The sequence below is a fragment of the Phaseolus vulgaris genome, chromosome 6, assembly GCF_051622355.1.
Source record: "Phaseolus vulgaris cultivar YP4 chromosome 6, ASM5162235v1, whole genome shotgun sequence".
NCBI lineage: Eukaryota > Viridiplantae > Streptophyta > Magnoliopsida > Fabales > Fabaceae > Phaseolus > Phaseolus vulgaris.
The window spans coordinates 35579465-35640412 of NC_143503.1; the positions used below are offsets into that span (position 1 = coordinate 35579465).

A 60948-nucleotide genomic window follows, 5' to 3' on the forward strand; every position below is an offset into this window, starting at 1 on the left:
TGTCGTTTTGTGTTGGCTGGTTAAAAAGAAAAGAGAAAAAGGTAAAAGCCTGATACAGTGAACTGTGGAGGTGAAAGTTGCTGACATTGAAAACGACTGCATCAAAATTTTAAAAAAGAACCAAACGACAACATGACGGTGCCACGGGTTGTACCATAATTTTTCTCCGTTTCTCAGTCAAACACTTCCGTTATTTCATTTAGTTAACTTAAAATATAAAAAATAATTATTAAAATACACACACTTCGATTTTAAGACTTCCGAGGAATCTGTGTGTTCCTGTCTTTCGAGGGCCACATTTACCAAAATCCTCCCTTGGATTTTATTTATTTATTTATTGGATTTCATTCTAATAAAACAAAAGTAAAATGTTCAAGAAATACGAAATAGGTTCTAATTATAGGATTTTTTTTATTAATTAGCTTGTATTAATATATATGAGGTTTGGACAAATCTTATGGAATATCTTTTTCGGACACACGTGATTGATAAAATATTTAATTTAAAAAATATTTATTAGATTTTTATAACTTTAACAACGGTTTTAATATAATTTAAAAAAATATATATTAATTTTTTAAAAACTCAAATTTATTATATAAAATTTTATTATAATTATAAATAAATAATAAATTCTTTTAAATCAACCATAAATATTTTTCTGCTAAAAAAACTGAAATATACTTATGCAGGTAAATATTTATTATCAAATTATATAATATATAGATCTATGTTTTCATATCTACATTTTAAAAATTATATATATATTTTCGTGTTCGCATCCGTATTTATATTAGTGTTTATCATAGGAACTGTGTGTCCTTCGATAGGGGTGGTAGATGCGCTCGAAGTATTCGTCTTAGTACAGGTAAAAGTTTGGTCGTGGATTTACGCAAAGTCTCATTGTGCTTCCTTCGGGTACTCTAATTGAGTTTTGAACCCAGTGGATTGTATGATGATGATAATTTAATGTTTTCCTGTGATTAATTTGGTTGTTCCTTAGATAATCAGGTAGACGTTTCGTGATAGGAGTATGATAAAATGTTTTGCTCTTTATGGATAAGGGTTGAACCACCCCTTAAGTGATTCCTATTTATTTATTTTTTATCGTCGATAAAAAAAATAGAAAAAGTATTAACACAACGTGGGAGATGGTACACAACCTCAACCTCACATGGAGAGAAAAAAATCATGAAAAACAAGTTCAAAATAGTATCAAACATCCTAACAAAAACGTACTGTGAAAATGGTGCATTTTTTTGTCCATGTGCCCTCCAACCATTTATGGAATGATTTTTTTTCCTTTGAAGATTTAGTTTTCTCGCGATTTTTATGCATTAAAAAAGACGAATATGTGATTATATTAAATTGAAGTGTTTAGTTAAAATTAGTTTTGGAAAAATAATGTTTGATGTAGTGGAGCAGACATGAGGGTGAATGATGCCACTTTTCTTTACTTACATGATTTTGATGATGCAAGGGACACTCATGTTTCAGTGAATGTGGTGTTTTTCAAAACATTCTCTTGCTGTCTTGCACATGAAAAACATTTCACCAATTCAACGTTCAAATGTTGAACCCCACATCATATGAGCCTTGTAAACCTTTTTTCTTTGGGCTGTTTACTTTTATAATTAAGTCAGAAACTTCATGTACTAATAATTTTGGACAGCTTCAAAAGGCAGTGACAGAACAAGATCAAGAAAACTAAGACAACTAGATTCACACATTTCTTTTGGATTTAGGATTTTGTGTAAGTTCAAATGTAGATCATTCATGTTTATAAATTATGAATCATGAACATGTGTTTGTAAAATCAGTAACTAATTGATTTTGTTTCCAAATTTATCACTACATATGAGTAACTTTGTTGTCTTGAATTAGAAAAAAATTGAGTGTTTTTACACAGTGGATCTTAAGAATTATTCGAAATGCACTTGGATAGACAGGGAAAAAGCCGTTAATATGTTTTTGGTTATAAACATTTTGAGTATAAAAATGTGTGCAATCATGATTGGGATTTTGATATCACTAAATTCAACTACTCACATGCAATTAAACTTTAGCCTGCGAAAATTGGCCCACTGCACTAAGAAATGTTGATTTGATTGCAAATTTTTCTAATTTATTGAAAGACACGTTTGATCTAAACGAATTCAGTGTTAGTCAGTGGAAATGCACTGCATATTGATGAAATGAGTCAATGGAATTCAACACAAATGACTAAATCCAATGACAAGTTGTTAGGACAGTATCCACTTGATTTTTGAAAAAAAAAAAAATATTCAGACATTGCTTGTTTTTTAAGTGAGTCAGATCAGTTTAAATAATTATAATATAAAATTAAAAAATATTTAAGTTATTGAAATTTTTTTTTCAATGGATTGAAATCAATAAAACTATTAAATATTTTCTCGATCAGTCGACCTGCACCTTACTCATTCTTTTTTAATGAATTACTGTAATTTTTGCTATTTCACTCATCGGGTACCTGTAAAAAATAATCTGACATTGAAGTCAAACTTTGCCACTTAATACTCAGTATTTAGTACTAGATGACTACGTACCTGGTCCTTTAGAATTTGTGTTTATTTATATAATTATTATGAATATTTTATTATTGTATCTTATTAAGAATTTAATCTTTTGTTTAGGTGTGATGGTCTGAGTCGATAGAGTCCGACAACTGGACTTCGAATTACAAAACACATAAATATTAATTACATTTATTTTTTTTACACCAGTTACATTAATTCCTAGACTTGGAACAGTTTAACTAATAAGCATTTATGAATTTTTGAAAATCTATTAAGTTAAAGATGATAGACCATAGAGATTTTAATGAATAGAGTCGATGGTTGAAGCAAGTGTTGTTAATGCAGTTGTTATATATGGCCATCCATATTATTGAATAACAATGAAAGATGATATCTTGTTCTAAGTTTTTTCCCACATAATGAAAAATTATACATGAAGAAAGGAAGATTATGTTATAAGGAATCTCCCTTTGGTGCCTTTTATTCTCTTCAAATTGCTTCTTCTTCAATTGTTAGTTAAATTACTCAATAAATTAGGTAGCCATAGAATAGAGTGAAAAGTATTTGTAAATATCTTCCAGCTTTATTAGCCTCAATTTTATAATAATAATAATAAATAAAAATTATAATTTTATTTTGTGGAGACACAAACGTGCAAGACACAATAAAATAAAATAAAAACCAGGGTCACCGAGCAAATTCTTAACCCCACATGAAAAACAAATATATTATTGAAAAACTAATTGATTAATACCTCAAATATTATATACTTAAAATAAATAAATTAAGAACTGTGTCAAAAGTGGTGACACGTCAGCAACAAAAGAAGGGCTGTTTAGGTAATTTCGTAATATAACAGCAAGATGTGGAGGGTATTTGAGTCTGAAGAGGGAACAGTAGCCATAAAAAAGGTATGGTTTGTTGAATTTTTATAAATATATTTAATATTTCGAATATTGCTTCTAATTACAGACCAAATAACTTTTTTATTCCTAAAAGAAAACTATTTACTTTTGGAAAGAAAAAAAATAAAAAACTGTGGTTTATTAGATATATATGTTAGTTGAACATAATAAAGATTTAAATTTAACTCAAGATCTTGATGTGAAAAGACATTCTTAAATCTATTTTTGTCTAACTGCAACACAAAAACAGAAGGGTCTTTGCTGGTGTTCCACACATAATTAATGAATGTTACAAAACAAACAAATAAATAAATAAATATTTGAAAAAGCAAAGGGAAATGAAAGTATTTATTATTAAGAAAAAGAAATTCCTGGCCATTATTTTCATTCCCGTTCTCATTTCTCACTGTTGAATCTGAATTCTTCTTCTTTTATTATTATTGTTTTGAGACCATTTCTCACCTGATACATCCATTCCAATTCCTACCTTCGGCTTCGGATTTCCATCTCCACCCGTCCAAGAATCTCTTCTTCTTTTTGCTGTGAATCGTGGTCTAAGAGTAGCAGCAGCAGGGGAGCCATCTTTGGAGTAGACCCAAGTTCTGGATTGCTTCGTTACTCAAGAAAGGAAGCTCATTTCAACTTCAGAAGGTGGTTTCTGAGGTGCCCAACAAAAAATGGCAAAGCGTGGATACAAACTACGTATCCTTTTTCACACAATAAATTATTAAATGTGTTCTGCTAGAGAAAATGGTTACCTGGAATTGTTTGTTTATTTTTTTATTTAAAAAAAAAAATAGTTACTGGTAGCTGAGCTCCTATTGAAATCTAGATTAGGTGTTTCTTTGCAGCTTCAAAGGGTTTTAGTTTTTTTTTTTGCTTTTTTTGGGTTCAAGTTATGGGAGAGGGCAAGGTGGGATTTGGTGTGCTTGTTTTCTGGGGAAAAAGAATTGATGCTAATTTTGGTAGTTACGATGGAAAGTTTTAAGCTCTTTACATTTTTGCTCGGTTTGGTTACCCTGAAATTGTTGCAGAAGTTAATGGGAACTTACAATTTTAAGGTTTTCTTTTACCCCTTATCCGTACTTATTTTCTTATTTGAAATATTCCTCATTTTCTCTCTCTCTCTCTGGTCTTTTGGAAATCAGATGTTGAAAGATAAGAATTTTCCGGGTTTAGGATTTTTAATTTGTGGGGTCTTGATTTATTTACTTCTTCAATCTGGCTCTCTGTGTTGTTGACTGTGTTGGTCTATTTGATAATGTGAATTCCTGAGCCAATAAACTGTAGAGGAATTTGTGGCTCATTCAGCAAGCGTCAATTGTTTAAATATTGGAAAGAAGGCATGCCGTCTTTTCATTACTGGAGGTGATGATCACAAGGTCAATCTCTGGACAATTGGGAAGCCAACTTCATTAATGGTCAGTGCCATTGCTTGCTTTGTTTTTTGTAGCATTCTGATTGGGATATGGGTACTGCTAGATCATCGGCTCGGCCACTTTAATGGAGGGTCTATTTCTAATGCCTCCTACTTGTTTTACAATTGTTATTGTGTTTTCATTACTTATCTGTTTCACATTTTTGGCACTGCCACTATAGGGAGGCTACTGCGAAACTGGGATTTACTACCATAGTCAGATCATAATGATATATCATCTGTAATAGTTTTCCTGATTGGATTCCTCATTATGAGTTGTATGTGACTTTGTTTTGATGGAAGTAGTGCCAGGTGGCATGTATAACTGTGACCTAACAATGCTTGACTTGCTGCTAATATATGCAGAGCTTGTCTGGTCATACTAGTCCAGTTGAATCTGTCGCATTTGACTCAGCAGAAGTGTTAGTGCTTGGTGGAGCATCAACAGGTGTGATAAAGCTTTGGGATTTGGAAGAAGCAAAGAGTAAGTCAATTAGTCTACTAAACCATGATGAAGTTAGGATAATATTAAAATCTAGAATGGTGTTTATCTGAATGTAAACTAGAGAAATGAATAATGGGTGATCATAAATAAATACTTGACTAAAGAATTACGAATTTGGCAGTTTGGCTATCTACCTTGCTTGCACAATTTTATAATGGAATCCAGAAGTACTGTTACTACTTCTGATTTTGAATTCTTACAGCATTTTTCAAATTTTGGTCACCATATATGATCCTACCTCTGATAATTCTTCAGTAACACTTCTAATATATTTGTTATTGTTCTTGAAGTATAGTGGTTCGCACTGTTGCTGGACACAGGTCCAATTGTACTGCTGTTGAGTTTCATCCCTTCGGTGAATTTTTTGCATCTGGCTCCTCGGACACTAATCTAAAGATTTGGGACATAAGAAAAAAAGGATGTATTCATACGTACAAGGGTCATACCCAGGGCATCAGTACTATCAAATTTACTCCAGATGGTCGTTGGGTTGTTTCTGGTGGATTAGATAATGTTGTGAAGGTAACAACAATATGCACACTCTTAAATCGATGATGCTCTAACATGCAATAGATTTTAACTTCCAAATCTTTTTTACCAATATATCACGAATCTGTCTCACTCCATTGTGCAGGTGTGGGATCTAACAGCTGGGAAGCTCTTGCACGACTTTAAGTTCCATGAAGGACCCATTAGATCAATAGATTTCCATCCGCTTGAGTTTCTCCTGGCCACAGGTGATTTAGTAACTTTTTTGAACAGTTGAAGGATTTAATAGTGGTAGATGTTTATGTATTGGGAATATAGAAAGATTATTTGTTTCATAATAATAGCTTCTTTTATTGGATAGATACATACATATATAAGATCTTTTAGATAATGTTAATATAAATCCTTCTTAGTCTACTCTTCATGTTTATACTAATTTTGTTGAGCCCCAAACTAAATAGTGAACTTAATGCACAATTGTTAGAAAACAAGGAAAGTATTATTCTTTCCTTCTCTAAGTATTTTACTTAATTTCAGCGAGAGAAGTCTCGCAATTATAGGAGATTCAAACTATGAAACTTCCACATCTATATTGTAGATATCAAATTTGATCTTACCGAATTCTGTAATTATCAGTTAACAATTAGTCTCTCTTCTAAACTAACGTATTATATCATGAGTGTATTAAAGCCTATTTATGCGTAAAAAATAAAGGAATATGTAATTTTCGGATATTATCAGACGTTTGACTTGGGGATGTGAAATTTGTTGTATGTCAATAGTGATGTGTTCTATACTTGGTCTTCTCTACCTCCAAAATTTCTACAAACTTATTGTTTGTATACATATGATGTTAGGATGTCCCACATTGGGTAGGAATATGGCTAAAGGAAATCATTATAAGGCTTGTCTAATAATCCTCCCCTCTTGATCTAACTTCTGGGGTTAAGTTAGGCCTGGTTTATTACTAATATATGCAAGTTAATGAAAGAACACTTATTGAAATTCACAAACTACTTTACAGGTTCTGCAGATAGAACAGTGAAATTCTGGGATTTAGAAACCTTTGAACTGATTGGATCTGCCAGACGTGAGGTATCTAAACTTTCTGAAAGGAAACAATTATATTCATTTATGCTATAATTTGTTCTTGCATCTCTGTCTGTTCTGTCTCTCTTTCACTAAATCTCTAGACAAATTTTGTACTACAACTAAGTACTAACTTCCATGGTTACTCTTTTTCAACTAGTAGTAGTGTACTGAATCACCCTTCTTGACACTTCTTTCCAGTTTCTCATCACATTATGTTTATTTTTTTAGTGAAAATTTACTGATGTAGTTATGGACAAGAACATCATTCTATTTTCTGCATTTGGTTAAATTTTTTCCTGTAACCTGCAGATTATAGTGTATTTTGTCTTAATATTAAGCTTATAGATGCCTAGAGTGTTCTTGTGTTCTATACAGTACCTTATATGTATCAAACATATTGCCTTTGAAATTTTAAAGCATGTCTAACTGTCCACAATCTGCCAAATACAAGTACTTGAGGAGCACAATAAAATTCATATTCTTTGAGAAGTGTAAATTATTGCATTTTCTTTGATAACTATAATATCGCTTTTAATTATTAGAGATCTGAAATATATCATATTACTTTTATAAGGCTTCTGGGGTACGCTCAATAGCTTTTCATCCTGATGGAAGGACCTTATTCACTGGACATGAAGATGGTTTGAAGGTAAAATAAATGCAATTTTTAGATTATATATAAATTACTCAGACAGCATTTGCAACTGATTAAAGATGTCATTTGCTATACTATACCAATGTATTGTAGGTGTATTCATGGGAACCTGTTATATGCCATGATACTGTCGATATGGGATGGACAACACTTGGTGATATTTGTATTCACGATGGGAAACTTTTGGGGTGCTCATTCTACCGAAATTCTGTTGGAATCTGGGTTGCAGATATATCGGTACGTATGACCCACTATTTTATCAATTTAGATCGATTGCTTCTTTTACATTTTAATTTAAAGACATGTCGTGCTGTTGTATTTATATATTTAGCTCTATTATGATTTTGAGTTTGTACTTGTAAATTCAGCCCTGCTTATGCAATACTGAAATTGGGAAAAAATTTAATAGCCTGGAAAACAGAATTCCAGCACATTTAATGATTTATGTATATAGTGCAATAGCACTCCAGGATCGCTTGAGAATAAAAAAAAAATCTACCATTGCTCATTATTACTATTATTGGTTAATAGTATTAGTAATCAGTTTTACATGCTTATTTCTCGATAGTAAATAGTTGAGACGACACTTCAAATAATATGGGTATTAACTGCAATATTAGTATTTGGCATCCATTTAGTTTGAATGAAATATATTTTTAGATCGGTTTTTTCTCTTTATTTTTGTTGGCCATATTCTGACTGGTAGTTTCACATTTCAGCTTATTGATCCATATAGTGCTGACTTGGATCCAAAAAAAAATGAAGTCACAGAACAAAAACATGATCTTCAGAGAAGTAAACTAGAGAAAGTAGAAGTTAATGAAAGACCAACCTCTGGGTTGCGCAGCATGTTTCCCGATGAGTCAAAAGAGATAAAGAATATATATATTGACTGTAAGCCTATGTTTTTTATTCTTTTGTCTTTTCTTTGTTACTCTTTGGAAATTGAAGTTCTGTATTATAAGTTGCACTGTTTTTGTCTCATTTGATGGAGTTTTGCTGCATTTTAATGCTTTGCCAACACAGATATTCCTTATTGCCATTGGTTAACTTGCTAAAACCAACCCATACTGAATTACTGTTCTTTAACTGCTTTATCTTGCCATTCTTGATAATGTTGATTAAGTTAGGTTTAGATTTGGATTTGTCAAGGTTCTTGCACATTTGACATTGCAAGAGTCTATGCTGTATAGTACAACCTATCAGATTAGTAGACGGGATTCTCCTATAAAGCATCAATGGCTGTTTTAGCAAAGAATGTGTTTGTGTTTGCAGCTCTGTTGAAGTGACTTATACTGAATTTAATTTTACATGGTAACAGCTAGTAAATTTCTTGACATGATGAATGAAGATACATGCATAGTTCTGGTGTCTATGTATTATAAATATGATCATTTTACCAATTGTGTATCTAATAAAATGCTTATTTCTTCCACGTAAAGCTTCTGGAGGGAAACCTTTTACATTACCGAGATCAGGGTCTTTAAGTGAAAAAGTAGATCTCCCTGAGGAATTCAAGGAAATTTGCAACTTGGGAACAATGAAGCAGAGTCCTGCGACAGGAGTTCGAGTAAAATCGAATGAACAAGCAATTAAAAAATCTTTCATTGCACCGAACATTGTACCTCGGGATGTTCCTGAGGGTAAGATCTCAGCAAAATCTGAAAAAGAGACTATCACCTTTTCAAAGACAAAACCTGGAATGTTACTCAAACCGGCTCATGTACGGAGAGCATCCACTGGCAGATTTGATGTTGATAGATTTTCAGAAGATATGAAGTCTGGAACCTTTTGTGATCCTGCAATTAAATTAGACAGCACAAAAGAACCCAAGTTCCAAACAAATCTAGGACCTCAGAATGAAGTCAAAGAATCGTGTGAAGATAAACATCCTATCAAGAGTGTTACGGACAAGTTTGACAAGATCCTATCTCCGAGTGTATTTTCCGAGCAAAAGAAATGTAAGTTTTCTTATTAACCACTGAGCATATCAAATACAAGTTATTGCCGATTTTATAGTTCCCTATCGTGTTTTCTTAATCTCCTTGATCTTGTTTATTGCTATAAACAAATTCTCTTGTCTCAGCTATATAGCATGAGTAGATTGCTAACTTCATTAGCCTCAACTATTTAAGCTCTCATTTATTGAATTGTTGTGTTTTCTCCTTTGATCCCAACCTATATTTGTAGCTAACGCCACATGCTTCCTTAACCCTCTCAATAAAGGCTAATTTCTAATCATATTTTGTTTCTTGACCTTTCATCATACTTGCAAATATTTACATTTGCCCCTTGATTTTAAATATATCGAAATGTTATGAAATTCTCTGTAGCAAAGTTTACCTTGACTTCCAACTTATATTTCCTTTGAAAAATAGTGAATAAACTATTGGCTAAGACTCTGGACAGCTAAGTTCTTTTTAGTGATGTGAACAGGCAGATATTCTGACAAGTAGCTTGTTGAGATTTTGGTTCTGCTTTAGTAAAAAGTCGAACTTCCATGTATAAGGTCATTCAAATAGAGATGTTATGCATATTTTGGCTTATTATTTATGATTGAAGTTGAGTCTTTTGAGTTTACAAGTGACATCCTTATTATATTTCAGGTAATGAATCCTCACCTCGCAAGGAAGAAAGTAGTCCAGTTAAATACGTCAATGGAGGTCTGCAATCCATTATATATGCAATTTTATATTTTATAAAAGCCACTGAAAATTGAATATTTTTGTGTTGTATTCTCGCAGTTGCTGTTGTACGCGGAAGGACCCGGTCATTGGTTGAGAGGTTTGAGAGAAGGGAAAAGATTCAAATTGATGAAGATCAAAGTAATGTATTCCTCCCCACGATAAATGAAATAAATGAAACGAGAGAAAAAGTTCACAATGAAGATCAAATTAAAGCATCTCCCGCATCTCCCCCAGTCACTATAGTATGTGAGAGGAGAGAAAGAATTCCCTTAATTGAAGATCAAAAGAATCTGCCCTCCATTCCCAAGACGACAATATTTGGAACTGATAAATCTCCTGACACACTGGTAAAATTCAATCTTCACTTTACGAAAGTTTTGATATGGTGCATATCCACTGAGCTTCCAGTTTGTTTTATGGTGAAAATTATGTTTGTTATATGAAGGTCGGTAGGTCCCAGATCTCATACTTTTAAGCCCGAAGCTAACCAATTGGAATTTTGATGGGGTTGATAATTTGGTATGGGTATTTGTGGCTTTTTTGGGTGATAGGTTTTGATATATGTAATTTCAAATTATATCAGGAAAATATGTATTTTATTCTTTCAAGTATTGGTTTCTCAGTTTTTCTTGTGCATGTTATCAGGTTTTTCTTTTTTCTTAGTTCTATTAAGCTATTATGCCAGAAAACCCAGACTTAATAAAATAAAGAATGCAAAATTAGACCCATCTTGCTAATGAGCTTCGGCAACAAGCAAGCTTGCATCCAGATTGAAATTTAGTTTAAATGATATGCGTTCTTTAGTTGCTGATCTGAATATCTGGTTAATGTAATTGCTAAGTTAGTCTAGAGGAAATAAATATCTTATAAAAAACTATTATCTAATAAACAGGCTCAAACATTTATACATGGCATTGTAAGTTTAGGAGTTTGTTTCTCAGATTTTTTCTCTTGAACCACAATCTGAATGCACCCCGATCCAAATTTGGATCATTGATCAAGTGTCATTGCTCTTCTTTCTATTTTTATTTCTCTAAAATTCACTGTCTATTTTCTTTTATAATGTACCAAGTATAAAAAAGGGATTTCATATGCCTTGAAAGAATGTGAACGATAAAATTTAATCACGAACTCATTTTCACAAATTGTTACTTTGAGGTAATTCAACTAATAGTATTTATGTTTATCAATGTTGCAGAAAGTTGAGCCTCAAATTTCTGTAGGGGATTCAAACTCTGCAAACGAGGAGAAAATCATCGAAGGTCTGATGCAAACTCATGATGTAACATTAAGTAATCTTCGCTCACGCTTGACAAAGTTACAGGCAAGTTTCGCCAGTTATTAATATTTGTTTGCATGCTTGGTCTTTGTTTATTTGTATACTCAATGTTTCAGTCTGTCTTATTCTTAGATGTGATAACAGTGTTAGGCCTTATGCTGTAACGCTGATGTGCAACTGTATTATTGTCTGCTAAACAGGGCTAAAGAAAGAAAATGATAAAAACTATAACCATTTTGTAATTAACATCACTCACTGATCATGGTAATACTGTTTACTTTTATAGGTGGTGCGGCACTTTTGGGAGCGCAATGATATTAAAGGCGCTACCACTGCTTTGAGAAAGCTGCCAGATCAATCTGTGCGTATTTTACGAGTAGTATGCTACTTGTAGGCTTATTTTTGTAGTGTTTTGTGCCTAACTAGGAACATATGGTTTTCTTATTGAATATACAGTCCTGAAAATATTCTTGCTGATGCAGGTTCAAGCAGATGTTATCAGTGTCCTTGTGGAGAAGATGGAGATTTTCACCATGGATTTATTTTCTTGCTTACTTCCTGTGCTCACAGGCTTGCTGGATAGCAAGATGGAAAGGTAATTGTTTATTAATATATTGGTTTTGAAAACTCGTGGTGGGATTTGAACACAGGGCTTGTTACTCTTCTCATTTTTACTCTCTTCTCACTGTCCAGACATGCCAAGGTGTCACTGGATATGCTGTTAAAGCTTGTAGCAGTTTTTGGTTCAACGATACGTGCTACTGTTTCAGCACCTCCCTCTGTTGGTGTTGATCTACATCAAGAGGAAAGGTGACCTCCATTTCCACATTATTCTTTTCCCTTTCTCATGTATTTTATATGTGAATGAAGCTAACTTTTATAAAATCTTGAGGACAGACGGGAATGCTGCAACCAGTGCTTTATGGAACTGCAAAAGATCCAAATGATCCTTCCAATACTGATACGGTAATCATGCAGTTTTTAATCTTGCCACAAATATGTAAATTGAAAACAATTTTGTTCACGTGCTGGTCTTTATTTCAGAATTTTGAACATTCACTACTTGACATTGAAAATAACAATCTTGTGATGGGAAAATCCGAGTAGGGCATGCAACTATAAATTGAAGTAGTAAAAGGAATATTTCAGAATTTCATTTTTTTTCCCTTTTTGGCAGATTATTCACCTTTCTGTTTTTTATGAAAGCATAAATCTCTCAATTTTCCTGAATAAGTATTATTAACATATTACCAGTTTATTTACATCCCATCAAGGTATTAATCATTTTTTGTCTCTTTGGTGAGGAATGTGGGGAGTATCCGATTGAATTGAGTAACATGATGCTCAGTATTTTTTGAATACAGTGTTATGTGACTTTCACTGACACCTAATTTACTTGTAGATTCAGAAACCCAGAATCACAGCTTCATTTTCTTTTTTGCTGCAGGAGGGGTGGAATATTAGCCAGGTCTGCCCTAGAGTTAAATCTTGTTATTCAGCAGTCCTAACTGAAAATGCTGTATGAACTTTATGTCAAATTGTGAAGGAGTGACATGGCCCAATATGCTTTGAGGCAGGACTGTGCTCAAAACTTGGAGGTTTGATGTTGGGTTATTGTGATCATAGCCTACAATTTTGTCTTGATGATTTGCTGTATTAGCTGTCATCATCGGCTTTGTTGATGGAAGAGCATTATATCTAATGATATTTGGAAGAAAGTTGTTAGACGCTTAAAGCTGGAAGCAGCCATCTGAGGATCTTGGTCTTCCAACAGTTGTTTGTGAAGGCTTGTGTCCATATAACTCCACTGATCTTGGCTATTGCTTGTACGTATTTTTTTTTTCTTCAATTTGTTTTCTGGTTACTACCCGTTATACTGACCCCAACTGGGTTTGGTGCACCTTGGTGCATATAATAGTGACTATCAGTATCAGTCAGATGTATGTAGTAGTAGTAATAGTCATGCATATTTCTATGTATATCTCATGATCTATGTTCAATGAAATGGAGCTTCATTTTTTTGTTCAAACTGCTCCACCTTCTTTTATTATACTGCCTACCTTGTCCTTCAGGATTATCATCTTATAGTCAAACTTACTGTGATTAATTTATATTACGAAGGAGATTTTAAGTTTAACTCAACCTCCAAAAATCGATTTATGAGGTGATGTTTGCATTCACTTATATATTCTATAAAGTGTCTTAATCTCTATCTAGTTCACTTAAGATCTCCAACAATTTATTGTTCACCATAACCAATCTAATGTTATATTATTGATATAAAAAAACTATTTTTTTCCATAAAAATAGAAAATTTAAAATTTTGTACTTATTAATTATTTTATTAGAAACTTGCGTTATTTCATTTTATTTGTTGGTCAAGAAGACTTCCAAAGTCGTGTTCACTGGAAAAATGAAAAGAAAAGGGACAAGAGTACGTGGAATTGTGTCTGATGTTTGAGTTTTGGCATAAATAAGTTAATGTGATAATGATATTAGACCTTATAAACCCTAATAAGAAAATTGACGCTACTTTTATAATGTATAATCAATAAGATTTTTCCCCTTCTTATACCTTTTAAAAAAATCTTAAAAAAAATAAACAAATTAAATTTAGTTCTTTGGATTTTTAAATATGTGATGTATATTTAAATGAAGTGTTATTTATTAAGTTATGACAAATTAGGTTGGATTTGAAACTTCGATCTGTTATTCCTTTATTTATTTTACAGGAAAGTAACATTTTCAATACCCTGTTAACTCTGGATTAGAGGTGAAACGAGATAGTTTGGCTCTCCAACCAGATTTTTTTAATTAATAATTAAATAAATCAGATTAAAACATTAAATATTTTAAAAATATGAATATGCGTTAATATTATAATTAAAATAAAAAAATTTAAAATATGAAAGTAATAAATTTTTTTCAATTTATTCACATTAATCAATCAATTTCAATACTTCGAAAACATTTACATTATTAAATATATTTTTAATACATATATAATAAAATTATACGAAAATGCCTTAACCATAACAAGTAAACCTTTGGCAAGTTAAAGTCAAAACAAAGTAGACTATTTTTTTTCACCCTTAGACTCATCTTTATTTAACCTTTATATATAACAACTACAGATTTTTTTTTTATCTTTTAGTTAAATGATAATTACATGTATGTATCACACCTTGAAATAATTTAATTACACATATTAACACTACAAATATTTTTGTATACAATTTAATTAAAATGACTATGCAAATAAAAATCATTACATTTTATAATAGTTACTGAAAAAATTATTTTGAAGTAATTTTAATTAATTTGAAATATATTTAAAGTCATAAGATATAAAAATAAATCATTTGAATATTACTTGTCTTTAGAAGGAAGCTTAATTCCATACTAAATGTTATTCGAATCCTATGTTTTGTTATTAAATGAAGAATATGATAATCTTGTTAAATAAAACTCCTCTTAGTTACTAAATATGAAGACAATGTGTAAAAATAACAAATTGTTAGTTGACCCAATGACTAAAATACTTGGTTTTATCCAATTTAAAAGAAAAATAAAGAATTCATAATTTAAAAAAAAAATTATTAAAATCAAATAAATACAAATAATTTTAATTTTTAGAATAGTAATTTGATATATAAAATTAATACACCTAACATAAACAACTAAACTGCGTGTGAAAAAATGGACAAATCCAAAAGCATGTGTGAGTGAGCCCATGATTCTTAAACATCACTTACTAAAATTAGGGTTTGTTCATCCTCTAAAGAAACTGGCAATATATGAAAAAAAGTAAAATTAGCAAATTTATTATTAATTGAAGAACGCAGAGAAAGTTCTGGAGAGAGAAAAAAAACAGTGGTAGAGAGAGAAAGGGAGGAGCCATAATTAGAAAAACACAACTGTCAATTGTTTCATCATTGATGTTTTTTTTCTCTAATTGTTTATGATGCTATTGCAATTGTTTTTCAAGATATTCTAATTTCAAATTCGAAACCTTTCTCTGAGCAACAATTAGAATCTCTGAGCCCCTCATCTCACGCATACCCTCTTTCACTAAATTTACATTCTCTTACCCAACCAACAAAACATTTCACAAAACCACATCAAACCAACAAAAACAAAACCACCATTTCCCCAATTTTTGCCAAAAAATAGCTCTTGTTGCCTTGTCCCTTCCACACTCCCAAGTCATTTTTGTTCAATCTTTTCTGCGAAAAAACGAGGTGGTTTTTCTTGGGTGCATAGGATATCATTAGAAAAAGGTTGTTAGATGTGAAGGGTGATGGGAGCAGAGACGATGAAGAGGTGGAGCACCTGGGAGGAGCTCCTCCTTGGTGGGGCCATTCTCCGTCATGGAACCGATGATTGGAACATTGTTGCCACCGAGCTCCGACCCCGAACAGGTTTTCCTTACACCATTACTCCTCAGGTAAAAAACACACAATTAATCTTATTCTTTCAATTTCAAAAATAAATAAAAACAAAATAAATGTTCTAATCTTCTTGTCCATAATTTTTTTTAAACAAATATATTTTATTATAGAGGTATAGTTGACAACCTAAAAAAACCTAGAAAGTAAGAACAAAGAGAGATAAAAGCAAGTAACTTAGGAAAATGAAAATATCATATTGCAGCAATTTTGCTTTTTGAATTTGGTGGTACAACCATTTCATAGCCGTGACGCGTGATTCATATCTCTTGACTCTTTTAATTGATTTGTGAATTATAATTTTTTTAAAATTAAAGAACTTGACATCTCACCTATAATTTGTGAATTATAATTAACTTCTTGATAATAGGTTATTTGTTAAAATAATTAAGATGGATTATAGTCAACAAATATTTAGTTTGTTTTATAAGTTATTATGGAAAATCAAAGCTTAAAGTCTTGGACCCTTAGCCAAGCAAAGAATATTATTTATTGAAGAGTCTTCTCGCATTATGTGTCAAATCTTCTCTATAGCTTTTATCATTTATATTTTGTTTGATTTAAATTAAAAAAATAGAAATAAAAGAATGTAAAAAAATAGGTTAGGAAACAAATTTGAATGTTTAATTATTTAATAGAGTGGGAATAAGTGAGAAATAAAAAAATATTTTTAAAGTTATATTATTTGACTAATTTAATAAAAAAATGGAGAGGTTAATACAAATGTAATTGCTCCTATAAATTATTATTTTTTCTTTCTCTTTATCAAATATACAAAATTAATTTTCTCTCTTCATCCTTCTTTCTCGAGTATACTAATGACACATGAAATTGTCGAACATTTAACATCATAACTTCCATATAGTTATTGGAGTGACAGTTCTGATTGTTATATGGGTCAACGATAATATTTCAGTTATCTTTATGACTTGTCTCATTTTGTGTTGATAATATAAAGATTAACTTAATAGTTCAATTAAGTCTACAGTAAATATAGATGTGAAACCTACTCCTTAAAATTTTATTGTAATGATTTTTTTAAAAGTTGATGACATTAACTATTGATTGATATTTACGACCTCAAGAACTAAAACAAAGGTTTGAAATTCTTCAACTATAACTCTTAGTTGGTATATTTTTCTTCTTCTTTTCTGTGCTTTTATTTGTAATTAGGAAAATGTCATCTTATTTTAGAATGCTTGTTTTTTCTAATAGTACAAAAGAAATGGAATTGACTTTTTTTTTTTATAATTATGAAGAAAAAATATGTGAACTTTCTAGTTATTGTAATAATTAACAAACAAAATGTAAGAAAAATATTTGGTAAATGTTAATTGCAGCAGGGATGTAACTTTTGCAGGTATGTAAAGCCAAATATGAAGATCTGCAACAACGATATTCTGGAAACAAGTAAGTAGAATACATTTTCTTGAAAAAAAAATCTAAAGTTGTTGGTGAATTTCTTTTAGCACTGTAGATTTAATGAAATAATAGACTTGGAAGATTTGAAAGACATTGTTTGGTGTTTCTGATTGTAATATGGTAAAATGACATTGTTGTTCTCAAGTTGAAAAGGAATGACGTTCTCAGGGCTTGGTATGAGGAGCTGAGGAAGACCAGAGTAGCAGAGTTGAAGAGATCTCTAGAGCTATCTGAAGATTCAATTGGGTTAGTAGCAATTTTTTCTCTTCAAGCTGAGGATTTTGCTACAAGAGACAACAAAGTATTTATCCTCAAATGCCACAAGTCTCAATTTCTTTGAGCTTTTCATTTTTGTTTTCCAAAAATGCAATGTCCACTGGAATGAAGGAACGAGAGAAACTGAAACTGAAACTGATTCAGAGTCCTGAGTGGGGATAAATGTTGGAAAACTAGTATGCTTTTTTGGGTGTAGTTTACAATACAAAATATCTTTGTTTCAGGTCTCTTGAATCTAAGCTTGAAAGCCTCAAGGGTGGTAAGAATGAGAAAAGAGATGGTTGTGATGTTGATAATGGATCAGGTCGTCCAAAGTTGCATGTAGCTTCACATAAATTAGAAAGAGTTGAATCTTCCACCAAAGAGACTTCAAAGGATGGACTATCTGCTGGGAGTTTCACACATGAAACTGGGGCAAATGTGCCTGTTCAAGATTTGGATACTGATAAGCCTGAGGTTTTACACTCCACAAAGCAGCTTAAAGTTTTGAATGTAGATAAGTTAGCATATACTATATACGAAGGAGAAGGGGGGAGTTTTAAGAAACGAAGAGGGAAGAGGAAAAGGAAGGATTGTGGCAAAAATAACACCAAGGAAGCAAGTATATCAGAAAGTGTTTTGTTAGATTCAGTTGATGTTATGTCATGGTGTAAAGAGAGTTCCACCAGTAACTACAGTGAAGTTGCCAAATCATGTGGTGTAAATCATCAAAATAGGAACTTGAAAAAGGGTAGGGTGGAAGACATGATGAAGATTTTGGATTCTATTTTTGAAACTAAATGTGCTTCTGCCTTTCGTCGTAGACTTGATAGTCAGGTATGTGTAGCTAAATAGTATCATCTTTCTGATAGTTTTTTTAGATATAGTTGCTCTACATTTAGTAAGCTGCAAATGAATAAATGGATTTTGATCTTTACCCTGTGGCTTATGGTAGCCGTTTGTGTTCTATTAGGTGCATTTGTTATGGTCAAAATAAGATAGTCTTGCTCCTCTGTAGCAAGGATTGGGCAATAAAGTGGAGTTGAAACTTGTTATATATTACTCTATTTTCACTCATGATCATTTTACATATCATAAATGTTCATCTTTCCTTCTTACATTTACCAAGCAAACCATCAAGTTTCTTAGGTAGAATTTGCATGTCTTTAGATTTTATTCTGACTGAAATTGTTAAGAAACAAAGTCAAGTGGAGATTCAAGGAATTAAGTATTGTGCACTACTATTTAACAACAGAAGAGAGGGAGGTACAAGAAAATGATCAGACAACACATGGACTTTGACACCATAAGGTCAAGAATTAGCAACCAAACAATTAAATCAAGTGTAGAACTTTTTCGAGACTTGCTCCTACTCACTAACAATGCTTTAGTATTCTACTCCAAGACCACTCGTGAGTACAAATCTGCTCTTCTACTAAGAGACACTGTGACCAAAAAAGTAAAGGAAAATTTGAAGGGCACGAGTAACAAAGCCACCACTCAAGTTACTAATGTGCCAATTAAATTACCTATGCATAATCCTCATGTGAAACCAAGAAGTATAAGATCTGGCAGTAGAAAAATAGTTGCAAAAGCAGGTGGTGGAAATAACTTAGTATCTGGAGTTTCACATGGTACAAAGAAACCTAGTAAAGTTGATTCTCCATCCTCAGTGGAATCCTTAAGCGTGAAGAAGAAAGGTTTTGGTCGACCAAAAAAGGTTGGACGAGGCACTGCAACTCAAAAGCCTGCAATACCAATGAAGGGAAAGAAAAAAGTTAAGAGCAAGTAATAATATACATTAACCAATCTATTTCTTTGTACAGAGATTTTTACTTTTTGGTTAGAAATTTTTTGTCTTCTCTAGTGAACCACCAAAAGAAACTTTATTAAGTTGCAAGGGGGAAGTTAGCCACAGATATTTGAAATAGCTCTAAAGTACAGTAACTAGTGTGTAGAAGTTTTCAATGCAAGATTAAGCATTCATGTTTTTTTTCTTACAACATTTAGATTTGTTGTAAATTGTAACCACGGATCTTGATTGTAACAAAAGTGTGTTAATGGAAGATCATGTTAGCTATGGGAAGAACTTGATTTATTGGTTCTTGATGGATCAAAATTTTATCCTGGTGTTACTTTATAAACTATAACATTATGAAACAAAAAATAGGTATGTAGAATTTAAATATGTGATCAATCAAAATGTTTCTTTACTTGAATATCTATAACAAGATTTTGCTGTGAAATATTTTTTCATAAATTTTAAAAATAGATTTCAACCTTCTTTTATGAAAACAAATTTAATATGGTGAACACAGACCACCTAGATTTTGGAAAATTATTTAATTCACTTTATTTTTAATTCACAATTTATTTGACTATAAAGAGATAAAAAAAAATCTTTGTATCATTATCCCATAAAACTACTCTTTTTAAATTTAATATCATTGCTAATACTATGCTAATTCTCATCAATGCTAACATTCTTCTAACTATAGTTAGAATTATTATATTTACTATTATCATTGGCTCTCACATTTTATTGGAGTGGGAGTATATAATTAGTCGGTTAATAATACACTTACAATTTCAACATTATTATTTTAATATTATTTAATTGTAAATTTATTTTTATTATATTGTTATTTTTAAACCAATCACATAAAAAATTATATATAATTCCAAAAAAGTTGTGAAAGCATATTTCCCTAATTAGTCCTTTTAACGTATTAATATTTATTTAAGAAGTTAGTTTTTCTTGATATTTGCTATAATAAAAGAATAAATGGATGCCCCACAGTGTTCCAACACCCATTCAATATCTTGTTCCAGGACCAACAACAATACTGCATTATTCCACAAGTTCTTAATATATTTTGTGAAATGTTGATTTTTTCAAAAAACATATATCAAGATCTCACGTGGTATTTCATATGTTTATTATTTTTAATTTTTAATTTTTTTAATTAAAAATTATTAAAGACTCCAATCTTTAATAATTTATCAATAATACATTAAATTAATTATAACATCAATTTGAATAACACTAATTTGAGATCTACAAGAGTTTTATACCAATTGCATATTACTGTGTTGCAGAATAAAACTACAGAAAAAAAAGGGCAAAGGAATGCATTCCGTGACAACATTTACTAGTTTTGTTGGCATTTTTTAAATGTTGAGTGACACATGTGGGATCATAAACTCCATCACATGATCATCACTCAGAAATAATTAAACTACTTCAATGCCTGTCATGAACACTCATAAAACACAAGAAATGCCAATGTTTGAGACAGAATATTTAATCTATAAATAACTTTTTTTTATAAGATTAATCAATGCATCATTTAATTGGTAGAAAAACATTAAGGTAGGTTGTGTTAGGTTAGGTTGGTTCCAAATTAACATGTTGAAAAGTAGGGTCGTTGGTCACCTAAAAAATGTTATGCAACTAGGATTTGTCAAAGCTATAAAGTAGTGTTATTATTTTATTACTACATGCCCATGCCTAAGAAGATGCTAACATGGTTTAGCATCTATCTTTATTTTAATTTGTTTTTTTTCAGGAAAATTCAATTTCTTTGCATGTAGTATATGTGCATTTGTATTTGAGATATTTATTTGAGATTATAGGAATATATTTTTAATTTTATTAGTTTCAATAATTAGTATGATCACGCTCCACATTTATGAGTCAAATAATGTGAATGATTTTGAAAGATATTATATATATATATATATATATATATATATATTATTTTCAATCCCATCCCCGTCTATACAAAACAAAAGCATTAGAGCAACTTTGATGAGTAAATAAGAGTTGATAAAAATAATATTTTTTATATCATTTCATAATAACACATCATGGTATTATTTAAAGTTACCTAATTAAAGTTTTACCCTCTCATCAGCTGAAAGAAAATTTTCAAGAACTTCACTTATTGTAGGAAAAATGTCTTGGGACCTTAAAAAGGTAAAGGAATGCAGTTTCTGTGCCCAACAACCGTTCCTCTTTTGTGGCCAGATGTTAGTGCTCTTTAATGATGTTGTGTTGATCTTAGAGGTCCTAATTAAAGAACATGATGCCCTTAAACCCAATATTTCACAGAGGTTGGTTGGTAATTTTTTAATACCCATTGTCATCATAATTGCAAGAACATGTAAATAACTAACTATTGTAAACATTTAATAACAAATAATGAATACTCTCACATATTCATCGTATAGATTAAGATCGTTAATTAATGCTGCAGTATTTTAAACATTTCATACTGTAAATTGGACATTAAAGTCATATCAATTAAAGTTAATTTCATAATCAATTTAAAAATTAAAACTTGTGGTTATGTCTTGAAATTTTATTATAGTTAAGGTACATATGTTTGTTAAAACAAAACAAATGTACGGTTTTTTCACCACTTTTTAAGGAAGATGACTAAGAAAAATGAGAGAGAAAGAGAATGGTAATTTTCTCATAAACGGTGTGAGGAAGAAGCAAGGGTGACAAAAACAAGAACAGTATAATACAATAGTGCTATAATAGTGTAGTTTTAGCGAAAAATTCCAAATGTGTATGGAATTACAAAGGTAGAGGGAGAGAGGAAAGAAAATAAAAGAAGAAGAAAAAGAGGGAAATGTGATTTTGACGAGAAGTGAGAAAGGGTTGAGAGAGAAACAGGGCGAAAGTGACGGTGCGATTAGCAAGCACTGTAGTAAGGGGAAAAGACATAGATAGTCAGTGGGTGGTCTTAGGAGCAGAGGGACTAAGAAAGCTTCCACTCTGGTTTGGTTGGGTTTTGTTTTGGATGAGAAGAGAAGAAAAGAGGAACAATTGACGAGACTCGGCGAGTGGCAACAAAAGAGTGTAGTTGTCATCACACTCTTCATTTCTTCATCATCATTCATCAGTCAACAGACACGCATGCATTCAGGTCCCCCTTTAACCTCTTTCTTGGTTGCTTTCTTTATCGATTATCTTCAACCTCTAACACTCTTAATTTGTGGCAATCCATTTCCTTCACCTCTTCTTTTTTTCATCTGGGTTTCGCCGCTACAGCTCGGTATGAAATGTGTGATCTTCAAAGTTTGCTGTTTTTCGCTTTTTCAAGCGACCCCTTTAAGTTTCTCTGGGTCCTCCCTTGCTCCCTCTCTCTCCTCTTTAGTTTTCTTGCCTTTTAATGTTCTGGGTCTGGAGAGGAAGATCCAGGTCTGAAAAGATGATAGACAATCTTCAATTTTGTTGCTAGAGAAAGCCGGTTTCGCAGTCAAGTATTTAAATTTTTGTACTTTTGAAAATTTGGACTGAAAGTGAAGCTTCTTTAGTCTTCTTTAAATGACCAGTAAGAACGTGTGGAGAGGGTTAGATCTGAATGAAACGGTCAGCTTGCTGTTTCCTCTGTTATTATCTGTGGGAGTAAATTTTAGTCCTTTTTTTTAATTTTATAATTCTGTTTAATTTTCACGGGGAGGAAAAATAATGGGCTTTCTTGTAATGGAAGCACTTTTGGTTGCAGGTGTAGTTCACTGTTTTGGACTGCTGTGTGTTCTTGCAATTTTTTCATGTGATATTTGTTGGGGTAGAATCCAATGTTTGCATTTTTTGTTTCCGTGTTCCTTGGTGCTTATGTTGTAAATCATTTGATGACTGTTTCGGAGATTTCTTGGGTTGCTTTTACCGAGTGTCGTTTTTGGTATATTTTATGTGCAAGTTTGGTTGGTGTGTGGATTCAGCAAGCTGAGGCGTGCTTTTTCCCTCATAATATTCTAAGCATGTGTTTCCCTTTTAAGTTTCAATTCATCCCTCTCTTTCACCAATTCAAAAATATTAGCTCTCTATTTTTTAATGTTAGTTATCACATTGCACATCCTGAATATCCTTTTGCGCAAAATATAGTTGTTGTAGTCTTGTTTTACACAAAAGGTGTAATTTTACGAATGAAAGTCATTCAGTTATGCACTGGTTTTTGTTTTTCTGTTGTGTACCTTCGGTAGTGATCATGACCAATTTAGCTCCAAGTCATTGAGTATATTTTTTTATGGGATGGCCATTTTCCTTGCGTTTATATTTTATGTTGTGGAACTTAGAATATGGTAACTTCAAATTTTTGTTGTTTTGAACTTTTGACCAGTTGGTTGTTTTATTTATGCCAAATTATTCTATGTTATTGAGCAGTAGACATATTAAACATTGGCTTGAAATGGCTTCTGCTTTTAATGTTACAGCGACCAGTTTTTGATGAGGACTGAATAAAAGATTCAATTTTCTATGACGTCGATCAAATCATTGAGATGGCTCATGAGAAAAAAGAGTGGCTTGTCTGATGGGGTCTGTTCTCTTTTCTTCTAATCTCGTTACTTTGGATTTTTTTAGGAGTTTCCTGTAAAATATTCTTTAGCTCTGGAGATTCATGTGTAAGATCACTGTTTTAACAATAGTTTTTTGGGGCAGGGCAAATCAAGTTTCAAGATCAAACAACTGCCTTTTATGGCACTTTTGTGTACAGTTATGTTGTTCATTGTGTATAGAACTACAAAGTACCAGTATCACCAAGAAGAGGTCAGTTGAATTCTTTGAGATATCATTGCATGTACATCCCCACGAAAGGACAAAGTGTTTATTAAATGTCTAACTAATTCATACTTAGCAATTTAGCATCTTACTAAGGATAAATTGGTGCTGCTTTTCCACAGAACAATAATGCATTGACACATATTCTTATATTGAGTGTTCTAACTGGAATTCCCCCCCTTTCTATGTTTATTATCCAGATTGACAAAAAGTGGAGTTTCTGGGGACAACCAAAGGTATAAACTATGATGTTAGATTACTAGCCCAAGTAGCTTTCTGATTCTCTTTTTTCCATATTTGATCTTCAGTGCATTACGAAATGCCCTGGTGGTTATTGTAAATGATGGTAATGATTGTTTTCAAAATTTGTGATGAACCTGTCTGTTTCACAGTTCTTGTCTGATATGATATGTAACTTCAAAAATATTGTGTTGGTGCAGGTGTATCCTTCTACTTCTGGGAAGTTGAAAGGCTTGCCACGAGGTATAATACATGCTGATTCGGATTTGGAGTTAAGACCACTTTGGTCGAGAAGTAGTTCAAGGTCAAAGGTCAGAATTTTTGCGTCATTCTTCTATCTTTTAGTTTTATTGACTATCTCAGAAGATAGATTTGATTTGGGAATATGTACTATCTGAGTTAACAAAAGTAATGATTGGGGTTGTTTGTGAAATTGCAGGCTAGTGTTTCCTCTAACCGTAACTTACTGGCAGTACCAGTTGGTATTAAACAAAAGCAGAATGTTGATGTTATGGTGCAAAAGGTATTATTGTTGTTGCTTAGATTGTTCAAATTAATTAAATCAGCATTCTTTATCTAATTTCATTTATTTCAGTTTCTTCGAGAAAACTTCACAATTATTTTATTCCATTATGATGGCACTGTGGATGGATGGTTGAATCTTGGCTGGAGTAGCCAGGCCATACACATTGTTGCTCAGAATCAAACAAAGTGGTAAGTATGAGGCTTTTATTGAAGGGGAAATGTTTAATTCTCTAGAGAGGAAGTATACTATGTCTTCAATAAGTAAATAATTTTTTGAAAATAAAAATTTCTTCAACTCAGGATGAACGGGTTCGTCAGTTGGCTATGTAAAAGGCTTGGAATTTGGTAAACATTATATAACATTAGAAATAAAACTACAAATCTTGGGAAACTATCGCAAGAGAACCAGCAGTCCGACATACAGAATTACAACATACTGAATACAGATACCATAAAAAAAGTCATATTAAGGGAGCCAGGTCAAGCAATGATATAGTTATTTGAATACATTTTCAATTTCATTGGTGGTTCCCAGCAGAAAAAGGGAAAAAGAAAATAATACTTTGATTTATTATGTAATTGATGGATTAATTTTCTGAACTTACATATTTCATGAGTTCTTTGACAGGTGGTTTGCAAAAAGATTTCTACATCCAGACATAGTGTCTATTTATGATTATATCTTTCTCTGGGATGAGGATCTAGGGGTGGAGCATTTTTCACCTTCAAGGTATGAAGGATGTATCTTTTTTACTTTTCTGATGCTGCTGTTATTTTGATATTTGTGTGCGATCCACCTTGGATGTAAATGATTATCATTTGATAGGCTAGCAGGAACCTGCAATACTGGTGTAAATGTTATGATAAAGAATCCAATTTTATTATTACATGATATGTTATTTGTTTCCATTTTGAAATTTGATAGCTGAATGAAAATCGAGTCTGCATTCTCTGCCATACAATATAAGATGTGTATAATCCTTATTAGGCTTCTTAAGCTTAGGTGTATAAGAAATTTGATAGATGAATGAAAATTGACTTTGAATTCTCTGACATACAATATATAAGATGTATATAACCCTTATTAGGCTTCTTAAGCTTACATTAGGTTTATAAGAAATCTTTGCTTGTTGGGGGTGGTAGTTGACAAATGAGGTTATTTATTGAGTTTATATTCTTAAACCTGTTCTGATTTTAAGGCTAGTCAGTAACCTTTCTACAAGCTTTTATCTCATCTAATAAAATAATAATTAATGTAGACTTCTTTTTTGCAGATATGTTGAAATTATAAAGCAAGAAGGTTTGGAGATATCTCAACCAGCTCTTGACCCAAATTCAACTGAGATACATCATAGAATTACAATTAGAGCTAGGACCAAGAAATTCCATAGGTGATTTTTTGTTATACTATCGATATGCACTTGGTAACCAATGCTTATTGTACTTACATTTGATGTTTTCATTGGAGCAGAAGAGTCTATGAGCGCAGAGGCAGTACAAGGTGTTCAGATTCAAGTGAGGGACCTCCATGCACTGGGTAACTGTTACTCTCTTTAATCCTGGTAGAGCTTTTAATGTTTCAAGATGTTTGCACCAGACCTTGTTGATGCATTTTACCACTCCATCTACCATCAAGATGGCTGGACATGTTTAAATTGTCTGAAGTTCATTCAAGCCTGTATTTATGCTGTAATTAGGAAAAGATAGCTTATAGTCGAACTCAAAAGTTGATTTAATAAAAAAATCAAAGCAAATTACTTTTAAACTGAGGTCTATTGAATTATATCAAAAACAAGTATGTCTATCTATTAGATGACTAATGTTTTAGAAATTCTTTTCTTAGGTGAAAAGGGCACGTGTACTGTCTTAATATTACATTTCGTGTCAGCCATGATGGCTCGGCACTAGAATGTCAGAAGATGAACAATGCTGATGATTTTGTTATGGTTTATCTTATTACCTTGTATTGTAGTATACCATATTTTCCTTTTCTGGACTTTTTAAAGCATCATCAGAAATGTGATAAAGAAAAATTCCTGTGGTTATTCATGATAAATCTTGGCACGCATAGTCTTGTGAATGACACAATACTTTAATACAACTTGTGTAGGTTTGTGGAAGGTATGGCTCCAGTTTTCTCTCGAGCTGCCTGGTACTGTACATGGCATCTTATACAGGTAAAAATTGTTGGCACAGTACTTACGAATATTAAATCTAAGTTCTTACCAAAGACATGTTGCAAAATTCTTTCAAACTCATCCTAAACTTTTGTTTCTTCTATTTGTACTATTGAGTCATATATCGTGAATAATTTAAATTTCTGTCCAAGAAAATTATTATTGTTTTCAGTTGTCATTTTTTTCAAGTTACCAAAATGCTTGCCTATAGGTTTTCTGAATGAGGTTTGCCTTCATCTACCTACTGAAAAGAAAACTTATATGACTTACTTGAAATTTATTGGTGTTCAATATTGGCTCATCATTGTCGTCTGTATTTTCTCCAGAATGACCTTGTCCATGGTTGGGGAGTGGATATGAAACTAGGATACTGTGCACAGGTGAGAAATATCCATTTTCTGGACACTTTTAGTGGTTGTAAATTTTTCCCTCTTCATTTCCTTTCTCATGATGGCACTTGTCTCTGTACAAAGTTGCATTGCTTTGCAATTCTGTTTTTTTTTGGTTATTGGCAGTGATAAATATAACCTTCTCATGCTCATCTAAAAACCTTTTGCTCTAGCTTCTAGCATCTACGTATATGATATTGGCCTATTACTATTTACTACTGCATTTGACAAGAGATAGAGTTATGGAATATAAGTTAACACATTCTCATGCCACACCATAAGCATGTCAATTTGGAATGCATCATGGTTTAATTCATTCAATTTATATTTAATGAATTGATGGTTTGTGTACTAGGCTGTTTTGCCTTTGCTTTTTTTGCCACCGGTTTCTCCATGACAAGTGTGGATAGTGAGATGAATGACATTTTTTCAGGGAGATCGAACTAAGAATGTGGGAGTTGTTGATAGTGAATATGTTTTTCACAAGGGAATACAAACTCTGGGTGGGAGTGGTCACAGAATGACAAAGGTATTTGCCTCCTCCTTCCCTAATCTTGTAATTCAGTTTGTTTCCTTCATTTGCACTGTTCTTGCAGACCAAATATCTTGTAAATGCTCCAACCTGATATTATTCCTTATCCAATAATGTAAATACTTTACAGAATCAAACTTAAGACTTACTGTCAAGAACAAACATTGTTTGTTACTTGGTTTTTTATCATGCAGTTATTTACATAACGAATAATACATAGTCTTTGAATCATGTGACAAGAATTTTTGTTTCCTTTTGTGCAGGTTTCAAACCTACATAGTAAGGTACAGTTTTAATGGCATTATGTGGTTCTTGTATGTAGGGGTGGTCATGGATTGGATTTTTCAAAATCCAATCTAAATCCAAATCCAAATAAATGGATTGGATTTAAAATCCATATCCATTTTAACTATATCAAATTTAAATAGATTTTTTTAAAATCCATTTAAAGTGGATTAAATCTAGATTCAATCTATTTTGTTAATTAGATTTAAATCCACTTTGTCAATTACATTAAATCCATTTTGATATGGACACATACTAACTTGTATCGAACCGAGCCTAAGCCGACTCAACCTGAATGCGGACCAACTCGGTTCGACATCGGCTCGGACCCGGACGACTCAACATCAGCCCGAGCCCGGGAGACTCGACATCGGTTCGGGCCCATTCGGCTCGACATTGGCCAGGGCCCAATTGACTTGACATCGACTCGGTCCCGCTCCACTCGACATCGACAGGGCCCGTTTGGCTTGACATCGGCCCGAGCCCGAGAGACTCGACATTAATCCAGGCCCGTTCGACTTGACATCAGCCCGGGCTTGCTCAACTCAACATTGGTCTGGGCCCATTCGGCTCCACATCAGCTCGGGCCCGGGAGACTCGACATTTGCCCGGGCCCGGGAGACTCGACATTTGCCCGAGCCCGCTCCACTCGACATTGACTCAGGCCCAAGAGACTCGACATTGGCCTGGGCTCGTTCGGCATGATATCGACCCGGGCTTGCTCAGCTCGACATTGGCCTGGCCCGTTTGGCTCGACATCGGCGCGGGCCCAGCGACTCGACATCAGCCTGGGCTTGCTTGACTCGATAACGGCTCGGGCCAGCTCGGCTTGACATCGGTCTAGGCCAGCTCGGCTCGACATCGACTCGGGAATGCTCGGCTCGACAACGGCCCGGGCATGCTCGTGTCGAAATCGGCTCGGGCCCGCACGGCTCAATATGGGCCCATGACTGCTTGGTTAGACATCAGCTTGGGCCCGCTGGGCTCGACATCGGCTGGATTGTCTTGGCTTAACTTGGATCAAGCCAAGTCAAAATCCATCCCAAAATGCAATTTGGATAATCCAAAAATGTATCCAATTTATATCTAATCCATATCCAATTAAATGGATTGGATTTAAAATCCAAAAATATGGATTTGGATTTGAAATAAATCCATTTAAATGGAATAAAACTAATATGGATATGGATAATTATGGATTGGATTTTGTAATTTGGATTTTTTGCTACCCTTTATGTATGATTTCCCAATATTCACCGTGGTTGTTGATTTTGTATAATTTCGTAATAAGCAGAGGCAAAGTGGAACAGGAATTGATGTGCGAACAGAGGTGACTCTTTTAAGCTACTATGTTTTTTTTATAAAAACTCTCATGTTAGACATTATTATGAAATTTGACTTTGACTTTCAGCTAAGTTATCAAGTAACAACAATCATCAAATGTTTGTGTTATTATATTAGTATTAAGAATGTTTATATTTGGTAACATGGATTGAGCAGATACGAAGGCAATCGACATGGGAATTTGAAATGTTCAAAGAACGGTGGAATGAGGCTATTTCGCAAGACAAAAATTGGGTTGACCCATTTAAGAGTGACCAAAGACGAATAAGAAAACGGCGTGACACTAAACATGTTACTATCTAGCTAACTCTCTTGGATTTTCAATCACAGGCCATAATTAGTTTGTGTAGATGCGTAAATTCATTCAATTTTGAAAAGAAAAAAAAGGGGATAATTTTGTTTACATTCTCTTATGCTTTCACTTTCTTTTCAATATTCCTTTCTCATCTTACAATGTTGAGACCGAATGTTCTCTATCGAATAGCTCTGATGTCAATTTTAGAAATATATGAGTGTAAAGTAATATTATCTTTCACTATGAGGGTTTTTTCTTCTTTATACGGTTCTAATGGGTCTTACCTTGTCAGAATGACTAAGTCAAGTCTAATAGAAGTTTATTCTTGTTTTATAATTTTTAATTGGGATTAATGTTCTTAATGTGATGTGACGTGGACATTGGTTTTTATTGGTGACTGGCCGTTCAGACTTCTGATTTCAGGTATAAACTTTCCTTTCCCTCTCCTTGCTAATTGCAACCCCCTACTTACCCTTCTATTTGTTTAAATGATATATATGCACACTTAGTATTATAATTATTAAAGGATCAAAATGAAAAAGTTGGTCATCATCATATATAATGCTTTTGGTTTATTAATTGGAGTTGGTGGCTCTACCAATATGGATTAGGTTTTCATTAGTTGTTGCCTCTTGTAAACACTTGTTTGTTACTTCCCTTTGCTTTTATGTGTTGCTTTGATGCTATTTATCTTAAACAAAGATTATTGACTTTTTTAACAAAATAGGATGATTATCGAAATGGATAAACATGACTCATCACTAATTGCATTTTAACTGAAATAGTGTTTTTATTATTACTTGAAATCTGATTTCACTATTTTGGTAATTTTTTTAAAATTTTATTTATTCTGAAAATTAACCTATAAAATTACTCTAAAAAAACAAGTCTTTACCCCCTGTTTGCTTTCATGGATGTACTGTTCAAGAGGAAGGATGTGAGTGGATATCCATGGTTTGGATCAAGGGAAGTGAAGGAGAGGATATACCTGTGAACAGTAAATATCCTCTTCCCTCAAAATGAAGAGATGTAGAGGGAAAGTCATGTCAGCATCCCTAATTTCCAAATTTACCCTCATTTGAATGTATCACAATGCTTCATTTGAATGTATTAGTACTTTAAAAAATTTATTGTACAATGTTTTAAATATATATATATATATATATATAATATTTAAAATGAAGAAACAAATCATAATAAATTTTAAAAAATGTTTAAGTTTGTTTATTATTTTATAAAATATTATAAATCAGTGTAAAAAAAAAATATAGTTAAATAAAATCTTCCATTTATATATTAGTTATTAGAATAGATCAGGATACCTATTTTTCAAGTTCTAATCAGATATTTTATTAAATGTGGTTGGATTTAGTATTTTTTTAAAGAAAAGAATATACTATATCTAATTAAAATTGAAAATATTACCTGGGTTGGATCATGATCATCACCAAAAGATTATACTAAACATTTTTCATTTTATTTTATACTAAATATTTAATTTATTTAATACAAAAAAATTCCTAAAAACAATCCATCACTTAAAATAATTTTATTCTAACTTAAATTATTCATTAGAAACTGAAAATATAATTAATATATTTTCACGTATTTTTACATAATTTATTAATAAAAACTACACTTTATTATAAATATTAGTTATTAAATAAATTTAACTAACACAAATATTTAATAAAACAAAATAATAATAATAAATTATTGAACTATATCGAATTGTATTACTAATACATTTTTATCCTTATTTTTTATTATAATTTTTTATGGAATCCTTTTCTATGATTAATTATTTTTGTTACTATTGTATTTTTTAGATTGCTTTATTATGAGGTTTTTTAATATTAAAAAATAGTAATTTTTTATTTATATAAGATGTGATTTATTTTTTAATTTTATAGTATATATTTAATATTTAAAGAAATTATTTGAAATTCTGTTTTTATTTTTTTTTGTTATGTTTATATTAATATATTTTTATATATAGTTATTATGTTTATGAGTTATAATTTATTTTATTATAATTTTTTATGAATTTTTTTTATGAATTATTTTATATTTTTGTTGTTGTGGTATTTTTTATTTTTCATTTTTAGAGGGTTTTTAATATTAAAAAATAATATCTTTTTATTTATATAAGATTTGATTTATTTTTCAATTTTATTATTTGAATTTCTGTTTTTATTTAATTTGTTGAATACATTTTTTTTTTAATTATAGTTTTATATTATACATATTTACATTTAACATATATTTTTTTAATTATAATTTTTAAATCTATTATAATTTTTAAATCTACTAAATGTGTGAAAGTTTTTCATTTTTAAGCAAAAACAACTAATTTTATTATTAATTTTTTTAATAGGCAAGGGTTAATCTGTAAAGTAACATTTCACACCTTTAAAAAAAATTAAAATTTTCTCATAACCATCACATCAGTCACAAACTCCCATAAACTTTCCTCACACATCTACCCTAACATACCCCAATCCAAACACCTTCACTTTCTTCACACTTTCCTCACACATCCTCACACATCCACTCCCTCAAATCCTCACACATCCTCTCCCTAATCCAAACAGAGCCTTAATGTGGAATTAAATGTATTGAATGAAGGTAAATTTGTTCGTCCTTTGTGGAAAAATTAATGGAACTAAGCTTGAAGCTTCTAGAAGGTCATTTGAGGAGCGTAAAAGTCACGTTTATGTGGTCGCGTGTCAATGTTGGTCATTCATCTGTCATTTATCAATTGTAATGATTTTAAAGTTTGAACTAAACACTTGACAACTTCAGCTTGCAAAATACGTTTCAACCGTTCAAAATAATACCATTTAAATTTTCTGTAAACTTAATAAATTACAATTAACCACTTCAAATAGTTATTAAATGTTTTATTTAACATGAAAAAAAGTTAATTGGTGTTACGTAATATTAAAAATTAAAAGTGATATTTTCTAAATTTAGAGAGATTAAAAATTAGAAATATTAGAAGGACAAATATCAAAACTCAAAATCTTTAAAAGCCAACTTATATATTTGTAAATGTGGGATCAAATTATACTGTTATTGCGCTTTTTTTTTAATATAAATTACATAAACTATTTCATGCAAAATATGTTTTTTTACTAATTTAATTTTTTAATTATAATTACATGTTACGTTAGTTGTCTGTATCTCATCTCTTTCACTTTCTTTATATTTTTAAGTTATATATTATATCAATGGCAATGCATATTAACAGAGTATTAAATATTTTTATCTTAAGACATGACTTTGTATTATAATTCATATAATAAGAAATTTTAATTCAATAATAGATTTTGAGATAAAATTATATAATGAAAGTTATTAAATAGTATAACTGTTTTTGTAATTTATAACAATGTGATCTATATCTCGGAAAAAAGTTACAATTTAGTTTCTAAATAAACTATTATTTCATTACATATGTTTAATCTAATTTAAATTTTAGAATCTTTAATCTAAGTCAAACTCCTCAACATATGAACTTTTACCTTATTATTTTTTTCTAACTAATTTTGTGCGTTACCTCTATTTTAAAAATAAGGTATAATATAGAAATATACTTAAATGCTTAGAATTTAAATTCATTTTCTAATACTTTGAATATTTAACCAACTAAAATTTAGTCAACTATATTACTATAAGACTTAATTGCACAAATAAAGAAAATGAAAACATAAATTAAAAAAATTCACATTCACTTATGCATTCATACCCTTTAAAAACATTTTTCAGAAATTAACTTATAAGAATTTGAGCTGTAGAACCTAAAAAATATAGAATAATGATAAGAAAGAAAAAGTAGTAGTTGAACTGTGACATTATCTGAGGATTTGGCACATCTACCTCATACTCTTCAACTATTATTTACTTTTAATTTTCATTATTAATTTCCTTTTTTTTTTATTTTACACTATAAATTTATAACTCCATTCCCTTTCCCTATCAAACAAATATTAAAATATAATTGCATAAAATTCTAAGAAGCTAACTTTTATTTTATCCCTAATCACACTCTTCATAATAATTTATATATTTTTATCATAATTTTATAAAATTACCATTGGTCTTATTTTTTTAAATAATTATGTAAATAATAGTTTTTACATTCATAAATAATATTTTTATATGAAATTATATGTATTAATACTGTCATAAATAATAAAATAATCTTATATGGTGTAAATGATATACAACTTTAATTAATATAAAACAAAATTATTTTAATATAAAAACAACTGAAAGTGATGAAGACAATTTTGATCAAATCAAATTACACTCAAATATCATAATAACACATTTTTTTTTTCATCAATTAATTTAAAATAAATCATTAAATATTTATTTACTTAACCATTAGAGCGTGATCATTATTAGTTTAACTTTAAAACGATTAAATAATTATATCTACTAACATCAAGCTCACACACACACAAAAATTACTCCTAAATTCGAAAGTCCAAAGTCAAACGTCTAAGCACAAAAATACAAACTAAATATGAACTAAACGATAATCAACAGCTAATTAACCGTCCTTCAATTCTTTGAAATATATTTATTTCCAAATATTTTTATGATAAGAACTTTGAAAACAAAGTCTCTCTCTCTTTGAAGCTGACCAAAGACCATTCTCCTGTCTAAACTACACCTCTTATTGCCTTTTTGTTCTTTTTTCAGCCATTTCCCTCCCTTGCATAACAAGTTTCAATATTTTTTATCTCAACCTTCCAAAAACCTTTTTTTTTTTGTCACTTTGGTACCTTGATCTCTGTATAGTTCCAGATCTTTGTTAACTTCCTCTCATGGCTCATCGCTATGATAGTAATCCCTTTGATGAAGAAGAAGTCAATCCCTTCTCTGTAAGTCCTTTTCTCTCTTCCTCGTGAGTGTTACTTTCAGAAAGTTGAGTTTTTGTGAACTGGGTGTGCGTTTTTTTTCTCAGTTTGATCTTGTTCAGTGGTGTCTGAGCCTTGAATAATGGATAATTACTGTTTTTTATTTTGAATTGGGAATTGTTGTGATTTTTGTCGGTGGACTTGTTTCTTACTATATTTGAACTTTATCACCGAAGAAGAAACCGGATTTTGGGTTGTCTATGACTTTGTTCTCCATGTATGAAGGATCTTTTGTTTTCTGCTATCTTTTTGCCTTTAATAAGGTTCCTTTTGAATTGAGTTCAAAAAACACCTCTTTCCAAACTTGCAATAAAGAAACAATAGAATTGCATGTCAATATTTTCGTCAATATCCAGGTTAATACTTTGTTTTCGTGCTTTTATATACTCTCTGTATAGAATACATTGGGCAGCTGATAGAATACACAACTACTCTGTCATGGAAACCTTTTCTTGCAGCCTAGTTATAGCTGCTGGAACAAATTAATGGAAGAAGCTGCAAATAATATATAATCATTAACACAAAAGAGGATAACGGCCCAAGCCTAATTACCATTTTCTAAAACTGGAATGTTTATTCAACCAGTGATTTACCTTTTGTGTTTGACGGTGGTTGAACTATAAATACATTTTTTAATATTATATAATAAATAATGTATCAAGTAATAAATTAGAACACATTACATGTCCTGCTAGATATAAACCAAATAATAAGAGTCTGAATAATAATCATGAAGCAAATACAGCATGGAATAATGTCAAGAAAAGATATCAATTGTATTGTTTTTGTGCTTCAATTTCCCACATTGATCAGCCAGTCAAACATTCAGTCATACATCATATATAAATTCTAAGAGAAGGCTATGGCTGTAAGTTTTACATAAATGTAACATCCTAGTCGACAATAGTTTAAATTTTATTAAGAAAGATGAAAATTAAGGGTCTGTTTGGTTTGAGAAATGTGTTTTGTCCTCCTTTCTGTTTTCACTTCCATTTCAGAATGTCTTGATTTTAGTTTGTTGCTTGTATCCAAAATTTAAGAGGTTTCTACAGGTAAAACATTTTGACTGTTTTGTTTGTAAACAAAAATTAAATGAAAAATAATATTTTTGTATTACATTACGAAAACAGAAATGATTTTTTCAAAGTAAACTAACTCATGTAGCCTAATGTTTGTACAATTAAGTAATTGACTTGATTACCAAGAAGCTAGGACAACTCTATACTGAAGAAATAACACTGAATCAATGTTGGTTTTATTATCAAGACTAAGTCTGGTACTAACCTACATCATGCTACTTAGTACATCCCTGCACCACATCATATACTTGTTTTAAGTTAGAATATATTGGAGACAAGATCATTAATGGACCACTTACAGATTTTAGGAGATATGGTTCTTGACATGGTATGAGATCCTTTCTAACCAAGTGTAAATTCAATCCTTGTTGTCTCTAACCTTTGTGATTAAATTATATTTTAGCATAAAATAAAAGGGGCTTGTCCATTTTCCATGAACATTAAAAAAAACTTAGTTTTAAAGAGAGTTGGCCTTTCAACCCAATATATACTATTCCTACAGGTGGATATATGTTTTTGTGAACATATATGTCTGTTTGAATACGATATTTATAGTAAGTGTATTAATTTATGACTTATATACAATTTGAAAAATAGTTATTGTACTTGAGGATTTCATAGTTTGGTTGTTTGAGCCCTGCGATATGCTATCCCCAGTTAGAATAGTTTATATTCACTTGCTTCTTTTAAGATTGAATTTTTCTGTGGGGGTAAAATTGTGTGTATTTATTTGCAATAGTTGCTCTTGCCTGATCCTTCAAATATGGTATACACTTACAGGAACCAGCTGTAAGAGGAAAAAAATCAAGCCAATCAAGTTATAGTGGGGGTGCATTTTACACTACAGTAAGTTTGTTGATTAGGCACTAGTAAATCATATTACATTGTGTGCATAATTTTATTAATGATTTTAAAGCCATAATAAGTGTATTAGTGAACAATCTTGTCCAATGAATTTTATTTTTTGTTCCCCCCTTCTCTGTATTGTCTCGGTTTAACTTTCATACAACTGAAACAGGTAGTAAGAGAATGAAAATAGGTTATATTGTGTTCCAAAGGAAATCATTTACCCATAAGTTTCCCCTGCGTTAAACTATTAATTGTTCACAAATGCTTGCCAACACCTTGAGCACCCTGATGTTCTAAAATTTTCAGAATCCTGGAAGTGTTGCACCTACCACAAATTCAAGGCTATCACCTCTTAATCCTGAACCTGCTGATTACAACTATGGTTTTGGGACAGTTGATATACCTCTTGATCCATCAACGGTATGTAATAAAAATTGAGTCTGTTGAAATCCCAATTCTCTCTCTTTCATTTTTTTTATCCTTTTTTCATTTCATATATAAATGCATTGCGTGTATTGTATAAAAATTGATTGTGGGGTTTCCAAATATGATCTGTTTTAACATTAGGATTTGAAAAAGAAGGAGAAGGAACTCCAAGCCAAGGAAGCTGAATTGAGAAGAAGGGAACAGGTATGCAATACGTTTTCATGACCTCTATTTGCACACTTCATTGTTGGATCTTCCATAGTTGATACAGAACATACCAGAGGTTGGGACCTGTAGCAATCATGTTCTTTTATTTTTTTTTTCTCTTTTCTGCTCTTACCCCTCTTTTTTCTGTGATATAATCTTGATACCCTTGAACCAGAATTATCTATCCTGAAAAACTAGTCTTGACGGTGGAATATATATAATTTATGACCGAGTTACTATTTATAAATGACTGGAAAATAATATTTCTAGACTAAAAACAATTAACTAGGCAAGTGGTAAATGTGAAAACCATATATTGACTTAGCCACCCATTTGATTAATTGTTTCAAATCATCATCATCATTCTGAACTGTAATTCTAAACTTCTTTTGATGAATAATTGATCATTTATTGTCACTTTCTTATTTTTTTAAGTATGGACATTGGGAGGTTATCTTAAATTGCTGTGATTAAATGATGTGCTGATCCCTGATATATGCATCTTCTTAAATGTTATCTTCTACAAATTATGCTGTTTTCTGTTCTATTTTAGAATGTCTATGCTGGTTTTTGTTTTCAAATATCTTTGTATATGTGAAGCATTCTCTACTGATTCCGTATAATATACACATGCCTGGAAGTTTTCCTGTGTTTTAATATCTATTCATTTACAAAAATATAGGAAGTCAGACGGAAAGAAGAAGCTGCTGCACGAGGTAAATTCATAACAATTATATTTGTACTTGAAGATTGTTAGGGCTTTTGTTATTCCAAGAATCTCGATAGGTTGTAAGAGTAGAGAAGAATGGACAGTATAGAGTTGCCCCTTTGCAACTGAGTTCTATGACTCTGTTATCTCACAATATTGTCTTCCTACCTACTTTATAATTAATATCTCTTATTCAACCACCCAATTATCTAACTGAATGACTATTGATTGAGCATCTAGCTGCTTTTATCCCTTCTAGTGTTCACTTTCCACCTCACGTAGTAGAATAAAGCCTTTGTTGTTGTTCACTTTCCACATCCTTTCCTTACTCTGAGATCTAATAATGTTTGTAATAAGTTTGCTTGTTTCCTTTGCTGCTTTTGGCATTCAACTGAATGGTGGAAGAGCACTACTACTTGAGAATTCTATAGATTTTATATTGCGTGTAGCTCTCCATCCATTCTACATGTGTGAACTCATTTCTCATAAAAAATTTAACCCGTGCTTAAGCTAGGGCTATAAATATCTTTGGTTCTGCTTTTACTCTTCAAGTACATAATTACATTATTTTACAGCTGGAATTGTTCTTGAGGAGAAGAATTGGCCGCCATTTTTCCCAATTATCCATCATGATATCGCTAATGAAATTCCAGTTCATCTTCAGAGACTGCAATATGTTGCTTTTACTTCGTTGTTAGGCAAGTTATCCCATCTTTTCTTCCATTGCAATATGGTTTGCATCATTGCATTGTTTTTAAGCCAACAATTATTGAGGGTAGCTCATGCACATTGAATATTTCTTTCTTGAGTTGATTATGTATGAAGGCTCTCCTTTGTATGTTTTCTATGGTTTTTTGTTGTTCTTTTAGTGTGTTTAATTTCTAAACAATGGTTGGGTTGATACGGTTTATTTTCAAAACTAAGAGGGTGCAATCAAGTATCAATTAAATTTTAAGTTGTATGAAATTTTGTAGACTTGAGTTACTTTACGAGTTCTTTAAACCTAATGGTCGGATTTATATAATTATTTTTTATTTTTTTATAAAAAAAGTTTTCCAAAGGTGTGATGCTATAAAGTTTGATATTTGCATATTGCAGTATTGTTTTAATTGACGTTATTTACTAAAATTTTACATCGTGTCCTAGTAATTAGACAAGGAAAATATTTTTTGAGAGAATACTATTTTTCATAAATTTAGCTGTTTTTCTGTTATAGATATCACTGTCTGAATTAGTTGGCCAGCTGACATAGTTAGAGTTGTTCTTTGCTCTTGATATACTGACTGTACCAGAAAAAGGCATCTGTCTCATCCATTCCTCAAATTCAATACATAATCATTGTTTAGATTATCTGAATTTCAATACGTTTTTATTACTACTTTTTTTGCATTATCCTTATAAAATATACAAGTGGAAGGCCTGTGAGAAAACTGAAGAATTGACAGGCAGTGAAATGTATGAGAGTAGACAGTTAGATATTGCTGAACTGGTTTTATTTAAATGATTTAAACTATTGACCTAGCTGGTTGGAAGTAACCTGTTCTATTTAGTCAATGACATGCTTATTGCATTCTCTGTTGACTTCTTCTTGGCTTGGTGAAGATGACTTTTTAATTTGATTATGGTAATAATATCTAATTTATCTATAATGTATGAAATTGATATCATGCAGGATTGGCTTTGTGCCTCACATGGAATATTATAGCTGTCACTTCAGCTTGGATCAAGGGACAAGGTCAGTTTAGACATGAAGCAAGGATTTTTCTGGGTTATTGAATGGCTCAAAATCCAAATCTGATGTCAAGAAACTCAATGCATATGGAACTTTTCCTTCTTTGTAGGTGTGAAAATATGGTTTCTTGCTATTATCTACTTCATAGCTGGAATTCCTGGAGCATATGTCTTGTGGTATCGCCCATTATACCGTGCTTTTAGGTAATTATTTCACATACTTATAGGCATTTGACTGTTTAATTTTTTCCAACTAATATACAATAGCAAACATTCCTATTTATATTGCGTCACTTGTGTAAGACAACAATAAATTATTGAGAAACTAGGGCATTATGGTGTTTTTAAAGAGCAACCTTGAGGCTCGACAAAATTACTACTTAGTGATGTTGATAGTTAAGTTGATGGTAACTATTTTTAGTTTTTGATTAATTAAATAACTAATTGTTTTTTAACTTTTATCTAAACCAAAGGAAGGTTTTTTTATTGTTGTAGAATTCTTTCAAGGTCAACCACATTCTTCTGTTAAATTATTGTGCAGAAGTGTTATTCACTGAGTCATAGTTTTTGATAATTTTGTCAAAAAATGATGAGATATCCAGGCAAATGAAGAGATTTGTTTTCAGTGAGATTCAGAGATCTTAGAATTATAAAACATCTAGGATTGGTCTAATAATGGTCGGGTTTTTGGTAGCTTGAGGGTGCTCAAAGTTTAACTGTCACTGTACCTCAAGAAAGGAGATTAAGTTCCTATGTAGACTTGTGCTACTTCTGTGATTTAATAATGGTCACTTGATCAGGATACTCACTTAAACTATATGTTTTTCTGTATAACATATTTGAAGGGGGGGTTCCACAAATGGGGATCCAATGAAACCGGGGAGCTTTAGCCTTATTATTTGAATATATTTCTGCTATCACGTTATTCTCTTTTCATTTGGGGATGGTGTCTTGTCTTCCTCTCCATAGTTATTTTGTTTTCTTTCTTTATATGTTTCATTGACTTTGAAAAATAGATGTTCATTATCTGCTTGTAATGTCTTTAGTCTTCCATTCATTTTTTTGGTCTTATCTTTTGGTCGTCAATATGATACTATTGCATTTTTTCATATCAACCATCAAGAGACCCTGATAAGATGTCATGTACCTAGAAATAATACTACATGAAACCGACATGAGATCAATAAACTAATAGCCTGTAAGTATGCATATTATACCACTCAGCCCATGGCCTAATAGTTCACTCCGTTGGGTATGCCCCCTCCTCCTGGTTCGATCCTGCTCATTCTAAGAAAATATGCTTGCATATTTTGATCATTCTAATTTGGTTACTCTTGATTTGGAATTTTTTTTTTTTGCAGGACCGATAGTGCTTTGAACTATGGATGGTTTTTCTTGTTTTACCTGGTAAATTGACTGTTTTGCTGTTATGCACTTAAGCCTTGCTTCACATTTTAAACATAATTTACTTATTATCATTTCTGTGTGCCTACAGCTTCACCTAGGATTCTGTATCTTAGCTGCAGTTGCCCCTCCCATAGTTTTCAAAGGAAAATCTTTTACGTAAGTTAGCTTTGTATATATAAACTTCACTTCTTATTCCTTATTGTTTATATATGATATGATGACATGACCTTTCCTCTGTAATAAGAAGATTCAGAATTTTAAATGGCCTTGTTTGATCCATATAGCCAACCTCACTTTGTTGGAAAAGGATTTTGTTGTTATTTTCTTTTTTCTAAAATAAAAGTGAAAGAAGTATATAAAAAGAGTTATAGAATTTGACATGCTTGAATCAAGGACATGTACATAATTACTATACCTCATATAAATTATTAGAGCTGATATATAAGTTGTCCTAGAATGACAAAGAAAGTCAAACTGATAGCCTTGTTCTTGAGGATAATAAATTTTGGGATTTGATAAATACTATCTAGAAGCTGGTGTTATTGTCATTTTTTTCCCCTAATTCTTGGTGCTGTGTACTCATTTTGATACAGAGGCATTCTGGCAGCCATAGATGTGGTGGGTAACCATACATTGATTGGAGTAAGTATGCCTGTAATGAAGTTTTAGTATTCCTGGATGCTGTTAATTGTCCTTTCGCACAGCTATGTTACACTTTCCGCAAAACCTTGACCAATGAAAATTTCCCTGCTTCTAAACGATTGGTAAATTGCATTGCTTTTTTCTTTCAATTTACCTGTAGATTTTCTACTTTGTTGGATTTGGATTGTTCTGCATTGAAACATTGATCAGCATCTGGGTTATTCAGGTTCGAATGTACTTCTCAGTTTTTTTTTGTAAGTGGGTTCACTTTGCTCTTGGACTGAACATATTCATTTTTTTGTTTTGTTTCATACAGCAAGTATACATGTACTTCCGTGGCAGTGGTAAGGCTGCTGAGATGAAGCAGGAGGCTGCAAGAGGAGCAATGAGGGCTGCAATATGATAAATTTCCATATGGAGGTAGTTTTGGAGTTTGAATTTCTGTTGTAAATTATTAGCCACAGATATTGCGGATAAAAGTCTTTTTCTGAGTTTTTGTTTGTCTTGTCTAAAACATGCTACCGGTTCATGTGGCTTGTTAATTAATGTATTGCTGATGTATATTATAAGCAAAAAGCATAGACATACAATGGTTGGCAGAAAAAGTGGTAAAATTTATTGAGTTGATGCTGTATTTAGTTTTGGTTCAGTCTTATTCTTAGACCTAGCTGGGTTGTCTGTCACTCATTTTTCTTGCAAATGTTGACTTTAGATACAAAAGTTAGATGAAAGGAAAGATAAGTGAATGACACAAGATACTTATTTCTCTTTATCAACATCTGGTCTTTTCCCTTTTTTTTTTGTTTGGATTAACACAATTCTCTTAACGATAAACAATCATTGTAATGCAATTACCTGAGACAGGCAACCCAGTTTTCATTAAAAAATTGCATGAATTTAAAGGGTATATGTATAATTTGAAGAGGATATTGGTTTCAAAAGCTTGAAAAGTAGCGGCTGATGCTGAAGCAATTCTAAAAACCAGCAAATATCTTGCTTTAATTTTGTTGAAAATCACAGATCAACTAGAGATTAAGTTATTTTATATTGAATTTTTAATGTGATATCTCAATTTTAACGGTGTTTTTTTTTTTGAATTTATGAGATTGGTTTTTTTTTTTTTGAATTTATGAGATTGAGTTAGTTTAATTTTAAAATGATGGATTGAGATTGTTTAATATACAAATTAAAATCATTAAGAATTGGTAGTTTTCAATCTAGATTAATTCAATAAGAAAGATGACACAGCATGATGTTTGTATCCAGAAGGGGAGACAAATCGAATTTATAATTTATTAGTATTATAAATGAAACACAACCACTTCAAAATGGAATTAAAGGCTTGTGTGTATGTTAAAAAAAAGAAATCCTTGTCTCAGAGACAACAAAATACGACCGTTCAACATATCTTGAGAATCACTCATGTTTAAATTCAGCATATTTATCTGATCCAAAAACACATTCAGAAATATATATATATATATATATATATATATTCAGATAAAAATGCATATAAAAAGGGAAAAAAAGAACGATTAATTAACAAGTAAATAAGAAAAAAAAGTAGTGCAGTGTGAAAAGAGAAAGAAAAGGTTGAAAGGAGATTCATTTCTAAAGTGAATTCCACCTGAAAGATCTTGGAGATTATATCATAACTAGCACAAATATGTGTAGCCATGTTAGCTTGAATTAAAATTTATTAAAATGGAAACCCTAAAGACTGGTATGTGTTCCAACCACTTTTCCAATAATAACTATGAACTCGTGAGATAATAATAATAATAAGAATAATACATTGGTATCATTAAAACGATCCACATGTCTGGTTGCAAAAAATAATATTTTGGATTTAATATTAATTTATGCACAAAAATAGTTCATAATAAAAATGGTCTAACATTCAATAATATTCCAGAGTCTAATTTGGCATTTCAAATTTCATCAACACTTTACATAAAGTATTATATATACTACAACCATATTTAAAATTGTCTCTTGATAATGTTATGTATTTAGTGAAATATAGATTAGCAAAATTAAATTTTAAACTTGAGTGGTGTCCTTACTTTTTTAACTAATTTTGTTAAGTACTTTTATAGCAAATTCAGATTTTGTTAACTTCTCTATGAAATTATCTTAATCATAAATATTAAGCATTTTATAAACTTGAGGGTTGTACATATTTTTGATGAGATCTGGGTTGTGGAACTGAAGGCTCATATCACATCTATCACCTAATCTTTGTCTCTCATAACATCCAATAATAGGAATCTGCAATTAATTGAGTGTGACCTTTAATTTAATGCAGTGACATGAAAATTGCAAAATTGAGTTCAGAAGCAAATTCACATCAGAACTTAAAATGGAAGAACAACAGCAGCTTAATTAATAATTAACTATCTTCATATAATATATAGTAAGCAAAAATTACAGAGTGACTATAAATCATCTCATAGTCTCATAATCAAAACCAACAACAACAACCACCTACATAGAGATATAACTACTTTTCATTTATTTATATTATCTAAAAGGATGATCAACATCATCACCATTCAGGTAACTAACGGTGTAAAACAATTCCACATTATCGTCCAATCACAAATCTATATAAAGTTCTTCATTTGTATTAAAATTAGAGTAAAGTTTATGTTGAAAATGATTTGTGATTGAATGAGCAGTGAAAAAGTGTGGTCCACCGGTTCTGCGCCACCATTAAACTCTAAGCGTAATGGCACATATATATTATGATTATATAGTAGTAGAAGCGATATAATAAGTGTTACCTACACAATATGGGACTTCATTAAGTGGCTTAGCAATAAGCCATGCACTTCTTTTTGCAGTCAATGGTACAGCCACCGCCGCCGCCGCCGCCACCGTAGCCCTTGCCGGAGCGGCTGAAGGAGGAGAAGCACTTGGCGGGACACGTGACCTTCTTCTGGAAACAAGGGCCTCTGTCTTTGCAAACAACGGTTGGTCTTATGATGCCACCTTTAGAGGAGCCTCCACTCGGACCTCCATACCCGGATCCGTATCCTCCTCCTACGATGCCATTCCCAAACCCGCTTCCGAATCCGGGTATGCTGAAGCCTCCACCGGGCCCAAAGAACCCACCTGGACCACCTGCAGCAGCACCACCTTTGTTGTTGTTGTTGTCTTTGGAGTGGTTGATTCGATCGGGGTTGGATGCGGGTCGGGTTGCGATGGAGGGTGAAGCTATGAGAAGTAGGGTGAAGAAGAAGAGAAAGGTGTTCATGTTTTTTGTTTGTGGAGTTGAAACGAATGAGATTTTTTTTGAAGTGGAGTTTGTGGGATATGGGTGTGATGATGAGAGAGTAGAAATGGGAAGAGGAATATATATATAAATGTGTGAGTGGAAGGAAAAAGCATTAATTGGGAGTGTGGAAGACAGATGGGGTGATTAATGATCTTCAACAGTAGGTTGCCTCCATTTATTATACAAAAATATTATTCCTATTCAAATCTGAATTTACAATCTTTCAAAATTTTATTTTAAATGTATCAGTTTACAAATTCTTTTAAAAAATCTCTATTTTCTATATAAATCTATATCAGTAAATTCTTTTATAATAAGAATTATTAAGTATATCATAATTATTGTTTGTTAGACTTATTAAGTCACTCGTTATCGAATCGTTATCGAACCACTCATAATATATAATCACACGTAGTAGAGAGAAAAAAGAACGAGTGGCTCTTGCAGGATTCTCAAAAAATTCTTCGATTTCTTTCCGAACCAGATGATTATTCATCTGTTTCTCACGTTCCATGAATAGTCGGCACATTGAGGAATATCCAGACGTGTTGTGTTGGAGATGCGGTTTCTCTTTGTGGCATTTCCACTTGAATGCTCTTATGAAATTCTAATGCTAGTTAGATTATCTAGCATCTTTTGAAATGCTTTTAATGCAATTTTACTAATATACATCCTAGACATGCTCAACTTGTCCAGCTCTATTAACTTTAATTAGAAAAAGTATAGACAGAAACATATCATTGCTGATTTTGAATTGCAGACAATGAAAGAGTGGAGAAGGGAAGTTAAGTACGTTAACTCACCACAAAAGTAATGGTTGAGTTCATATGCTATATATTGCAAAACTGGATTTTGGGTTTAAGCTTTCTTTGTTTAAGGCTGAACAAATACTCTCACAATTTTGACATCTGCCAAGTGGTTCGTTTGAAGGTTATTGCTTTGGGATGATATGAATGCAACTACAACCATAGGCTTCTTCCCGTTCTATTAGAGTGCTTCTTTAATAATACGTTTTGGTGTTACTCTCTAATGAAAATAAGAATATTCATAAATCATAAATTTATCTAATCTGTTTTTACTCATAAAACTGATAAAAAATCATTTTTAATCAGTTCAAATCGATTTTTTATTTCCATTTTTTCAAAGCACATGTGAGTTTATCATAAAAAAAATTGTATCTTCCTTGTCTATTCTCAAACAAACATGATATTATTTTTTTATTTGTGATTTTGTTATTTTCTTAGTCTAGTCTCAAATTTTTTTTTACCAAGTTAAAATCTTAGATGAACTGAATTCAAACAGATCCAAATATATTTCAAGATTAAAAAAGTATTTATAAAAATACTTACATATTATTTGTCAATAAAGTCTTCAAGGACAATGAGATTCCAATATAAATTGGATGGTTACTAATTACACAAGTTTTTTTATTGAATTTAAGTGATCATAAAATTAGGTATTAAATAAATGGGAGTGTTTTAAAAATTAAGATAAAAAATAATTTAAATATACTTTATTCCTTTAACTTTTTTATGTGTTTTATGAAATTGAGTTTGGAGATACAAAAGAAATAATATGTCAAAATGATTGAGGTCAAAATATAGTAGTTTAAGATCAAATTATTATTTTTATTTAAAAAATCAATTCTAAACATGGAATCCTCATGTATGAGATCATGATTTTTTTTCTCTCTTATTGATCACATCCCTAATATTTCACATTAAATCAAATAAATATTTGTTATAATTAGTTTTTTAATTAAATTATATTAACTTTTCACAATTTCTTTAATCAATACTTAATTTTATAAAATTCAACATTACATATAAAAACATTTATAAAGAGAAGAGATTGAGTGACACTAAGGTAAGTGATACCAAATATTACATCCTCACTCATTCCAAAACAAATGTGAATTTTTTTCAATCATGATATTAAGTTTATGGTAAACCTAATAAAAAAATTCTTAATCAAAATTTCAAACAGAAAAAGAAAAAAGAATTAAATATATATGAAGGAGTCAAAACACTTCCCTTAATCAAGAGTTTGTTTGATTTTTTTAGATCCTCACATTTTCTCTAATTTATGAAATAGATAACTTCAAACTTCAAAATTCTAAAAGTATTTCTTTCGATAATATAATTTCAGAGAAATAAAACTTGTAATAAAAACAAAAAAACAACTTTCATATTGTATTTATATAGTCTTCCTTATTTATTCGTTTACAAATTTATTTTTAATAACATTTCAAGGGCTCACATTAAAATATATTTATATATATATATAGTTTTTTATTATCGAAAATTAATTAATTTGTCTGACAGGTTAGAAAAGAAAGTACATGTTCACAAATATTTGAATTAAAGTTAAGTACTAGAAAAATCCTCAATTACATATGAACAACCCCTTTAATTAATGTGCTTATGACACATACATAGATACATTGAAATCCATCTTAATCATTCATTCATATTGATAAGTAAGTGTCTTAATTACTTAAGGCTTTTGCATCCTATTTCGTGACACATACATTTTTTGCTTAACAACTTCAAACTTTCATATTATGCCTTTCCTCTTCCAAAGATGCAATATTCAACACACAAACATTTACTCTTTAGTCCTTTTTAAAATAGTTATTTTTTTTTCCAGCTTTAAACATAGATTATCCTATTTCAAAGAATCTCATTGTATTAATTTTTTTTAAAAAACATGTTTTTGCAACTGAAATTATTTTGGCCAACTTAATACTAGAGTCTGAAATAAAATAAGTTAATGTTTGAATGAGTGCATGAGAGGTCAAGAAATGTGTATTAAAAGTGAGTAAACTGCTCAAAAATTTAGAATATCAAAATCCAATTGGAAGTCATTTTTTTTATTATAATTTTTTTGACTCGTATCCAAAAACATGCATTAACTACTTTATGTATATTTTTTAAAATTAGATATTAATTAATAAGCCTTTATTTGTTCATCTAACCTCTTGAAGACTTGAAAATGTTTAAAATAAAATTTGTTTTAATGATGTACTTACAACATTACATTTGTTTTTACATAATTAGTATAGGTTATTGAGTTTATGCATATTAATATTCACTTTATTACTATTGTGAAAACCTTAAGCCTTTTCGAACTAATTTTAAAAATGATTTAAAACATTATAATCAATTATATTAAAATTAAATTAATAAGTTTTTTATACAGATTTTTTTGGATGTTCTGAAATTTGGTTGCATGTTCTAGAAACTGCTTTTGAAGAAAAATGTAATCCAGAAGATTAAATGAAAAACACATGACAGTTCTTTCTCATTCTGCTTGCGCGTGACCCCAGTGGCCAGACACATAACAATGCATGCACGTTCATAGCCATAACTACACATATTTTAAAGGGTTTTCAACGGATTTTTCCCTTTCTACAAGTTTGATTCTTCAATCTCATGCAAACTATGATTAGTTTTCATCCCTACCACGATTAAAATCTAATATATTCTTCTCATATTAATAATTTATGTGTAAAATGATATATTTATAAATAATTCGACGAATGGTATAATAAAATCAACAAATTTTCGGCAGTATAAATTTTAGATGACTTTAATATTATCTTAAAAAGTAGATTTTAAATTTAATTCAGCATAACTAACTTATAAAATTTATTTTTACTTATATACTATCTCCTAATCTCTATTCGAGCTGAAATCTCTAACAAATATTTCACAAAAATTTGATCTATTCACATAGAATAAAAACTTTAATTGATGTAAAACTTTCAACACTTCAAAATTAAAATGAAGTAAGAAAATTTTGTTTAACTTTTAGAGTAATTAATTTAACATTTTTATTAACTAACATTGTAACTAAATGTAAGAAGTTATCCGAGAAAGAAAAATGGTTCCCTTTAAAGAATTAAGTGGTTGTCAGATCCCTGCATAGGTGCATGATGGAAGAACAGTTGCTGCAAAGTTGGGTGGGATTGTTGAAATAAACTTGCAATATCCCACTTAACAAGTTGAAGATTGTGGTGAGCCATATTCAACAAGGTCGGGCCTATCAAAGATTTTTTTTTATGACTTTAGAGTTAAACTTTTTCGATAAATTTAACATACTCTCACATTACTCGGGAGTTGGAATAAAAAATAATTTATATATTTCTTCTATCGTCAATCCATCTATATGTATTTTAAAACAAAATCATAAGAAAATAATAACTTATAAAACTGATAATATCTGGAATGCATTGATTGATCTAGGCATGTATCTTCTTATTTTTTGTAAGAGATCACACATCTTACGTCGATTAGAGATAAGAATAAGAATATTTTATTGTATATAAGTGTTGATTTTTCTCGACAAGTGTACCGAATCAACTGTAATATAGTACTATTTAAAGTACGAATGTTGAACCCACAGGGAACAATTCTAATTAAGATGTTCTGTTTTAAAACTCATCAAGTATAGACAATAATTTTGATTGTTGAGAACTTGTTCATTACCAAATTAAAGATTTCACAAGTAACTAAGAGATATAAGGTTTGATTCAACCAAATACAAAACTAACTTATCAATTATAGAGAAAGATACTTAGGATTGAATTGCGTTTATCTCAATCATCTGTATTTTGAATAATACAATATATAATACTCAAAACTACTTATTCTTGATGCTTAATTTAAAGTCATTCGTCTTGATTCCTCACAGATGAAATTCATAAGATAATTTCTCAAACACTGATTTCTCAGATATTTAACAAATCATCCAGCTTTAGAAACAGAATTGTAATGCAATCAATAACCTGGAATCTATTCCTAGCATTACAAGTTATCAAGTATTTTCGTTTATTTCAGATCCTTAAAGGTACTTTCCAATTAAATTTAAGGATCAAAATCAAGACTCTATTGATCAGACAGAATCAAGCAATAAGCATAAAACGAAAATACCAAGAACAAGTAGAAAAGAGAATTATATATATATATATATATATATATATATATCACCAAGAATACATTTGATCAAGGTAAATTACATTCAATCCCAAGTTAGAAAGAACTTAGCCACTCATGACAGCTCCTCCAATCTTCATTCTTGATCTGGATTGCATAAGAAGGGCTGATCTGAGCAAGTTCTTCTCCTAAGAACAGAGGTTTCTTCTCTTTCTCTCACTAGTCCCTCTCTATAAAAACCTAATTTTTTTCCACCGCTGGTTTTGAGTTATGTTTCAAAATTTATATAATCAACTTTAGGTCAAGCTAGCTTGTTTTAGCTTGAGCTAGATCTTTCGTTGCATTTTTAGCTTGAGCTAGCGATTCTAGCCTGAGCTAGATCATTACTGCACCTTTAATCAACTCTGGACAGTTTTAGCTTGAGCTAAATCCTCTAGCTTGAGCTAAATCTTCTTGTGATCCAATTCAGTTTTTACTTTTTTTTTTCTTTCAATGCCAGCTTGAATACATTCTTTCAATGCTTCATATTCATCTGCAATTTACACAAAAATTGAGATTAAATTTCTTCATTTGTTTCTTGGTTCAAAAAATATATAATCAGATTCAATAATTCTCAGATTAGGGTAATTTTCTTACATTAAGCAACAATTAAGTTTCAAAGTATTCAATTTTCTCAATAATAAAAACTACACATTGACACTTATCAATAAGTGAGTGCAAACTTCATTTCATGAATCAATTGTATGGGATTGAGTTAGACTTTCACTTCGTTTCCTTTATTGGATTCCGACTATGAACCGACATTTCTAAAATTAAACATGCTGTGAGAATTAAACTAAATTGTATGTTTTTTCACAGTTGAGTTCAGTTTTAGTACCATCATCTTCATTTGTGAATCTGTATTTAACAGATTAAGAGAAGGCTGCTTTCTTCAGGTAAGCTCTAAAGAAGTCAAAGTTGTGGTACCAAAATAAAATCAAAGCAATAAATGAAGTTTCTGACTTGTGAAACCAATTTGTGAAGAGAAAAAGTGGGAAGAAACTGGTTTGAATTGCACCCTCATTAACTGCACGTGTTCATCTTACAGACATTTGAATGTGATGAGTACGCGTTTCCTCTGCAGCCTATCTGTCACCACTACCAATACATTAATACAGGAAGGTGTGTTTGGATAAACTTTTGAATTATTCAACTCCACTCTCAAGGGATTAAACATTCTTTTTTTACTCATCAACTTTTCGACTTCTGTTTAATTAACTTTAACTTTAACTTTTTATCTTTTATTTAAATATTTATTTTTATTTTTATTAAAATATAAATTTTATCTAATATTTAAAAAATTTATATTTTTTAACTGATTTTGTCATCAACTTAATTAATACTAGAGAAACACATAAGTTTTGCACGGATATCCACATTTTAAAATTTTATATTTATATGTATTAAAATTTGAATAATTATTTTATAAAATATATCTTGTTTTCATCTTTGTTTAGGTCCTTTGCATTTTTTTTTTTACCTTTTTGATTAATAACTTCTACACCTTCATATCGGTAAGGTCATGGACCGAGTCCAATAATAGGATGAAAGCAGATTTGATATCGATATCTGAATTTAAGAGTTATGAATTTATTAGTCTCATTGGCTTACGCCTGAAGCTAGGGGGTTGAGATCATGGGTCAAGCCCAATCAGATGGTGGTTCTAATGCTGACTATGAAGATTAAATGTATATGTGATATTGTAATTAATTTAGGAATATAGCTCAAAACAAGACCATATACAAAAAGAAGAGGTGAGATCACTATCCTATATAAAGAAAGAAGATGACCTGATAAATGGGGGACAAAAAGAATAGAACTAGGACTCAATTAAGGGAAACAACTCCAACACATAACAACAACTCACAGAGAGTAAAGTCCTCATTTCCTTAAGCCCATGAAACTTGTAGGTGACCATCTCAGAATTTAACCGACCTTGTGAGATATTTTTTTAACTTGATCAATATCTGGAGAGTTATTTTTATACCATATTTAAACATGGACTATGTCAAATTCACATCACAGCACTGTTCCCATTTATGAGATGTGAACTCGTACTAGAACATGTACCTGCGAAAGATAGAATGAAATTAACCGTAATATGTATTTATTTCTGGATAAGTTGTCATTCTGTGAATGTCTTTGATAGAAGGAAGAGTGATCATATATTATATTGTGAATCTGCATATTGGAGGAAGAAATAATGAGTTTATAACTGTGACATGGTAAAAATATAATTTCAAAATTATTTCATTTTAATAAAAATTTATTTCTCCAATGTAAGGTTGTCCATTGTGGCAGTTCCAAATATGTATTCAAAATTAATTGAATCACAGAGTAGATCAGTTTGATGTGTTCATGTGCCCTTTCAAATCATCTCCTCAATTTATTTTCTGTCTGATTTTGTATAAATGTCAAATGTTTGTGACAAGGTAAGAACAAAAAATGGCAGATTTAGCACAGCATATAATTCCATGAACCCCTCTCAAGAAGAATGTATGATGAAATATTATGACAATTTCGCATTATTACAATGCCAAACAAAGGAATCGTGAGCTAACAAGCTCGTATGTTGTTAGCAATACATAAAAAATAAGTGATATGATGAAGCATGGGGGATTTCTAAGATATAATGTAGAACAGGAAAAGAAAAGATGAATCATTATTAACATTATTTTCAGTGTATATAAGTTAATAGAAGCAGCTTCAAAGGCTAGAAGAGCCCCAGCTAGCATCAACTGCTTCAATGATCTTTGCATGAAGTGTGGCTCCAGAGCAGGCAACTATGCCACGATCAAGGCCTTCTAAATATAACCCTTTTGAGAAGTCTAGGGGAAGTCCTCCTGCATCTGTTACCATCCCACCAGCTTCCTCTATGATGATAACACCTGCAGCATGATCCCATATTTTCTCCTTGTAACCAGCCCTTGCAAACTTCATGAAAACCTCAGCATCTCCACGAGCTATTGCTGCATACTTTACCATGCTGTATACCCTCAACGGTTGTTTCCTGCACACATAACAGAAAACAGATATCTTATAAGCTAGAACCATGGTAATGAATTTATGTTATCTCTGTGCCTTCTTCCTGAAGATATTTTTAATTTTTCCTTTTCATAGAGATAATTGTCAATGTAACTAGTTCTTTAGGTAAGGAATATGCAACTACTCATCACAATTTCTGCTTTCTATCAAAGTTAATAAAAGCCTACAATAACAGGACCATTGGACCTTAGTCAAGAATCTTAAATTTTAATATGCATCTAGAACTGATTAAACAAAGATACTTGAATAATAACAAAAGAAAATAGAATAGTTCCATGTTAATATGTCTATATAATGGGATGATCATAATAGTAATAAGAAACAGTTTTCGTCGAATAGTCAACTCAGAACTAGTACAAACAACGGAATCCAAATGTTAAATTGAAACAAAGCTTTGTGATGATTCCTGCGGATATTGACACAATGTGATTTTTGTCCAGTGCTCTGAATGTCTAAAAGAAATTCAACCAAGCACAGTTAAAGGGATTCGGTTTAGTGTTTAGAAGTCCTTAGATAACAGTTGAGTAATTGGACTTGTCTCCCTTTATTACAAACTCTCTTGTAACAATTCATTCTTTCTGTAAATCTATTATGGTATACCAAGAGAGACTAAATAGGAGAGGAAGAGAGTAACTGATACGGAGATGGAATGAAAAAATAAATGCACCTGAGACCAATAGTGTGAGCCAGTCCTGCAGTAAAAGAATGGCTTGAATTGGCCTTCTCAACTGGTTCACAAAAGGTGGCAAGTGCAGGATTGTCAATGGGAGAGACAGAAACTTGTTTTGCATGGTTTGGCCACACAAACATCTTATTGACATGGAGCAGAGGTTGCATCCAAGCCTTCCCACTACCCCTTTTAGCATATAGTACACAACCTTTGTTCCAAGTTTCAGAAGTTGATGGAGTCAACTTGGATATAATCCTATGATAGCGGTGATGATAACTTAACCATTCCTTCCTCATTGGGTAGTTAGGACATCCAAGAACACCAAGCTTCACTTCTCCATCCTCTATGAGTGCTAGAGCTACAGCATATTGATCTCCACGTACAAACCCCAGTGTTCCATCAACAGGATCCAGTACCCAAAATCTTCCGGTGGGACCCCCGGTTGAGTTACAGCGACCAATGATTTCAAGAACATCTGAATTTGAAAGACCACATTTTGGCTTCTCAACTCCAAATCGAGGTGCTTCAGCTAGACATTGATTCACAGTTTCAACCACAGCTTCTAACAGTTCAGATGCATTAGCTTTGGAGAGGCTTTGAACATCTTCTTCAGCAACAATTGAGACATTTTGACTCCCTAAACATTCTGACAGCATCCAGCTGACAATTGCTTGAACACTCCAATCTGTTTAAATAGCAAAATGAAGGGTACAATTGAAACATGATTATTGGTATGAATGTATCAATCAAACTTGAAAGCTTATATAAAAGCTCAGCAAATTAACTAAGCAAAAGTTACAAAGAAATATAACGAAAGACACAACATGAATTGATGTAGATCTTCCTTTTTGTCATTGTAACTTATGATTAGACATACATTGAATCTTTACAGAGAAAAGAGAACATGGGATGTGATGAACTTTACTATGCAAATAATGAATTCGTGATTAATTGAATATATTTCCAATTTGGAAATGTGAAACGAACAAAGAGAAAATCTAACCAGTAAATTGAAAACTTGCCTCAATTTTTCCAATTGAGAACAAATTATCAGTCTTCTGGAAAACTTGCATTCTTTCTAAAGCAGAATGCTGCTTCCAAACACTTTAAAAAGTAACCAAACAAAGTGTTTATTAGAGCAAGAAGCACACCCTGTATATGCTGGCTCAGTAGATGTCTAAAGGGATTGTAGAGGTGTATTCTGTAAAAACTTGAAACTGTCCTATCCTCATCCTTTTTTGTATTCACTATTTTGTTCTAATAGAATTTCTTATTTTGTTAACACAAGGAAAAAGAGTATGTTTTAGATAAGATATATCCCTGTGCTTTTCTAGGAGTGAAGGGGAGTAGTAAGCAACATAAGAAAAACCGTATATCCCATGAATCTGAACTGATTCAACCAAAATTGAGGAAAAACAGTACATTGATAAGTATCTGGTGTACAATACAGTTCAGTAAAAAAGTGGTTTGCTAGTAAAACAAGACGAGGTTACAGAAATCACCATTTAAATATTGCAGAATATAAACCAAAAGTGAATCATATGGCATTCGACCTGGAAATTAGATCCAATATGGGGAAAATAGTGATAGTAAAAGGTGATTAAGCTAGGTTTATATCTCCTGGAAAAGATAAATCCTATGGAAGCTCAACCAGCTGATAAAGCCAATATATGGAATTGCACATATGCCCCTTGTCTCCTTCTTATTGGAAACCACTTTCTATAATAAAGAGTCTACTGAGGTTCTATCCAATCCTTTTGTTAGCAATATTATATTTTATAGTTTGAAAGGCACCTTGCTTTCACCAACCATACTATTTCCCTGCATTAGAAACGTGAATCTTTGAAAATCCATGAAGCCTCCAAATTCAATTGTCACTTTCCACACCAATGACTTTCTATTGACTTAAAACCAGTTTTGAAAATAAGTATTGATTTGGTTATGACCTCGCGTATCAGACAACTGAGACAAGGTTTGCATTCCTCCCTTTTGGCGTTGAAGAGCCAAATAACAAGCCACTTGTCATGATTTGAATGGATTTGCAGATAACTTGGCAAAGCCGCAATCTGAAGTCTCCTCACAAATTAGTTTTTCATCAGACATAAACTATATTTTGACTAAAGTTAGATCCTTGCATTTACCTGTTCCCTAGTATGCTACTACTTTCTAAAACTACTAATATTTTAGTCTCTCTTTTTTATTTTTTTAATTCAAAACTATTGATGATTTTCAATTTTCTTTAATTAATATTTTACAAACAAAAACACACATTTACATTTGTTAAATGCTTCTTAATTCGTATAAAAACCTTAGAAGTAGTACTAATGGCTAACAAAACCATAATTACCTCAAAGTTAGTGCCAGATAGCATAGCATCCAATGCACAAAACCACGTGGCAAAATGAGTTAAACCAATTTTGCTTAGAAACATCTTGATTTGGGAAAACAGGCATACTTAGAAACTAGCCCCACCAGCAATGAATTGAGAGCATAAACAAAGAGGCATAAGAAGCAAAAGCTTGACCAAAAAGTACTGAGTTGAATAAACAACACTCACCTGCTACTGTAACCGGAGAATTATCATCCTTGGACTGCACCTGGCGATGATTGGTCCCAGACCCAGTGCTGGAAATTATAGTGTCCTGCACTCTCTGGCAGAGGGAACACGCCATCTGCACTGCTTTAACAGCCACCTCCAATTCCTTGGAATATTCCTCTGATAATTCAGGCAAAACATCCAACCTTTTCTGCTCCTCCTCCATCACAGGAAAAGAACAAATTTGGTCGAATTTTGACACAAAACCAATGTGCTGCTTTGAGAGGTTGCAGGGCACTTTATAGTTGGAGCTTGAACCAGGTTGCTTCACTGCATGGTTGGTCTTGGTCACTGTGAAGACATCATCGTACCCCTTCCCCATACGTGGGATTTTTGTACCAAAGCTTGAAACATATGAAGACATATCTATCAAGTGTCCAACAATTTCTCTTATCAATGCTCAAAATTGAATTTTTTTTATAATGTTGAAAGAGAGAGAAGCAAAAACAAAATTGGATATTAATTGGTACTTGAAAGATAAGTAGGAGCAGTAATGATAATGAATGAATGAGCAACCCTATCAATGTTCGGATTTCACACTATTATGCTAGGGCTGCTTTTTGTTTTAAATTTTAGTTTTTTGGGTATAAAATTAAAGTGGTTTTGTTTGGATTGGTCGATTGGAAAACACCCCTCTCAGAAAAATCAACAATAAAATAAAACAGAATTATATAGTGGCACTAGTAGATAAATTATTTTATATTTCTATGTTACATTCTGTGACAATTATACTTTATTATTCAACTAAGCATTAATTATGGAGTTCCATAAAATGGCAAAACCTATTTGGTGATATCATCATATCATACTAAACTTTTTTCAAAATCTTCAACTTTATTGAATAATGCTTTATACCTACGCACTTCTGAATATATTCTTTCATCAATATGTGAAAACTCGATGAATAAAGAATATTTCTTTTCAGCAACACAAGTGTCAAAAGTTGGAGTCCCAAATTCAATGCTCCAGAAAGCGTTCAGACTACAATTTTGTTTTTTTCCTTTTCACTTTTAATTGATAAAGCAGGGAAGTTGAGAAAACAAGAACTTTCAGATTTTTTTCTCTGGATAAGGTTATTAAGAGTTAAAAACTAATTTATCAAAGTGCTGAGTTCATTTAGTTTCTTGCCTTGTTAAAAATAACTGTTATCAAGATAAACATGTTTAGTTATATTAGAATACATAAAAAAAAATCTTAGATTGAAATTAAAAATAGTAAAAGGTTAACTTTTGAATAAATCTAAGTTAAAATTTAATACAACTATTGAGTTTCCAAATATTCACCTAACAAAAGCAGAAGGCGATAAAATCTATAATTTATCATGTTACCATTACTACCACTGTTATAGTACTATAACAACAAAATAATATTTGAAAATGTTTGATAAAAAAACTAAGATAAAGAAAAATATGTAATGTATATGATTTTTTCGATATTTTATTTTTAAAACATGCACGAATAACACTACAAGAAAATCATGAAATAGAAACTAATTTTTAGAAATCAAAATAAATTAGTTGCAATAGTAATTACCAATTATTTAGTTTCTAAATTTTGTCTTTAAAACTTTGGTTGTTAACCAATTTTTTTTTAATTTCTAAAATGGTCTCTAATTTAGTTACTATTGCAACTAATTATTTTGGTATCTAAAAATTGATTTCTCTTTCAGGATTGTCTTGTAGTATAATAAACTGAAACAAAAATATATATTATATAATATATGATTTAATACAAAAACCAAATACATGATCACATAAATAATAAATTTAATTATGTTAAGTAAAATTGGATCCGGTTACCATCATATTTGTTGAAAATCTCACGCCAACTAAACGTAAATACTTTTTATTATAGTATATAAGTGGATATAATAAACTGATTTTATAAGATTGAGTTAAGTTTAAAGTTGACATTTTAATATATTATCAGAGTTTTTCCGTATATTTTTTTTTAATAATATTTTATTTTTATATTTTAAAAGGATTTGAATATATTGATTTTTACAATTTATATAAACACATATTTGATGATGAAGGAAAAAGGTGTAACAAATGAGTCATAATGAGCTCATAAACACATTCCTTTGTTTACTTTTTGTTCTGTGCGTATAACCGTAATCATTATTGGATCTTATTGATTACACTCTCTTGCAGCATTCGGAAATATAAGCAATCAATTTAGTCAATTGGATGAATAATTGAGAATATTTAAGGACAACAACCCCCACTGAAGGGCCACGAGAAAATATATTAAGTTGAAAAAGCATCCACATTCAACATTTTGGTCGCTCATAATCTTACTGACACAACCAAGCCAAATGTCTTAGAAATGCTACTTTTTTCATTTCAATAACTCATCATATCAAATTAGTATATAGTGATTGTCCGATTGATGTTTTGATTTAAAAATATTTTAATATTTTAAATATACTCTCAAAATCGACGTTAAAAATAATTTATATATATTATTTATTTTTTAATTTATTGATATGTTTTTTAAAGATAAAACTGTCTCATATTTTTTAATTGAAGTTTGGAGAGTGATTTGGATCGCAGTAGTCAACGAGGTTTGGAAGCATAGAACTAAGGTAGTATTTAAAGGGGTATAGTGGATGTAGTGTAAATTTTTGCTTTGGTACAATTAAAGACTTGGATATGGGTCACATCTAAGTCACATTCTGCATTTTTTTTTTTTTCTGATTAGTGTCTTGACCATTTGGTTTGTATGGGGATGGTATCATGATGTACTTTTTTTAATTGTAGGCTTGCGTATCTTTGTGATTCTCTCTGAGGTCAGCTAGGTGTATTTTGTTAGACATTTTTGGGAGTTTGCCTAACCAAAAAGGTTAAAGGTTGTGTTTATATATAAAGATTGGATCACTTCTCGAATGGTTCATATTTATTCATTATTTATTGTCGATAAAGAAACCGCGCTATTTGAAATCTGATTCTACTGGTAATATCGAAACGAAATCCATAATTTGAAGATTATAGTCATAGTGTTACCCTTGTTAGGTTAGAAAGATAATGATCTTAAGGTTTTGTGTTTTTACAATATGATGTTAAAGTTTTTCTCATTTCTCAAATAACGATTCTATATTCTAAATATACACTCTAGATCCAAAAATAACTTTGTGAGTTCAGCCTCTGATGGGAGTACAGGTTAAAATTCACGGGGTGCAGAATACAAAATCCTCCTTTTTGTTACCCAAGGCCCACGCAACAAGCCCAGACATTTCCTCAGCATAGAACAGCATGGATACACTTTTAATAATTTAAAACTTAAAATACAAAATTTTTTAAATAATCATTAATTTTTATAATTTTTTTATAAAGAATATAATACAAACTTAAATTAATTAAAAATTAAAAAAAAAAACAAATAAATCAAAAGAATCCTTAACAACAACAAATTTTATATAAAAAATGTAATAAGAAAAATAAGAATAAATATATACTGATTTAAATAATATTGTGAAACTTTTATAAATAAAATAAATAATTAAATATAACTAAATTTATATTAAAAAATATAATAGCACTTATATATTAATTTAAATAATACTTTTTTTCTAATAGATCATATTAATTTTTATTAAAAACAAAATAAAAAATAATATATAAAATATTATTGTTACATAAGTTGGTATCATTGCAGGAAGTTTGTAAGATTAGAACTGGAAAAAAAGTATTTATGATTCTCTCTCTTCCCGTATTCATCTTCTCCTTCTTCTTTTTTTCCTTTTTACTACTCATGGTTAATCTTTTTTCTTCTCACTGATAATTTTCTCTTACTCTTAGAATTTTGTAGCGATTCAGGATTGGAATCGTATTGTAACTACACTGGCTTAGAGAAACATATTTAGTAGATTGTTATGCAATATGGATGAAGAAGTTCTGTGGCTTCTTGTGTTTAAGATGATGTTCTCATTTGTTTGTGTAGTCTTCTAAATATATGTGGGAGGAGTGAGCTAGGATGAGATGTTAACATTAGGTTGAGGTTATCTCCACATATAACTATACACGTGTGGATGAGTATATTTGTACTTTAAATGTGAAGCACCAAACACAATTTAAATTTCAGAATTCTCTTTAGGAGAATTAAAGAGCCATACAAATTTATGATTAAGAAGGGAGATTGGGCCTTCTTTATAGAAAAGTAATTTCACACTGATAAAGGAAGATATGAGCATTCACACGCTTTGGCTTTACGTGCTATCACTTTTATGGTTTTGGGTTAAGATGAAAAGAGTCAAAAGACAAGTCCACGCTTCTTGAATGCTCTACCTACCAAAACAAAACCAAACAACGTGCCCTCTCTTTTAGCTGTATCTAAGGATTTCAGACAC

At 31.1% G+C, this 60948-nt stretch overlaps 6 protein-coding genes across 15 annotated transcripts; 4 read left to right on the forward strand and 2 right to left on the reverse strand.

Moving 5' to 3' along the window:
• The first annotated feature begins 3791 nt into the window (after positions 1-3791).
• On the forward strand, positions 3792-13595 carry LOC137832632 (katanin p80 WD40 repeat-containing subunit B1 homolog KTN80.1). Of its 2 annotated transcripts, none has more exons than XM_068640905.2 (18): positions 3792-4144; positions 4733-4863; positions 5226-5343; positions 5660-5886; positions 5999-6101; positions 6878-6948; positions 7520-7594; positions 7694-7837; positions 8320-8494; positions 9043-9561; positions 10207-10263; positions 10345-10634; positions 11486-11611; positions 11853-11927; positions 12049-12161; positions 12260-12376; positions 12464-12532; positions 13014-13595. In XM_068640905.2, exons 1-18 carry the CDS (start codon positions 4120-4122, stop codon positions 13072-13074), a joined length of 2496 nt encoding a protein of 831 aa, XP_068497006.2. In that variant the 5' UTR covers positions 3792-4119; the 3' UTR covers positions 13075-13595. The 2 variants fall into 2 exon arrangements, with proteins under 2 accessions (XP_068497006.2, XP_090159284.1); XM_090303158.1 differs by having other exon boundaries at positions 3820-4144; positions 5655-5886.
• A 1817-nt stretch (positions 13596-15412) lies between these two features.
• Positions 15413-19785, forward strand: LOC137832634 (uncharacterized). Of its 6 annotated transcripts, none has more exons than XM_090303973.1 (5): positions 15413-16013; positions 17375-17424; positions 17582-17682; positions 17937-18528; positions 18947-19785. In XM_090303973.1, exons 4-5 carry the CDS (start codon positions 18352-18354, stop codon positions 19481-19483), a joined length of 714 nt encoding a protein of 237 aa, XP_090160099.1. In that variant the 5' UTR covers positions 15413-16013; positions 17375-17424; positions 17582-17682; positions 17937-18351; the 3' UTR covers positions 19484-19785. The 6 variants fall into 6 exon arrangements, with proteins under 6 accessions (XP_090160099.1, XP_068497007.2, XP_068497008.2 ...); XM_068640906.2 differs by having other exon boundaries at positions 17590-17682; XM_068640907.2 differs by having other exon boundaries at positions 17605-17682.
• A 2272-nt stretch (positions 19786-22057) lies between these two features.
• On the forward strand, positions 22058-30160 carry LOC137832635 (uncharacterized). 4 transcript variants are annotated; one of them, XM_068640912.2, is made up of 17 exons: positions 22271-22628; positions 22754-22827; positions 23920-24022; positions 24146-24253; positions 24466-24501; positions 24706-24816; positions 24945-25028; positions 25101-25219; positions 25659-25760; positions 26305-26421; positions 26502-26567; positions 27141-27207; positions 27534-27587; positions 28030-28125; positions 28392-28412; positions 29708-29743; positions 29914-30160. In XM_068640912.2, exons 3-17 carry the CDS (start codon positions 23963-23965, stop codon positions 30058-30060), a joined length of 1224 nt encoding a protein of 407 aa, XP_068497013.1. In that variant the 5' UTR covers positions 22271-22628; positions 22754-22827; positions 23920-23962; the 3' UTR covers positions 30061-30160. The 4 variants fall into 4 exon arrangements, with proteins under 4 accessions (XP_068497012.1, XP_068497015.1, XP_068497013.1 ...); XM_090303085.1 differs by lacking the exon at positions 22754-22827 and adding an exon at positions 24574-24611 and having other exon boundaries at positions 22347-22628; XM_068640911.2 differs by lacking the exon at positions 22754-22827 and having other exon boundaries at positions 22058-22628.
• Positions 30161-34641: 4481 nt separating this feature from the next.
• LOC137832636 (secretory carrier-associated membrane protein) lies at positions 34642-42667 on the forward strand. The gene is made up of 13 exons (XM_068640916.2): positions 34642-34947; positions 36843-36908; positions 37218-37331; positions 37479-37541; positions 38227-38260; positions 38829-38951; positions 39926-39988; positions 40095-40188; positions 41346-41391; positions 41480-41547; positions 41985-42033; positions 42194-42259; positions 42350-42667. Exons 1-13 carry the CDS (start codon positions 34891-34893, stop codon positions 42434-42436), a joined length of 930 nt encoding a protein of 309 aa, XP_068497017.1. The 5' UTR covers positions 34642-34890; the 3' UTR covers positions 42437-42667.
• Positions 42668-44414: 1747 nt separating this feature from the next.
• LOC137832637 (glycine-rich protein) lies at positions 44415-45426 on the reverse strand. Its single transcript, XM_068640917.2, has one exon. The coding sequence runs from the start codon at positions 45290-45292 to the stop codon at positions 44849-44851; it is 444 nt and encodes a 147-aa protein (XP_068497018.1). The 5' UTR covers positions 45293-45426; the 3' UTR covers positions 44415-44848.
• Positions 45427-52776: 7350 nt separating this feature from the next.
• LOC137832638 (3',5'-bisphosphate nucleotidase AHL) lies at positions 52777-57155 on the reverse strand. The gene is made up of 3 exons (XM_068640918.2): positions 56562-57155; positions 54002-54689; positions 52777-53299 (listed from the first exon to the last, which is right to left on the reverse strand). Exons 1-3 carry the CDS (start codon positions 56962-56964, stop codon positions 52996-52998), a joined length of 1395 nt encoding a protein of 464 aa, XP_068497019.1. The 5' UTR covers positions 56965-57155; the 3' UTR covers positions 52777-52995.
• Between the last annotated feature and the right edge of the window lie 3793 nt (positions 57156-60948).

Coding starts and splice junctions, on each gene's coding strand:
- LOC137832632 (XM_068640905.2), top strand. CDS start 4,120: ATGGCAAAGCGTGGATACAAACTAC. Junction 4,145..4,732: donor AAAGCGTGGATACAAACTAC/GTATCCTTTTTC, acceptor AATAAACTGTAG/AGGAATTTGTGGCTCATTCA. Junction 10,264..10,344: donor AGTTAAATACGTCAATGGAG/GTCTGCAATCCA, acceptor GTATTCTCGCAG/TTGCTGTTGTACGCGGAAGG.
- LOC137832634 (XM_068640906.2), top strand. CDS start 15,867: ATGGGAGCAGAGACGATGAAGAGGTGGAGCACCTGGGAGGAGCTCCTC. Junction 17,425..17,589: donor CAACGATATTCTGGAAACAA/GTAAGTAGAATA, acceptor CAAGTTGAAAAG/GAATGACGTTCTCAGGGCTT. Junction 17,683..17,936: donor CTATCTGAAGATTCAATTGG/GTTAGTAGCAAT, acceptor TCTTTGTTTCAG/GTCTCTTGAATCTAAGCTTG.
- LOC137832635 (XM_068640911.2), top strand. CDS start 23,963: ATGACGTCGATCAAATCATTGAGATGGCTCATGAGAAAAAAGAGTGGC. Junction 24,254..24,465: donor ACCAGTATCACCAAGAAGAG/GTCAGTTGAATT, acceptor TTTATTATCCAG/ATTGACAAAAAGTGGAGTTT. Junction 25,761..26,304: donor GAGCATTTTTCACCTTCAAG/GTATGAAGGATG, acceptor TCTTTTTTGCAG/ATATGTTGAAATTATAAAGC.
- LOC137832636 (XM_068640916.2), top strand. CDS start 34,891: ATGGCTCATCGCTATGATAGTAATCCCTTTGATGAAGAAGAAGTCAAT. Junction 38,952..39,925: donor TGCTTTTACTTCGTTGTTAG/GCAAGTTATCCC, acceptor GATATCATGCAG/GATTGGCTTTGTGCCTCACA. Junction 42,260..42,349: donor TCAGCATCTGGGTTATTCAG/GTTCGAATGTAC, acceptor TGTTTCATACAG/CAAGTATACATGTACTTCCG.
- LOC137832637 (XM_068640917.2), bottom strand. CDS start 45,292: ATGAACACCTTTCTCTTCTTCTTCACCCTACTTCTCATAGCTTCACCC.
- LOC137832638 (XM_068640918.2), bottom strand. CDS start 56,964: ATGTCTTCATATGTTTCAAGCTTTGGTACAAAAATCCCACGTATGGGG. Junction 54,690..56,561: donor TTCTCCGGTTACAGTAGCAG/GTGAGTGTTGTT, acceptor CTATTTAAACAG/ATTGGAGTGTTCAAGCAATT. Junction 53,300..54,001: donor GCTCACACTATTGGTCTCAG/GTGCATTTATTT, acceptor TTATGTGTGCAG/GAAACAACCGTTGAGGGTAT.